The sequence below is a fragment of the Ochotona princeps genome, chromosome 24, assembly GCF_030435755.1.
Source record: "Ochotona princeps isolate mOchPri1 chromosome 24, mOchPri1.hap1, whole genome shotgun sequence".
Classification (NCBI taxonomy): domain Eukaryota; kingdom Metazoa; phylum Chordata; class Mammalia; order Lagomorpha; family Ochotonidae; genus Ochotona; species Ochotona princeps.
In genome coordinates this window covers 7,066,456-7,133,823 of record NC_080855.1, presented here as the reverse complement: position 1 = coordinate 7,133,823, position 67,368 = coordinate 7,066,456, and the positions used below count along the sequence as shown (strand labels likewise).

General features: G+C 66.2%; 2 protein-coding genes across 3 annotated transcripts; both read right to left on the bottom strand.

Annotated features, from left to right (window-relative positions):
* Positions 1-22,685: 22,685 nt before the first annotated feature.
* MICALL2 (MICAL like 2) lies at positions 22,686-35,092 on the bottom strand. Its single transcript, XM_058681040.1, has 18 exons — positions 34,846-35,092; positions 30,452-30,500; positions 28,955-29,096; positions 28,037-28,224; positions 27,488-27,585; positions 26,630-27,203; positions 26,214-26,587; positions 25,660-25,895; positions 25,137-25,215; positions 24,883-25,001; positions 24,620-24,790; positions 24,392-24,429; positions 24,116-24,239; positions 23,940-24,030; positions 23,423-23,496; positions 23,225-23,339; positions 22,988-23,034; positions 22,686-22,753 (listed from the first exon to the last, which is right to left on the bottom strand). The coding sequence occupies exons 1-18, from the start codon at positions 34,986-34,988 to the stop codon at positions 22,686-22,688; spliced, it is 2,730 nt and encodes a 909-aa protein (XP_058537023.1). The 5' UTR covers positions 34,989-35,092.
* A 4,009-nt stretch (positions 35,093-39,101) lies between these two features.
* INTS1 (integrator complex subunit 1) lies at positions 39,102-64,459 on the bottom strand. Of its 2 annotated transcripts, none has more exons than XM_058680619.1 (46): positions 64,242-64,459; positions 63,419-63,706; positions 62,187-62,383; positions 61,968-62,105; positions 61,703-61,862; positions 61,496-61,601; positions 61,203-61,389; positions 60,975-61,120; positions 60,679-60,820; positions 59,500-59,676; positions 59,288-59,396; positions 58,777-58,897; positions 58,131-58,208; positions 57,610-57,767; positions 57,403-57,499; positions 53,752-53,843; positions 53,574-53,634; positions 52,665-52,862; positions 52,306-52,435; positions 51,065-51,244; positions 49,844-49,993; positions 49,352-49,531; positions 49,176-49,280; positions 48,665-48,832; positions 48,359-48,470; positions 47,870-48,031; positions 47,230-47,376; positions 47,059-47,157; positions 46,792-46,916; positions 46,278-46,532; positions 44,517-44,676; positions 44,289-44,429; positions 43,895-44,202; positions 43,390-43,520; positions 42,930-43,017; positions 42,624-42,850; positions 42,429-42,552; positions 41,800-41,933; positions 41,400-41,592; positions 40,575-40,702; positions 40,385-40,497; positions 39,960-40,073; positions 39,731-39,801; positions 39,534-39,625; positions 39,340-39,449; positions 39,102-39,268 (listed from the first exon to the last, which is right to left on the bottom strand). In XM_058680619.1, exons 1-46 carry the CDS (start codon positions 64,297-64,299, stop codon positions 39,153-39,155), a joined length of 6,576 nt encoding a protein of 2,191 aa, XP_058536602.1. In that variant the 5' UTR covers positions 64,300-64,459; the 3' UTR covers positions 39,102-39,152. The 2 variants fall into 2 exon arrangements, with proteins under 2 accessions (XP_058536602.1, XP_058536601.1); XM_058680618.1 differs by having other exon boundaries at positions 61,203-61,396; positions 61,497-61,601.
* Between the last annotated feature and the right edge of the window lie 2,909 nt (positions 64,460-67,368).

Here is a 67,368-nt window from a genome sequence, read left to right as displayed (position 1 = left end):
GAAGTGGAGCAGCCAGGACTCGAACCGGCACCCACTGCGTCAGGGGCACCTCAGGCAGCGACTTTGCCCACTGCACTCTGACTGCACAGGCCTCCAAGGCGATGACAGAGGGACCTCTGCTGCAGCCTCTCCTACTGGACTCGGGGCAGCGTCCCAGCGGCTCCTGACCAGCAGAGGCGTCACCCGGCCCCTGCAGCCCCTGGCTGGACCCTGGGGACACTGCAGCTTTCAGAAACAAGCAACCACTCCCATGGCAGCCCCGGCCACAACGTCCCTCACTCACAGCTGCCAGAAGTGACATGATCATAGCCACTGGCCACCAAGGTGTGCACCCCTCTGGAGGCCACGCCCAGCTGCACATGCCTGGGTGAGGCCTCAGAGTCCTGCCCTCGGCAGCACAGGTGTTGCGTCCTACCGGTGCCGTCTGAGACGATGTCCACAGGGGATGGCAGGTGACGTTGAGCCTAGCAGGTGAGCCCCAGCATGCAGTCCTTGGCTCCTGACTCCAGCTTGCCTGGGAAAGCCCATCCTGGGAAGGAACGACAATTAGGAACCATGTGCTGGGTTCCTGATGCCCACCAAGGGACCTGGGTGGTGTGCCCAGCTCCTGACACCCTCCACCAGGGGACCTGGGTGGTGTGCCCAGCTCCTGACGCCCACCTGGGTGGCATGTCCAGCTCCTGACACCCACCTGGGTGACATCCCCAGCTCCTGACGCCCACCTGGGTGGCATGTCCAGCTCCTGACACCCACCTGGGTGACATCCCCAGCTCCTGACGCCCACCTGGGTGACGTGCCCAGCTCCTGATCCCCACCTGGGCGACATCCCCAGCTCCTGACGCCCACCTGGGTGACGTGCCCAGCTCCTGATCCCCACCTGGGTGGCATGTCCAGCTCCTGACACCCTCCACCAGAGGACCTGGGTGATGTGCCCAGCTCCTGACGCCCACCTGGGTGACATCCCCAGCTCCTGATACCTTCCAGGAGACCTGGGTAGCATGCCCAGCTCCTGATACCTTCCAGGAGACCTGGGTAGCATGCCCAGCTCCTGACTTTCATTCTAGACCGGCCCTGACTCTGGTGGGCATTGGTAAATGAACCAGCACTTTCTCTACCACTCAAATAAACAAAAACTGCTGTGTATGAGAGCTACAGACACACAACAGTGAGTCGATAAAGTGATGGGTGTCACAGCTGGATGCACCCTAGGGTCCAAGCTCTCCCAAACCCCGGGGACTCTGGGGCCATGGGGATGGGGGGACAGGTGACTCCCCAGAAGGCCAAGGTAGAAGCAACCCTCGGGCACATCTCAGAAGGCTTATCTGGGGCGGCTGGGGCCCCAGAACCCCATAACAGCAAGAAGCCCAGGGCGGCAGGGGGCCCCATTTGTCAGGAATTCAATTAGGTGGGAGTCGTTATTAATTTTATAGGCTCTGCTGGCTGGGCGCGGCTGCCGGGGGTGGGAGCCGGCCGCCCTCCCCGCGCAGCCCGGGGTCAGCCGGCGGCGGCGCTGGCCGAGGTAGTAATGAGATGCCTCCAGGTGCAAATCAGGCTTTAATAGGTGTTACTGACGGGGCGCCCACGCGGCCCGCGGCCTCCCCGGCTCGCCCGGGTAGGTAATTAGAGTGTACGAACACTCGCTCCGACACTTCAATAAAGTGTCAGCCGGCACCGATTTGGTATTTAATAAAATAAAATTAAATATTTATGACATTTTTGGGGTGTGCTTTGTGTTTAAAACTCATTTGTCCTCTAACCCCCCTGCATACACCCCCTCCCTCAGTGGGTCCCAGGCTTGGAGGCTCAGCACGCCCCCTCTTTCACCCACCTCCCCGAGAGCACCGCATGGCAGGGGCCTGGCTTATTTGAGGACAGAGGGAGGGGCCCCCAGCCTCCCCAGGAAGCCTAAGGGGCCGCCAAGTCCACGGCTACAGCCCTGCCTGCCCACTGAGCTGCGACTTTCAGGGGACCCCCTCGCTCAGCTGGGGGAGGGGGATTGGAGGGGACTGTGGTGAGGAGGGAAGCCAGCCTCGAGGCGGGAAGTCAACAAGATGCAAACCCCCCCACAGGGATCCTGAGGGTCGTCACCATGCCACCCCAGCCGAGGGGTCATCTCACACCCCTGGGACGCATGGCGGGGCAGCTGGCCGCCCTGCGCTCTGCCCACCGGGGCCCGGGGACGGCGCAGTCCGCTGAGGCCCACAGAGGCCCCGGCTTTGGCAGCCCCCTCGGCCCCCTTGGCATCGCCCCCTCGGCCATCGCCCCCTCGGCCATCCCCTGCTCAGCCATCGCCCCCTCGGCCATCGCCCCCTCAGCCATCGCCCCCTCTGCCCCTTGGCATCGCCCCCTCGGCCATCGCCCCCTCGGCCATCGCCCCCTCAGCCATCCCCTGCTCAGCCATCGCCCCCTCAGCCGCCGCCCCCTTGGCATCGCCCCCTCAGCCATCGCCCCCTCGGCCATCGCCCCCTCGGCCATCGCCCCCTCGGCCGCCGCCCCCTCAGCCATCGCCCCCTCAGCCATCGCCCCCTCGGCCGCCGCCCAGCACCGACTCCCTCAGGGCCCGCGCGCTCGGCCGGGGACTTCCCGAAGCCCCGTTGCCTAGCAACCGCGCGCCGCAGCCCGGCAACCGCCATCTTGAGTGTGGCGGGGCGGCGAGTTTCCACTGCGTCAGCGCGGCTGCTCGGGGCCTCCGGAGGGACGGCGGGGCCTCCGGAGGGGCGGCGCGGCCACACGGGAGTCCGGCGGGCGCGCCTCCGGGGCCGCGGCCCGTGTGTGTGCGTGCCCGGGAAGGGGTGCGGCGGGCTCCGGGGCGGAGTCCTTGCGGGGAACGCGCCGCGCCCGCCCGACGCCCGGACCCCGGCGGCTGCCTGAAACCCGCGCACCAAAATTGGTTGCAAAGACCAATTAGCGCTTCATTAATAATCAATGCGCGCGCGGCCGAGCGGCTGGCCGGGAGCAAGTCTCCGCCGCCGAGGGGCCGGCTTGGGCCGGGGGCTCGCGGCTGCAGCACCGCCAGGAGGGTCCCCAGGCCCACCGGGCTCTCCCTCACCCCTGGATGCGCCCGCGTGCCGGCTGCCAGGTGCTGGCCGGGCCAGACCCAACGCCCACCGAGGGGAGGCGGGATGCAGCCACAGCGGGAGCAGGGACCACAGCCCCCAAAGGGCTTCCTCCGAGAACCAGCCCGCAGGTGCCCGGCCAGTGCCCACCCGTGCACACACCATGCCTGTTGTTGCTGGGGGGTGTTGCTCATGGCAGGTGGGGCTTCCTCCCTTCATAGGCCAGAACTGAGCGCGGGGTCTCCCCCCTGCTGCCCACCCTCCGCAGGGTCCCCACCGCACAGCCAGCTCTTTCCCAGTCAAGAGTCTGGGAAGGCTTCCTGAGGAGGATGAGCAGCGTCCACGACCTCCGTGCGCCCTGCCCTGCCCAGTGCAGGCCACGGGGAGCCCCACAAGAGGCTGCTCCAACTGGAAGAGGTCCTGGCTGGAGGGGGGCACAGGGACCCTCAGGGGCAGCCACAGGAGGGTCCGCGTGCAGGGGGTGGCGGCAGGAGAGGACCAGGTTTGGGAGACCAAGTGCCAGAGGCAAGCTCACTACTTGGTTCTGCAGTTTCAGGCAAGGGCGGAGGACGCGGCCTGCCTAGGGCACCTTGCCACCTTCTCGGTCTAGCCGGGAGGGGCCCCAGGGGCGGTCTCTGGTGTCGGGGGTCAGGCTAAAGGAGACGCAGGCCCAGGTGGAGCCTGGCCGTGGGCAGGACCGAGAGGGGTCGGGTGTCGGGAGAGCCCACCTGCAGGTGTAAGGAGACTCCAGACCGGGGCCTCCCAGCAGGGCTTGGGTTCCAGCCCTTGGCCGCCAGGCCCCGCCCCACCTCCCACGCGCCCTCCCACCTCACGGTGAGGTTGAATTTACAACGGACTCCTGACACATTTAAATCCATTTATGGCGAAATTACTTTTTGCTAATTACATCACTGTGCCGACTGTGTTGCATAATGAAATTAGCATGAGAGATATGAAAGAGAATATAAAATTATAAGAAATATCGAAACACCCCTTTGCTGTCGGTTTCCGTGAGACCCCGCCGCTTAGTCAGGGAGCGGGCGCACTGCGTGGGGCTGCAGCGTGCACGGTGTAATTCTGTAACGTCCTTTGTAGAAATTACACCAGTTATTGCGGCTCTGGGTTACTGGACTGCAGTTCAGGGCTCTCTGCGGAGCTCCTGGGGCCACAGCCAGAGCGCAGAATTCAAACCCGGGGCCTGCTGTGTGCCTGGAGCAAGCTTCTCTGCTTCTCTGAGCCTGTCCTCAGAAACGGCCAGTGCCTGGAGGCGGATACACATGTGTGCATTCGCCGGGGCAGGTGCAAAGGGGGCGCCCCCCAAGGAGGGAAAGGCTTGGCCATGGGGCTGTGCCCGGGGACAGTAGCCAGGGACTGGCAGCACGCTCCCCTCCCAAGTGGCTCTGGGGTCAGCCCCGCCTGACACTCTCCCAGTACCTCCAGGCCTGGTCAGTAGTGGCCGCCCGCCACTCCTGGGGCCTCAGGGGTCAGTCCGATTCAGTGTGTGGGGTATGGGAGAGTGGAGCCACAGTCGGCACTTCTGCCCAGTGTAGGGGGAGTGCCAACTGTAGGGCCATGTCCCTGTCCTGTGTGGGAACCCCACACACCCCATCCATGCCTGGGAGCCCACGGGCTCTGCAGGCACCACCCTGTCCTGTCTGCCCTTCTGACCAGGACACATGCTGAGTCACGTGGGGCCAGGCTGGCCACTGTGGTCAGCACCTCCTGAGGGGCTGCGCTGAGCAGTGCAGGGACACAGTCCAGGGGCTCCAAAGTCCTCAGTGTGACTCACCGCGGGCATGCCCCAGGAGAGGCCGCAGAAGGCCCCCGCGTGCCGTGCTCCCAGACAGTGAGGCGGGAATCCCCCACGTGCTGTGTCACACCCCAAGCTGTTATGAGTGTTCAAAGTCCCACAGGAGGTGGACACCCCAAATCTAGAAGGACCCCTGGCCCCTGCAACACCCCCAGCTCTGCTCTAAGGCCCTGGGAAGCCCTGTCCAGCCACACGGAGTGCCCATTGGCTCTAGCTGCTTCTGGGGGGCCAGCCCTTCAGGAACCCCCACTCTACTCCCCCTTGAAGGCTGGTCCTGGGCCTACCTCCCAGTTCATATTCACTAAGTTTAGGATTTGACCAGGCTGGACAAAGCAGCAGCACCCGCTGGCATACACGTGGGCCGGGTCTGGGGAGACACTCAGGCTGAGCCATGCCACAGCACACATGGGTATGCATGAGAAGCAAATGGGATTTGGGACAGGCTGGGCTAGGCTAACATACATGCAGAAACCAGGCTGCAGATGGGCCTGGTGAAGGTTATCCGGGATCCCCCCGACTAGGCCACAGCACCCACCAGTGTGTGTGAAGACCGGTCCTGTGGCAGGCTGGGCTGGGTTCATGTAAGAGATGGTACTAGCAGGGGAACTAACCAGTGACAGACTGAACCTGACCCTGCACTGGCTGCCGCACACAAGAGTCAAGTCTGAGGTCACCCCAAGGGACTCTGCAGCTAGACCCCTGGACTCAGATTCCAGCCGCCTTGGAAAGCCCCCGGACGTGCATGTGTCGGGCCTGGGCCTCCTCAGTTGCTGGTGCCTGTGCAGTGGACAGCATGCTCAGATGCACACGGGGCACGTGGCGGCTAGCTCATGTAGGCCAGCAGAGGACATCTGTGCCTCGTCAGAGGATGCAAAGTGGAACAGGTTGGACAACTCTCCCGGCCAAGCTTTGCAGCAGGTTCCTGGGTCTGTACTAACGTGGACTCGGTCAGCCAACAGACCTTGGAAAGATGTTCTCAACCTCGGTACAACAAAGCTGACAACATCTCAGAACTATCAAAACCACTCAAGTAACAACACCCTCGGAACACTCTTCTCCCATCGAGGTCCCTAGGTGTCATCAGATGACCATCCCCCATCCCTGGGTGCTGACGTAGGTGGACAGCAAGGAGCAGCCTCTCCCCCTCCTCCCCTGCAGATCCAGGAGGAAAAAAACGAACTGAAACATTGTCCCACCCATCTTCCTGCATACCTGACCTTCCCAACCCTAATCAGAGGCCCATATGGGTGCGCATCCTCAACTATGTAAAGAATATTAAAACATTTTTAAAAATTAAAAAAAAAAGTATGAGGTTCAGAGAACGAGACAGGCAGGCCAACAAAGGAGCTCCGTTGCGAGGCCCACAGTAGTCAAGCCCGGGTGGAGAAGGCAGAGGGGGGGCATGGCTGCTTGCCCGTGTGCGCATCAGCAGGGAGCTGAGCAGGGCTGGCATGGGCGGTGCAATGGGGGCTCGACTGCCCACCAGAGCCCAGTGCCAGCTCACCCTGCACAGCCAAAAGGCCCTCCCCCAGTGCTGGCCATCGCAGGGCAGTACCCCGCTCAGAGCCCTGGCTCTGTGGTGGCTGGAGTGTGGATACTGGGGGAGCTGTGCCTGGGACAGAGGTCCTGGGAGTCCCAGGGCACTGGCGCTAACACCCACCTGCAGAGCTAGCACGTCCAGCTCTCCTGCCCTTCCCTCTGACTAGGAAACTGGGGCAGGCACCACTGGATGAAATGGACCCTGCCCGGCAGGCTGGGGTGCATGCCCTTGGCTGTGCCGCAGAGTCCAGCTGGGCCAGGGGCCAAGCAGCCAGAGGGCAGCCCCAGCAGCGCCCACAACCTACACCTCAGCTGCAGGTCTCCTGGGAACCTACTCAGGGCCCCTGGGCTGAGGACAGCTACCCAGGGAGGGGTTCCTGGCCAAGACACTGCCCGGAAGAGCCGACGATTGCTGGGGTGCAGGGAGCAAGCCCCAGGAGCAGCTTGGCACCTGGTACATGGGGGACCTGTTGGCTAAGTGACCATGGCTGGCCCCAGCAGAGCCCCACCCCTCCCCAGGAAAGGGCTGAGTTGCAGGGGGGGTCCCACCTGGCTCTGTCAGCCCACTCAGCAGCGTGCAGGTTGTGTCCACACAGCAGCCCTGGTAGGCCCAGAACATGGGGGGCCTGTCCCCCAGTTGCCTCAGACCTGGGACCCCCCACTCTTCCCCCATTAAGGCCCTGGTCATGACTCAACCCTGAGCAAGCAGAGGGCCAAGGAGCTCCCTGACCCAGAATCCCCTGGACCCATTCCAGGGACAAGGTGGGAAGCCTGCCTCATCCAGGCTGGAGGGTCAGCCACCACATGCCTGCTCTTCCCCCTGCTCTTCCAGAACCTTCTGTGACCCCTTGAACCTGGGCAGACCTCAGCGCCTGCTGGGACCGGCAGCAAAGTCAACTTCCCAGGTGCCATGCTGCAGTCCCTGCCACGCACCCAGCCGTCCATCGGAGTCCAGCCCCGGGCCAAAAGGACCTTGCCATGTGTGGGCAGTGCCACGAGGGGCCCTCCAGGAAGGGGTCCTGGCTCAGCTCCAGGGTGACCCCAGGGTCGGGGCAGAGTACCTGTTGCACTTCACACATGGTGGGCACCTCAGATGTCTGGCCCTCTGACCCCAAGCTGAGGCTCCCGGTCTGCCCTTACGGCAATGGGCAGGTCCAGGAACGGGGCCCATCTGCACCCAGACACTCAATAGAATGAGGGGGGAGCCTCCATCCTGCCTGGAGGGGGGCCTGAGACATCTCTCTCAGAATCCGTGTGCTCTCCAAAGCCAGAAGGCAGAAAGTGGGGGCCAAGGAGGGTCCCCCAGCCTCACCACCCTCAGTGGGCCGCCCTCACGGGAGGGTGGGGCAGACAGAGCATGTGGCTGCAGGGGGGCCACGCTGCACGCCCCGTATGCCTGGCGTCTCCCTCTGGTTACGTGTGGGTGCCCTGACCAAGCCGGGCCCACCTCGCCCTGCGGCCCACTCTGGCAGAGGGAGAGAGAGCCGGGCGGGCGGCCCCAGGCACTCGCACCGGAGAGTCTGTTTGTTTTCATAACCAATTCAATATTTAAGAGCTGGCGAGCTGCGCGCAGGCTCGCGGGCTCCCCCTCCCTTTGTCTCGGCGCCCCGGCTGGGCTGCCGGTGGAAAATTCATTAGTGGGCTCAGCCCTGCCCTCCCGCTCCGCGTTCCCAGGCAGCTCCGCGCCGGATGTGTCAGCCTCTCCATTCTGATTATCTGGAGACGCCAATTTCAAAGAGACATCTTAATAGTGATGTCAACGAATTAATTAGATGTGTTAATGAGCTAAAAGCAACCCAAATTAAATTAATGCAGTAATAAGCGCAGACAGCAAAATTAGCTCCAATTTCTCTAAATGATTCTGAACTGTACACAACAGCTCATCTCGATAGAACATTAGCAGCCCCAAAGCTAATCAGGAACCCGGTGCAATTAACTGCTTAATTACAAACAGGCGTGTGCGCGCACGCATGCACGCACACACACACACACACACTCACACGCGTGCACTCACGCGGCGGCGACACCCAGGCCGGGCCTGGCCGGCTGCAGGCGCCAAGCCCCCAGAGGTGAGCAGGGCTCACTGTCTTCCCCCTTCTCCCACCGACAGTGGAGTGCGGTGCAGCCAGGAAGTGTCTGGATACGAGGTCTGGGACTTGGTGAGGGCCCCAGCCTCCAACCCACGGAGGAGGCCCACGAGTGGGAGGAGGGCACGGAGTGGGCGCGGAGCGGGCGCGGTGTTTATTGCTTGCATCAGACTGGAGTGGGGAGGAAGCAGCTAATTGTCCGGCCCGGCTGATTTCCCACTGGGCAGGCAGCGCTGCTAACAGCGCACAGGTATCTGATTAGCTGCAATTGCAGCTGGAGATAGGAGGGGTGCTGGCAGAGGGGAGGGGCGGGGAGGGGCGGGGAGGGGGTGTCACCTGAGGCGGGAGAGCAGGGGCCTGTACAGACAGGGCAAGGGGTGACTGGCTGGAGCCTTCCCTGCTCTGGTGGGTGGGTTGGTGCTCACGGGCTGAAGGACCCCCAGACCCCGGGAGCAGCCGCTGCCTCGGCTCATTGCTAACCCGCACAGCAGAGGAGCAGGGCTGCTGGACAGCATTCACCGGGCAGGCAGGGGACAGCGTGGAGCGGGCCACCGGCCATCCCCTCTGCACTTCTGCCCGCATCACCTGCGTGTCCTTCAACTGACTCTGGGGGGACCTCCCCATCCTTGACTTTTCCCACGAAGCCACTGGTCACGGGGACCCTGCCCATACTGGCCACCCCCAGGACACTGCGAGATGATCCCAACCACGGTGCCTGCCCGGAGACACAGCCGCTCAGGGCCACCACACCTGCTATCAGTGGGATGTGCAGGGCTGCACCGGACAGGCAGCTGTGGGACCGGGGTGGCTGGAGAGGTCCCCGGGGACCTGGGACTACACTGCTGGCCAAGCTCTCCACATTCCGCTCACCCCGTCCTCTGCGCGAGGGCCAGTGCTGGATCTGTGAGACGGGAACACACCGTTCCGCCTCCCTGCCTCTCTCCAGAGGATGGGTTGATTGTCTGAAAAGGCAGCTACAGGAGATCTTGTGTTGCTGGCTCACCCCCCAGGGCAGCAATGGCCGGAGCTGGGCAGGGGGAAAGTAGGGGCCCCCTGGGACCCACACACTCGGCTCATCCTGCAGCAAGCCCCTGGATGCATTAGCAGGGAGCTGGACAGGAAGCGGAGCCACTGGGACACAAGCTGGTTCCCACATGGATGAGTGTTGCCAGTAGCAGCTTAAGCTGCCATGCCACAGCCCAGCCCCGAGCAGCACTCTTAACGAGCTGTGGGCCCTGTGTCTGCTCACCAAGGCCACCGGGGCGCTAGGGCTCGGGCCTCCTGGCTCCATGTCACCGTTTCCCGGCCAGGGAGAGCGAGTGCCCCGCCTCTAGCGCTGCCCAGGATCTGACCTCCCTGGAGGCCCAGGCTTGTTTTGCTCCACAAGGGCTCCCCAGAGTTTCCCGTCCCCCAGAGGCCTAGGGGCGGGCTGGCAGGTGGGAGGGCGCCACCCCACCTGGCCCCGTTCCTCCAGTGGAGTGGAGGATGGCATGGCCACCTGAGTCCTCCCCAGACCTCCAGCACCGACCCAGTGGGCAGGGGCTCCCAGGCACAGAGTGGGGTGGGGGCGCCCTGTCACTCACAGCAGGTGCACCACAGGGCTCACCTGGCCACGCCCATGGGCAGGGCGGGAGGGGCCCTGCTGCCAGTCAGCCTGCCCTGGAGGCCACCTGGGCTCTGCAGCCCACGCCAATTAGAAACTCGCATCACATGCATTTAATTTGTCCCTGGGGCCAGGAAGGGGAGTCAGGCGGTTACCACTCTCATTGTTTTGGCCGGGAACTTGGACACCCACTGCAGGAGTCACTCGTGACTTGGATACGTGGAAAGCGGCCTCCTTCTCCCGCAGCGGACAGCTGGGTGGTGAGGGGCACGTGGGGCCTGGCGGAGATGGGGCTGCAGCCCCTGCAGCACCATGCTGGCCATGTCCCTGGAAGAGTCACTGTGTGCTCACAGCCTCGAGGGCTGGCGTCCCCAGCAAGCCCTAAGAGTCCATGCAGACGGGCACCCAGGATGCCTGGAGTTTGCCAACAAAAGCCACGGCAGGGCGGTGTTGTGCTCCATCTGCTTAGCTGCCACCCGCAGCAGGGGCGCCAGTTCAGGTCCCGGCAGCCCCGCTTCCCATCCAGCTCCCTGCCTGGCCCTGGGAAGGCAGTGGCAGAGAGTCCGCAGCCTTGGGACCCTGCACCTGCATGGGAGACCCGGAAGAAGCTCGTGGCTCCGGCCTGGCCCAGCCCTGGCTGTTCTGGCCATTTAAGGAGTGAAACAGCAGATGGAGGGTCCGATCCCCTCAGCTCTGCACTTTCTATAAATAAAATGAATATTTGAGAGCTCACGTGTGGTAGGAGGCAGGCGTGGCCGGCCACACACGGCCCTGTGGAGCATGTGGGCCAGGGCACCCAGGGTTGCCTGGTGGAGCTGGTGGCAGGCTATGCTTGTACGGCTGCCTCTGGCGCCAGGCACCCATCCAGCGGGGCATGCAGGCAGGGCAGCAGAGGGACCTGCTGGGTCCCCAGCAGTCGGTCAGCCCAGCACTGGAGTGCAGACATCAGAGCCCACACATGGCAACAAACAGGCGCCCACGGCTGGCAGGACCACGTGCAGACCCTGGCCCCGGGTCAGGGTTGAGGAAGACAGCGTGGGAAAGATCCCCAAGGCCCACAAAGGACAGCCACTGGCCCAGGCCGCACCGGGGATGGGGTAGGGCCTGGCTCCGAGGAAGACAGGCGGAAGGCAGGGCTGGGTGTGGGTGGGCTCCAGGCTGCCAGGGACCTGCCCATGCCCACCAGGCCTTACTTCTCCTGTCTGTCAGGTGTGGGGCCAGCCAGGGTGGCAGTGCTCCAGGCCCGTGTGGCCGCCGTGGCCACTCACAGCAGAGGGCGCAGGCGGCTTGTGTTCCCGGGGCGACAACAATGCAACATTGTCAGGACTTTGAGCTCAGCCCTCGACGTGTCCCAGACCCCGGGCTGGGAGCCAGTCACCAAGGGGCCGCAGGACCCTGCCTGGGCAAGCCCCGTGCCCAGCAGCTCAGCCTCATACCCCAGGCCCCCGCTCTCTGCAGGCGTCCCCTCTGCTCCTGAGGAGCCTGCCCTGACGTGGCAAAGACCCCCGCCAGCCACAGGGGCCAGGAGTCAGTCTCTCATGCCTTACCTGGACCTCCCGTTCTCTGAGAAAACTCAAGTGTGCGCCTGGACTGGGCCTGGACCAGGCCGGAGCCAGGAACTGCAGCCAGGCCTCCCAGCACTGCTGCCCCCTGGGTCAGCGTTGGGGAGACCACGTCGGCAGTCAGACACGGGCACGGCTCCGAGGCACTAGGCAGGGGACCCCTGCCCTAACCATGAGGCCCAGTGCCCGCCCCACGTGGACAGTCTGTCCTTCAGGGTGGCACCTGTCCGAGCGTTCAGTCATGCCACGGGACAGGTGCCTCCTGACAGCGTGCCATCATGGTCCGATGCCTCAGGCGGCCCCCCAGAATCCCTCCCCTGCCACCCCAGATCTGCCTGCAGCTGTGGCGGCTGGGGCCAGCACGTTGCAAGGTAACAAGCTGTCACAGACGCGACCTCCCCGTGCCCAGAATGTTCTCTGATCTGTGTAAACGGCAATTGATGCCGCACGGCTCGGTATTAATATCTTTTGTTTGTGTGTCGGGGCTGCAGAGATTCTAATTAAGGAGTGTTCCCGGCGTAGCCGGGTGTCGGAACAATTCCGCCAAGCAGACAATGCGGGCTGCTGACCGCATGCATGCCAGGCCTGCCAGGGCTTAGGTGGGGGCGCCCCGTGCCAGGGCAGGGTGTGGGCCCCTGCCTGGAAGTGGGCTGGGCTGCCCCAAGCCGTCTGCCCTGGCCTGCGAGGCTGTGCTGGCCCCGTCAGCCGCACTGTCCCCAGGGGTTGTGCCTGGCCCACAGCTGCCACCTGGGACACATGGGAAAATTGCAGCCCTGAATGGACAGCCACTTGCCTGGACACACGGGTGGTGTGTGCCTCCTGCAGACCACGCCCTGGGGTTCCTGGAGAAACCCAGAGGCCAAGGTCTGGTGTCCTTCAGGCAGGCCCCACATTCTGGTGACCCGGGGCAGCTATCTGGGCAATACGCAAGCACCATGGAGCACATAATAGGGGTGTAGGGGCTGGGGACTGTGGGCAACCCTCCCCAGAGCCCCTCTGTGCCCAGTCTGTGAGTGGAGCGGTAGGTGGACTCGACCATACAGAATTCCCTGAAGACTTGGGAAAACTAGCGGTCAGGTCTGGGTGGTACCAGAACCCTTGCTGGAGTCTCGGAGGGGCAGAGTGCAGCTGGTTAGGGTTAGCGTTAGTTTTAGGGGTTGGTATTAGGGTTAGGGTTAGCGGGCTGCTGCAGGCTCACCCAGCACCTCCCCACCTACCCCAAGCTTAGCAACGGCGCAGCGCCACCTGCCGTCCGCTGCGGGTCCAGGCCGGGCCCGCGGCCCCGCCCACCCGCGCTTACCCCCGTTGAGGCCCCGCCCACCCGCGGTTACACCCAGTTGAAGCCCCGCCCACTCACCCAGGAACCTGGCCCGCAGCGCCTGGTATCCCCGTGTCCCCCGTGTTCCCACGCGTGTCCCCGTGTCCCCCTTCCCCATGTCCCCTGTGTCCCCGTGTCCCTTTTTCCTGAGTCCCCAGTGTCCCCCTTGTCCCCTTGTCCCCATGTTCCTGTGTCCCCTGTATTCCTATGTTCCTGTGTCCACATGTCCCCATGTCCCCATGTCCCCATGTCCCCGTGTCCACATGTTCAGGCCCTGGCCTGCGGGGCCAGGAGTGCGGGGAAAGTACAGCTGCTGTCACGGGCCCTGCGCCCATTGTACAGGTGGGAAAAGCGAGACCAGGGAAGAAGGCAGGTGACCACGTCGGTTCCTGGGGCCTCGGCCCAGCCTGGGCGCCACCTCCCTCCTTCCTGTGTGAGCTCTCATGGAGGAGTCCCTGAGAGGACCTGGCAGGACCCGAACTGGCCAGGAGGCCGTCAGGGGACAGGGAAACACTCCTTCAGGGTCCCGCCGCGGTTACCATGCTGCAGGCACCAGGGGCTCAGGAGGCCTGTGGGGTCTCTACCAGCGTCCCGCCCCTCCTCCGCCTCACTGCCAGGGACAGATGGCGCCGCCCTGTGCCAGCCCAGCAGGGGCCGGCCGACGAGCTGGGCAGGAGGCTGTGCCAAGTGCAGCAATGCCGAGCCCCGGGCCCAGCTGCACCTGCTGGGGGGTGGGATCGCCAGGGCCTCGGGGTGAAAGGGGCTGGGAGGAACAGCCAGGTCCCAGGCCCCTCTGCGCTTTTGCCCGGCCCCCAGCTCCCCGCTTCCAGGGCTAGGACCCCCTTTCCCTCCCCCGGTGGAGGGGTGCTGGGGCACCTGCACAGAGCACCCTGCTCCACAGGCACCCCACCCTGACCCCTGCAGGGTCACCCAGGGCAGCAAGCCCTTACCAACTGACCCTTCCCCAAGCAGTCATCACTCAACACTGTGACAGCCCTCCTCAGACTGGGCCCCTCGGCTGGCTACTCCCACACTCCCACTGGGCCCGGCTCCCACTGCCCACCGGCTTCAACCCGCCCAGGGCGTCAGCTGGGCTGTCAGTACACTCCGGGGGTGGGACAGGCAGGCGGACACATGGACATAAGTGTGATGGTGGCCAGACGGAGGGGTGGACATGGAGATGAGACAGGCAGACGGGCAATCATGTGGGTGATGGACAAGACAAATGGGTGGATGTGTGGGTGATGGGTGGCCGGGCAGAGGGGTGGACATGGGGTGGTGGCCAGGTGAACATGGGGTGGTGACCAAGCGGACATGAGGTGGTGGCCAGGTGGACATGGGGTGGTGGCCAGGCAGACATGTGGTGGTAGCCAGGTGGATATGCGGTGGTGGCCAGGCAGACACTCGGGTGGTGTCCAGGTGGACATGTGGTGGTGGCCAGGTGGACATGCGGTGGTGGCCAGGAGGATATGGGGTGGTAGCCAGGTGGACATGCGGTGGTGGCCAGGAGGACGTGGGGTGGTGTCCAGGTGGACATGTGGTGGTGGCCAGGTGGACATGGGGTGGTGGCCAGGCAGACATGCGGTGGTGGCCAGGTGGACATGCGGTGGTGGCCAGGCAGACATGTGGTGGTAGCCAGGTGGATATGCGGTGGTGGCCAGGCAGACACTCGGGTGGTGGCCAGGTGGACATGTGGTGGTGGCCAGGTGGACATGCGGTGGTGGCCAGGAGGATATGGGGTGGTAGCCAGGTGGACATGCGGTGGTGGCCAGGAGGACATGGGGTGGTGTCCAGGTGGACATGTGGTGGTGGCCAGGTGGACATGGGGTGGTGGCCGGGCAGACACTGGGGTGGTAGGCAGACCTCCTGCTGCTCCTCGCACCAGCCCCCTACCTCGGGGACCCGGCTGCACTCTAACTCAGGAGCTCCTATCACCAGCCAGCTCTGGCATGGCATAGGGCAGGTGGCCAGGCAGACACTGGGAGGTGGCCAGGTGAACCTGGGGCAGGTGGCCAGGGCTGTGCCTTGCCCTGGGCAGCGTGGAAGTTTATAATTAAACACGCCACATCACAGCTGGCCCAGCAGGGTGCTGATGAATTAATTAGGAGGCGCCAGCCCCTCGGTAGGCATCCCCACTGACTCGCAGAGGGGTGCCCCTGAGCCTTAGTGTGAGAAGCACTCCGGGGGACCCAGTCCCTGCTGCCCCAGCCCACACACAGGGGCTGCCATGGCACAGTGGGCTCCAGGGAGACCCCCAGGCACAGAAGGGACCCAGATGGATGGGGGGGCCGACACACGGAGTGGAGTCAGTGGCAGTGGCAGGCAGGGTCCAAGCGAGATGCTATCCACAGGGCAGAAGCCCAGGCGGGGTGCTGGCAGAGTCCCAGCTGCCCGTTCTAATCCCACCTCTGCCTGCACGCCGTGGGCGGCAGCCCTGACCCACACACGGGGGTCCCTGCACTCCTGCGGGGGACCCGGCCAGCACTCCTGGCCGCTGTGGCATCTGGGGAGTGACCCGTGGATGAACGCTCTCTGGCTCTCAAGTAAGTGAATAATCTAAATTACCAGCACGGAGCGGCTGTTTCCCACCTGAACACGGAACACCTGTCACCCCTGCCTGTCCCCCTCACCCCTGTCTGCCATCTGCCCATCACCCCTCACCCCTGTCCATCACCCCTGCCCGTCACCCCACCTGTCACCCCTGCCTGTCATCTGCCAATCACCCCCACCCCTGCCTGTCACCCCTCACCCCTGCCCGTCACCTGTCACCCCTGCCTGTCCCCCCACGCCCCTGTCTGTCATCTGCCTGTCACCTCTCACCCCTGCCCATCACCCCACCTGTCACCCCTGCCTGTGGTCTGCCCATCACCCCTCACCCCTGCCTGTCACCCCTGTGTTTCACCTGTCACTTCTGTCACCTCCTTCACCCTGCCTTTCCCAGGGTCCCTCTTGGGGTTCAGCCCATACGCTTAACCTGCCCACAGTGCACCCCGACCTCACCAGGAAATTGGCCAATACCAGATGTCTGCATTCTGCGTCCCTCGCCTATGACGTCATGTGCAGCCAATCCTGACGTCTGTGCTGTTTCCCCTCCCCTCTGATGTCATCAGAGCCCAGCCAATCCCAGAAATCTGTACTCTGCGTCCCTCACCTATGACATCACCCAAAGCCGACCAATCCTTAGGTGCCAAGGCACTGCCCTTCCCCTACTTCGATGTCATGTACTCATGACGCCAAGGGCCTGTCCTGCAGGGGCGTGAGCTGCTCGCGCCCTCTGGGGACATCAGGGTGTGGGGCTGACTCCCTGGAACCCCTCAGTGCCCACAGCCAGATGGGAACGAGGGGGCCTGGCCCCAGGCACGTCCAGGCAACCTCCAGGTGGGCACATCTAGGCCGGTTTGTCCAGGTAGGCATGTCCAAGTGGGCACGTCCAGGCAGGCACATCCAGGCACAGGCCCATCCAGGTGGGCACGTCCAGGCAGGCACGTCCAGGCGGGCACGTCCAGGCACAGGCCCATCCAGGTGGGCACGTCCAGGCATGCACGTCCAGGCGGGCACGTCCAGGTGGGCACGTCCAGGCATGCATGTCCAGGCGGGCATGTCCAGGCCTGGGCATGTCCAGGCGGGCACATCCAGGTCTGGGCATGTCCGGGTGTGTACATCCAGGCCTGGGCATGTCCAGGTGGGCACGCCCACGTGGGCACACCCAGTCAGATTTGTCCAGGTGGGCACGCCCACACACCTGCCTTAGAGCGAGAACTGGGCCACAGCCTGTCAGCCACACCGCCCTTCCCAGGGGACCACCTCCCCAGGGACCCCTGCCTGCACCCCTGGGCGTGGCCGGGCCCTGCCTGGGCACCCCAGGAAGGACGATTTACCTTTCGGAGTTGGTGCGAGATATTCATTAAGATAAATCTACCTCAATTTTGAGATTCTCTTATCGTGTAATTTATCAAAATTATGTTAATTATTTCTGTAGGGCAGTGCAATGATTACCTCTTTTGTGTCCGATTTGTATTAATATTCATAATTTAATAATTCAGCAGCCTGGCCATCTGGTGCGGGAGCCAGGCCAGCCCTCCCTGCCCCGGCCCATGGCTTCCCCAGAGCCAGCCTCCCCCAGCCCCGGCCCAGGCACAGGTAGGCGCAGGAACGGGGCGCCCCCAGCTTGGCAGGTGAGCCGAGCTGAATTGACATTTTCCACACTTTGTGAGTTTTCCACTGTAATTTGACATAATTAATGCCTACATTACTGCTGATAATTTAGCTAGTTAATTAAACTCGGAGGAGATAATTAAGGACAGACTACTGCTTGGGTTGCTAATTGTTTTTGTCATTATTTCAGGGGCCGACAGCTGCCGGCTGAGTCATCCTGTTTTGTCAGCTGACGGGTCACGTGACTCGGGAAGGGCTCCCCGGGGACCCCCATCCCACATCCGGGGGTGGGAGGCACACAGCCGGTTACCTGGCTGCTGCCTGGAGCCTGGCCAGGCCCGTGCCGGCTGCTCCACCCGCTCCCAGTGCAGGAGTGACAGCCCCTGGCCCGGGGTCCCGAGAAGGTCAGGCTCCCCGCTGTCCTGGCAGTCAGCGGCCACAGGACTTCCCGGGCAGAATGAGGACCGCAGGTGGCCAAGCAGGTGGAGAGATGGCACGCTAGTGAGGCCCAGCCCCCTGTGGGGGAGGGACAGCCCAGCCCCTGGCCCTGAGTCCTGTGCCCATGAGCCAGGTGTGCCCATCCTGTGCCCTGTCCAGGGAGCCCCATGCTCCCCAAGGCCACCAGGCCAGCCCTGTGGGGCACAAGGCCCCGGGCCCGGGGCCCGGGTCAGAGGCCACCCGCTGGTGCCAGTTCGGGGATGCAGCCAGCCCTGGGGACTGTCCCCTGTCAGGACGATGTGACCCCACAGTGGGCCTGCACACAGCCTAGGAGGAATAAAGCACTACTTGACAGAGAGGGAACCCCACCCCCACCTGGGGCACCTGCCTTGACTTCCAGAACATTCCAGCCCAAGAGATTTCAATTCTTCCCAGCAAGGAGGCCCTGGCTGACCAAGTCCAGGACCGGCGGACCCCAGCAGGATGGCGACAGGCCCCAGGAGGCTTCCCTGCACCTGCCGTATCAATTGCATGGTCCTCATGGCTGCATACTGGCTGCTGTCACCCTGTGTGTCCCACGTCCCACAGCATCTGACAGTGGTCACAGCTCTTGCCTGCCAAGCCCTCCACATCCTGATCTCCACCTGGGACCCCCAAGCCCCCCTCCTGGACCTGCATTCCACCCGCAGGTGTCAGGAACGTGGGCATCAGACAGAGCTACCGACTGCCCCAACTTCCTGCCCACTGCTCAGTCAGACCCTCTCCCTGAAAGTCAGCTCCTGCAATCGAGATGGACCGCCTGCCACACCCCTGCACAGAGCTCTGACCCCAACAACATGCAGCCCCTTTCCACAAACCACCAAGAGTGGAAACAACCCACGGGGAAACATCGCAAAGTTTAAGCCACTGGCTGCATTTTACACCACTGCAGAGCCACCATTTCCACTGTGTAATCTGGTGAAAGAAAGGTGACCAAAGGCCTTGGCCTTCAACCCAACCCTAAACTACTCTGTCCAGTGTTGGCCGTGGCCACCAAGGACTGCGTGTGACCGCCCGTGTCAGCCATGGCCACCGAGGGCCGCATGTGACTTCCCACATTGGCCATGGTCACCGAGAGCCACGTGTGACTTCCCACATTGGCCATGGTCACCGAGAGCCACATGTGACTTCCCACATTGGCCATGGCTACCGAGAGCCACGTGTGACCTCCTGCATCAGCCGTGGCCACCAAGGGCCACGTGTGACCTGTGTTGGGTGCTGAATGGGACACATTCATGTCACTCTCACAGCACACCTGGGAGACCTGGCCCTGGGTGCACAGGCACCCAGAGAGGCTCCTGCCTAGAGCCCACGCCTGGAGGCACCCAAGACCTAAAGCCCCACACGGGCGGGCCTGGTGGAGGTTCCAGGCACCAGAGGCCACGCACAGGTAGGTATCTGCAGGTGGCAAAACCAAACATTTACATGGGCTGCTCCGAGAGCAGGTCGGGGCTGCTGGAAGGGAGGGCAGTGGCCAGGCCCCGGGCCCTGGCACAGGTGGACACGCAGAGCCCCATCCCCACCCCTGCCTGGAGTCTGGACAGGGACCTTGACCAGAGCTGTGCATGGTTGCCAGCTGCACCCTCAGCGACGACCCCCGCCCCAGGGGCAGGGCTCGGAGGCAATGGCTCCCCCACTCTGGGAGCTGTTGGGGCTCAGAATCCACCATGATGGTCCCTCAGTGCAGGACCTGAGTGTGGACACAGGGACACACTCCCCCAGGACCTGAGTGTGGACACGGGGTACGTGGAAAAAGGCACCACATTGCTCTGGACCACCCCAACTCATGAGGGGCTGCCTTGCCTGTGCACCTGCCGGGCACTGGACCTCCCCTTCCTGCCAGGCCCTGCAAGAGCTGGGCAGAGGGAGGCCAGCTGCCCTGGCTGCAGGCTCAGTGTCCACATCCAGGGAATGGAGCACGTCTAAGTCGCCCCATCGCCAAGTGGCACTCCACCTCCCCCTGCTGGCCACGTGGCCACACTGCATGCGTGCCAGGAGTGTGTGTGGCCAGGAGTGTGTGTGTGGCCAGAAAGCAGTGTGTGTGACTGGGAGGGAGTGTGGCGGGAGGGAGTGAGGCGGGAGGGAGTGTGGCTGGGAGGGAGTATGAGAGAGAGTGTGGCGGGAGGGAGTGAGGTGGGAGGGAGTGTGGCTGGGAGGGAGTATGAGAGAGAGTGTGGCGGGAGGGAGTGAGGTGGGAGGGAGTGTGGCTGGGAGGGAGTATGAGAGGGAGTGTGGCGGGAGGGAGTGTGAGAGGGAGTGAGGCGGGAGGGAGTGTGGCGGGAGGGAGTGAGGCGGGAGGGAGTGAGGCGGGAGGGAGTGTGGCTGGGAGGGAGTGTGGCGGGAGGGAGTGTGAGAGGGAGTGTGGCGGGAGGGAGTGAGGCGGGAGGGAGTGAGGGGGAGGGAGTGTGGCGGGAGGGAGTGAGGCGGGAGGGAGTGAGGGGGAGGGAGTGTGGCGGGAGGGAGTGAGGCGGGAGGGAGTGAGGGGGAGGGAGTGAGGGGGAGGGAGTGTGGCGGGAGGGAGTGAGGCGGGAGGGAGTGAGGCGGGAGGGAGTGTGGCGGGAGGGAGTGAGGCGGGAGGGAGTGAGGGGGAGGGAGTGAGGCGGGAGGGAGTGTGGCGGGAGGGAGTGTGGCGGGAGGGAGTGAGGCGGGAGGGAGTGTGGCGGGAGGGAGTGTGGCGGGAGGGAGTGAGGGGGGAGGGAGTGTGGCGGGAGGGAGTGAGGGGGAGGGAGTGAGGCGGGAGGGAGTGAGGGGGAGGGAGTGTGGGGGAGGGAGTGTGGCTGGGAGGGAGTGTGGCGGGAGGGAGTGTGGCTGGGAAGGAGTGAGGTGGGAGGGAGTGTGGGGGAGGGAGTGAGGCGGGAGGGAGTGAGGGGGAGGGAGTGAGGCGGGAGGGAGTGAGGGGGAGGGAGTGTGGCTGGGAAGGAGTGAGGCGGGAGGGAGTGTGGCGGGAGGGAGTGAGGCGGGAGGGAGTGTGAGAGGGAGTGAGGTGGGAGGGAGTGTGGCTGGGAAGGAGTGAGGCGGGAGGGAGTGTGGCTGGGAGGGAGTGTGGCTGGGAGGGAGTGTGGCGGGAGGGAGTGAGGTGGGAGGGAGTGAGGTGGGAGGGAGTGTGGGGGAGGGAGTGTGGCTGGGAGGGAGTGAGGCGGGAGGGAGTGTGGCTGGGAGGGAGTGAGGTGGGAGGGAGTGTGGGGGAGGGAGTGAGGCGGGAGGGAGTGAGGGGGAGGGAGTGTGGCTGGGAAGGAGTGTGGCGGGAGGGAGTGAGGCGGGAGGGAGTGTGGCGGGAGGGAGTGTGGCGGGAGGGAGTGAGGCGGGAGGGAGTGTGGCGGGAGGGAGTGTGGCGGGAGGGAGTGAGGGGGGAGGGAGTGTGGCGGGAGGGAGTGAGGGGGAGGGAGTGTGGCGGGAGGGAGTGTGGCTGGGAGGGAGTGAGGCGGTAGGGAGTGAGGGGGAGGGAGTGAGGGGGAGGGAGTGTGGCGGGAGGGAGTGTGGCTGGGAGGGAGTGAGGCGGTAGGGAGTGAGGGGGAGGGAGTGTGAGAGGGAGTGTGGCGGGAGGGAGTGTGGCGGGAGGGAGTGAGGCGGGAGGGAGTGTGGCGGGAGGGAGTGAGGCGGGAGGGAGTGTGGCTGGGAGGGAGTGAGGCGGTAGGGAGTGAGGGGGAGGGAGTGTGGCGGGAGGGAGTGTGGCGGGAGGGAGTGAGGCGGGAGGGAGTGAGGGGGAGGGAGTGTGGCGGGAGGGAGTGTGGCGGGAGGGAGTGAGGCGGGAGGGAGTGAGGGGGAGGGAGTGTGGCGGGAGGGAGTGTGGCTGGGAGGGAGTGAGGCGGTAGGGAGTGAGGGGGAGGGAGTGTGGCTGGGAGGGAGTATGAGAGGGAGTGTGGCTGGGAGGGAGTGTGGCTAGAGGGAGTGTGAGAGGGAGTGAGGCGGGAGGGAGTGTGGCGGGAGGGAGTGTGAGAGGGAGTGTGGCGGGAGGGAGTGAGGGGGAGGGAGTGAGGGGGAGGGAGTGTGGCGGGAGGGAGTGTGGCTGGGAGGGAGTGAGGCGGTAGGGAGTGAGGGGGAGGGAGTGTGAGAGGGAGTGTGGCGGGAGGGAGTGAGGCGGGAGGGAGTGTGGCGGGAGGGAGTGTGGCGGGAGGGAGTGTGGCTGGGAGGGAGTGAGGCGGTAGGGAGTGAGGGGGAGGGAGTGTGGCGGGAGGGAGTGTGGCGGGAGGGAGTGAGGCGGGAGGGAGTGAGGGGGAGGGAGTGTGGCGGGAGGGAGTGTGGCGGGAGGGAGTGTGGCGGGAGGGAGTGAGGCGGGAGGGAGTGAGGGGGAGGGAGTGTGGCGGGAGGGAGTGTGGCTGGGAGGGAGTGAGGCGGTAGGGAGTGAGGGGGAGGGAGTGTGGCTGGGAGGGAGTATGAGAGGGAGTGTGGCTGGGAGGGAGTGTGGCTAGAGGGAGTGTGAGAGGGAGTGAGGCGGGAGGGAGTGTGGCGGGAGGGAGTGTGAGAGGGAGTGTGGCGGGAGGGAGTGAGGGGGAGGGAGTGTGAGAGGGAGTGTGGCGGGAGGGAGTGTGGCGGGAGGGAGTGAGGCGGGAGGGAGTGTGAGAGGGAGTGAGGCGGGAGGGAGTGTGGCGGGAGGGAGTGAGGGGGAGGGAGTGTGGCTGAGAAGGAGTGAGGCGGGAGGGAGTGTGGGAGGGAGTGTGGCTGGAGGGAGTGAGGGGGAGGGAGTGAGGGGGAGGGAGTGAGGCGGGAGGGAGTGAGGTGGGAGGGAGTGTGGGGGAGGGAGTGAGGGGGAGGGAGTGAGGGGGAGGGAGTGAGGCGGGAGGGAGTGAAGGGGAGGGAGTGAGGGGGAGGGAGTGAGGGGGAGGGAGTGAGGCGGGAGGGAGTGTGGCGGGAGGGAGTGTGGCTGGGAAGGAGTGAGGGGGAGGGAGTGAGGCGGGAGGGAGTGAGGCAGGAGGGAGTGAGGGGGAGGGAGTGTGGCTGAGAAGGAGTGAGGGGGAGGGAGTGTGGTGGGAGGCAACAAGAGGCAGTGGGGACTTCCAGCAGCTTCTTTATTGAGGGTATGTGGAGCGGGGGTGGGCTTGGCAACCCCCAGCCCACCTGCTGGTGGCTTGTCCCAGACACTAGCTGCTCTTGCTCTTCGAGGACCAGATCTTGGACAAGCGGAACTTGGATTTCTTCCTCTGCAGGCCTGGGGTGAGGGCAGGAGTGAAGGCAGGGGTGAGGGCAGGGGTGAGGCCCCCCTTCAGTGCCAGGGGAGCACTCCAGGAAGGCGTCCCCACACTCCATTTCAGATACCAAGGACCACGGAGGACTCCTGCCCCAGCTGAGCCAGCCTGGCCTCCCTAGCCCTGCCCCGGGCCTTCCCTCACCCCTGCCCAGGCCCTCCCTCCCTCCCTCACCCCTGCCTCAGGCCTGGACGTACCCAGGCTCTGGATCATGTCCTGCAGCACCTGGTCCTCCTCCTGCTCCCTAAAACAGGACCAGGACGGCTAGGAGGAGCAGCAGGCTCCTGGGCGGCCCGGTCAGCTGGAACGGGTGCCCCCCTCCCCCAGCAGGGTCTGTGCTGCCCCCAGGCTGCTGGGGACCCCTGGGTCACCCAGGCTGAAGTGGGGCGGCTTCCAGGCAGCTCCTGGCTGCCCAGCCAGAGCCCCGCCCCCACCTGAGCCGGTCCTGGTCCAGAGAGTCGACAATGTCGCTGCGGTCATTCACCGTGCTCAGGTACTGCTCCAGCAGCTGCTGTTCCCGCTGCCGCTCCCGCGGGGACTTGAGGCCCTCTGCGGGACAGCGGCCCGGGTCAGCGCCAGCCCCACCCTACCGCCCGGGCTCCTCCTCCGCTGGGCACCCAGGGCGCACGCACCAGGCTTGGCCATCAGCCGGCGCAGCTGGTCCTGGATATCCTGCTGTTGTTCCTCCAGGCGCTGGTCCTTGGACCTGCCGAGGGAGCAGGTGGGAGGCGAGGCCAGGCCAGGCGGGAGGCGCTGCCCACCCTCACAGGGGTCCAGGGCTGGACTGGAGGGGCCGCCCACCCCCACGGGGCTCCAGGCCGGGCTGGAGGGGCGGGAGGAGCTGCCCACCCCCACGGGGGTCCCAGGCTGGGCTGGAGGGACAGGAGGCGCCATCCACCCCCATTGGGACCCAGGCTGGGCTGGAGGGGTCATCTCGGGCCAGGTTGGAGGGGCAGGAGGCGCCCTCCAGCGCCATAGGGACCCAGGCCCGGCTGGAGGGGTGGGAAGCGCCATCCACCTCCACAGGGACCCGGGCCCGGCTGGAGGGGTCATCTCAGGCCAGCTTGGAGGGGCTGAAGGCACTGCCCACCCCCAGGGGCCCCGGGCTGGGCAAAAGGGGCCGCCCACCCCCACGCCGGCCAGTCTCACTTGTACATGAGCTCCGACTCCAGCCGCAGCAGCAACTGCTTCTCGTGGATGAGCTGGAACCACTCCACCATGAGGGCGTCCTCGGTGGCGTCTGCAGAGGGAGCCAGGCTGGGCTCGGGCCACCTCGGGACGGGCGAGGGGAGAAGGCGCTGGGCTGGGGGTGCCGCCTCACTCACCGCCCTCGGCCGCCCGCAGGCGCTGCTCCAGCTCCACGCCCCTGAGCTCCAGGGCGTCCAGCTGCGCCTCGATGTCCAGCTGCTGCCTCTGGATCTCCTCCTCAGGCACATAGTCGGGGTGCAGCTGGGGGGGCAGGGGTAAGGCGGAGAGGGCAGTGAGGGCCGGTCCCCCCACTCCCTCCTCCTCAGGCACATAGTCGGGGTGCAGCTGGGGGGCAGGGGTAAGGCGGGGAGGGCAGCGAGGGCCGGTTCCCCCACTCCCTCCCAGCCACTCACCCTCACTGGGGAAGTCACCGCCGGGCCCAAAGGCCTCCCTGGAGATAGACAAGTGGGCTCCAGGGCTGTTCTGGCCACATGCGTGCCACCCTGGGCCCAGAGCTCCTTCCAGCCCCCCACGCATGAGGCCTGGGTCCTCCAGGTCCCCCCCTCTGGCTCCTGTGCACCCTAGGCTGTAGCGCGGGAGCCACCTCCCACCCCACCCCGGGGCCCGGGCACCAGAAGGACCTGCACTGGTCCCCAAGGGGGGCTTGTCTGGCCGCTCCTTCCCATGGGCTCCCTGTCCCGAGGGCTCAGGCTGAAGCCAGTTGTCAGAGATGTCCAGGCTGGGGGGCACGGCCAGTCGCCGGCGGCGGCTGGGGGAGGGAGTTGCAGCGGCCAGCGGGGCTTGTGGGGCAGCTGGAGAGCAGGGACAGAGCCACGGTCAGGCCCATGCTCCATGTGTCCCCAGCCATGGGGAGGAAGGCCCCTCAGGACCCTGTGCCTGTTACCTGCAGGGCTCACGGGGCTCAGGTTGGCGCGGATGCTCCCCTGGGAGTCCCCCGAGGCCCTCCTGGAGCTGTCCCTCCTGGGAACATGGCTTCCTGGTGGCGTCTGCGGCTCCGGACTCCTGGGCAGGTGGCAGGCCCACCAAGGGAGGCTCATACTCATGTGATCAATGTGGGGGCAACATGAGAGGGGGCACTCAGGGAGCACCTGCTGCCCTCCCCCTCAGGCCTGAAGCCCCTCCCCCACCCACCCTCACCTTGGGGCTGGGTTCCTCCGGGCTTCCACAGGCCTCAGGTGGGCCCGCCACCCCGCAGGTCCGTCCTGGCCTTCTGGGCCTGGGGGAGGAGGTGCAAGGGCCCAGTGAGGGGATGTCTGTGGGGAAGGCTTGCCTGCAAATGCTACTCCTAGCCCCCAGGAGACCCCACAGCCAGTTGGTCACATTCTAGGAGCTGGGCTCAGGCCCTTGCCCACCTTCTGTCTCCCCACTCCAGCCCTGTGTATGTCCCCAAGGGTCAAGCTGGGGGCGTGGCTTGGCCTGGTGTGGGCGTGGCTCAGCGGGGAGGGGGCACCTCCAGGCAACCCCCACCAGGCTCCAGGAAGAGCCTAGGCCACAGGACAGGAGCCACAGTGGCAATGACGTAGGGCACAACCAGGGCAGCCCTGGGAGGCGTGGTGTGGCTGGGCCAGGGGGCATGGCCACCCTGCACATGGGCACGGGGGACAGAAGCAGGAGGCAGCCTGGCCAGGAGCAGCTGGGCCGCAGCCCACCCCACTCTTACCCTGAGCTACTGGGGGCTCTGGCTTCGTCCCCGTGGGCACAGTTGTGAGACCCCCGTGTGCCCGGGGTGACGTGCATGTCGCGGAGGTGTGGCCCACACTGGGGGACACCATCAGCTCTGCCTTTCCAGTGGTTACAGGGGCCCTAGACGGAGGCAGCGGCCTGGCTGGGGGGCTGGCTTGCGGCTGTTCTGCTTTGGGTTGGAGGTCTGGGGCTGAGGAGGCAGCTGGGAAAGGCCTGCGGACAGAGGCACAGGGGCCAGCCTGGGCTGGGGTCCACTCCTCGCTGGGCCACCAGGTGATCCCTAACCTGTCCCCACTCCAAGAGTGACTTTATGAGGTTGGGGCAAGCCCCCATGCAAAGGTGGAGAGAGGGGCCCTCAGGAGCTGAAGAGGGGGCAGGATGGGCACAGCTGGCCCTGCCCCCCACAGGGGCTGCAGCCACACACAATGAGCCTCGGGAACCCACGACCTGTGTCGCCATCTCCTCCCTAGATGGGCAGGGGTCCCCAGACCTGCCCACCCCCCTTGGCCTGGGCAGTGATCCATCACCCACCTGGCAGACACTTGTGTGTCAGTCCCCGCCAGTCCTGGCAGGGCCTTCCTGAGCAGGCTCAGTGCTCGCTCCCTGCTGCTGTCGCCAGGAGAAGGAGCTGGGTGGGTGCTGGTGACCATGGCAGTGGCCGTGGCCTTGGTGGTGGTGGCCGTTACAGTGGTGGTGGTGGCCTTGGTGGTGGTGGTCATGGCCTTGGTGGTGATGGTTGTGGCCTTGGTGGTGATGGCCGTGGCAGTGGTGGTCGTGGCCATGGCCTTGGTGGTGGTGGCCGTGGTCATGGCAGTGGTGGCCATGGCCTTGGTGGTGATGGCTGTAGCAGTGGTGGTCGTGGCCGTGGTCATGGCAGTGGTGGTCATGGCCTTGGAGGTTGTGGCCTTGGTGGTGGTGGTCGTGGCCTTGGTGGTGGTGGCTGTGGCCTTGGTGGTGGTGGCTGTGGTCATGGCAGCAGTGGCCGTGGCCTTGATGGTGGTGGTCGTGGTTGTGGCAGTGGTGGCTGGAGGCTGCAGGAACCTCTCTCGGGCTTGCTGGGTTCTGGACGGCAGCAGCCTCCAGGCTGGGGCCCCCGCCTCACCTGAGGGCTTGGTCGGAAGAGTGGCCTCTTGTGCTTTGGGGCCTGGTGGCATAGCCGGACAAGGATCCAGGGATGGGCAGGTGGCCACCGCCGCTGTGCCCTGGGCAGGTGACTTCCAGCCAGTCGGGGAGCTGTTAGTCACACGCACAGTGGTGGTGGCGACCGTCGGGCTGATGTGGCTGGTGGTGGCAGCCTGAGAGGCAGCTGCATGGGTCCGTGCGGGCTCCCAGGCTGCCCTCAGCCCGTTTGCCTCCTGGCCTTTCCTTGGGGTGCTGGGGGACCCAGTGTCCATGGGGACGGCCACTTGCTGCCCGAGAGCTACTCCTGGCACTCGGGAGCCAGGAGGGTTGGCTTTGGCGTGCTGGGCAGCATGGGTGAGGGTGCCGGACTCCCCGGTGCCTGGGTGTGGTGGCTTCAACCTGCAGGGAGAACAGCAGGCTGTGCCGCTCCCCCACGGCTCTCAGCCCCCCAGAGCACAGACCCACGCCGGGCTGCTCGGAGGTCAGCCAGTCACTCGGCAATGCCCTCTTCCAGCCACAGAGCTGCCAAGAGCCTCACCAGAGTCCGGATAAGCTAGCCACACACACGCATGAACACGTCACCCACCCGTGGAATGTACACATACGAGAACATGTTGCACACACGTGAGCACGTATGGGCACCTGTGCGCAGACAGGCATCCACGCACAGGCGGAGGCCCCACCTGAAGCAGCTGCGGTGGAACAGCTTCCCGTCGGCCAGGTGCCGCTGCACCAGATGCACGTGTTTGCCGCAGACGGCACAGATGCTGCTGAGCAGGCCCTGGGGGAGCAGGTGCCAGGAGCCACTGACACCCCAGCTCCCCCACCCGCCCTGCGAGGTGACACCAGGGCTCCCCCACCCAGCCCGCGGGGTGATGCCCCGGGCTCCCCCACCGGCCCACAGGGTGACCCCCCGGGCTCCCCCACCCGGCCTGCATCAGCCAGAAAACTCCACTGGACAGACAGCAGAACCAAGGCTGACTCCAAGCAGGCCTTGGGGCGGGGTCTGGGGAGAACACGGGGTGCTCTGTATTCACCCGGTCTTGCTCCCACTCCTCATGGACCGAAGAGGCAGCCCAGGACCAACAGGGGTGCCAGTCCCCAGCGGAGCGAGGCCCACCAGCACCTCCACCCTAAGCCCACCTGCACGGTGGCCTGGTCTCAGCCTCTCTGTGCAGTGGGCATCCCCAGCCCCACCGGGCAGGACCCCACGGAGCCCCCCTGGTGCTCACACACTTAGTGGACGGTTCCTCCTCCTTCCTCTGGACCACAGAGTTGGTCCTGCCAGGGGACAATGGGGGCCCTCGGGCAGGGGCAGGGGCAGGTGAGGACCCCGTGGCCCGCTGGGGTAGTGCCTTCTTTCCTGATGGTTCCTCGGCAGAGCCCTCGGGCGCCCGCTTCACACCAGCAACACCCCCAACTGGAAGATACGGGGTGAGGGGTTGGGCCCAAGGCTGGCTCCCACGGCAGGGTGGGAACTGTCCTCTGGCAGGGGAGGGGCAGAGTGGACGCCTGGCCTAGTCAGCTCCTGCCGTGCGTGTCCCTGGGGCAGTGCTGGCCCGGTGCCTGCCCACAAGGACTCCGGGGATTTCTGAGGTCTCGAGGAGGAATGTGGGGTGGATGGGAGCCCAGGGCTGGAAGACGCTGAGTCAGGAGGGCAAGGGTGAGGGACCCCGGGCCAGAGGAGGGGATGCAGCAGGGAGGAGGCCATGCCCGGACCCCTTGCAGCAGGACAGTGCCCTGACACAGTCCCACGGACCCCAGCACAGGGGCCCAGAGAGGACGCCTCCTGGCCCCACATGGAGCAGGGCTGGGTGCCAGGCCAGGGTAGACAGCATACACGGGGCTGGCGATCACGGAGACAGGGTGGACAGGGCTGGTGGTTGCAGTGGGCAGGGCTGGTGGCCGCGGTGGGCAGGGTGGACAGGGCTGGTGGCTGCAGTGGGCAGGGCTGGTAGCCGCGGTGGGCAGGGTGGACAGGGCTGGTGGCCGCAGTGGACAGGGCTGGTTGCTGCAGTGGGCAGGGCTGGTAGCCGCGGTGGGCAGGGTGGACAGGGCTGGTGGCTGCAGTGGGCAGGGCTGGTGGCCGTGGTGGGCAGGGTGGACAGGGCTGGTGGCCGCAGAGCCCAGGAGTCGTGGACAGTACTCACTTGGGGAACGGCCGTGGAAGTAGTTGTAATACTGGGACACATAGGTCAGGATGCTTAGCCGGTCAGGAACCTTCAGGGCCACCATGTCTTCGGCCTCCAGCAGGGCAGGGATGCCCAGCTTCTCCTCAGCCACACTGAAGGCCTGGGGAGGTGGGCAGGCACCGGCTTGGCACCAGGGGACGGTCTGAGGGCCGGTCTGTGGGCCTACAGCCCTGGCCAGGCCCTCACAGCACCCCAAGACCTGCACCCCAAGCCCTGTCCACTCTGGGCTGCCCGGATCTCCCCAGAGACAGGCGGGGACCCAGGAGTAGCTGGGCCCTGGGAGCCCACGCCACAGGCAGAGGAGGTCTGAGCAGACACGGAGCACCTGTGCACATCTGGGGGTCCCAGAGCCCCCCGGCAAGGCTGTCCTGGCACCCAGAGCCCCCCGGCAAGGCTGTCCTGGCACCCAGAGCCCCCCGGCACAGGCTGTCCTGGCACCCAGAGCCCCCCGGCACAGGCTGTCCTGGCACCCAGAGCCCCCCGGCAAGGCTGTCCTGGCACCCAGAGACCCCCTGGCACAGGCTGTCCTGGCACCCAGAGACCCCTGGCACAGCTGCCAGGCTGCCCTGACTGGGCTGCTCACCAGGACCCTGCTCACTGACTGACTCGCCTACATGGGCCAGGACCAGGAATCCCACCTACGTCCCCTCCTCAGGCAGAGACCCCCCCCAGTTCTGCCTGCCCCTCCACTCACTCAGAGGAGACAGTGCAAGGGCCGAGACCTCCACCTCTCCGCTGTGGTCAGGCCCTGGGGCCCACAGCTCCATCCTCTCCCCACCACCCAGAGTTCACAAACTTCTCTGGGGTGGAAGGTCATGCCCTGACTTAGGCACGGCAGCTTCACCTGGCTTCGAAAGCAAGACTCCAAGAGCTCGCTGCTGCCCCAAGCCCCGGGGACCCTGCTGCCCCGCTGCCCTGCTGCCCAAAGCCCCGGGGACCCTGCTGCCCCGCTGCCCTGCTGCCCCAAGTCCCGGGGACCCTGCTGCCCCGCTGCCCTGCTGTCCCCACTGCTCTGCTGCCCAAAGCCCCGGGGACCCTGCTGCCCCACTGCCCTGCTGCCCCACTTCCATCGCTGCCCCTGCTGCCCCATTGCCCTGCTGCCCCCACTGCCCTCCAGTCCTGTCCAATGACCTCACACAGGCTCCTCCGAACCTCTCCTGCTCAGCCCACCCAGCCTGCCCTGCCCCAGCACCTTCCGCTCCAGCCAGGCCTCCTGTTGGCTGCATCCCACTGGCGAGCTGGGCTTATTCACAAAGCTCCTGGCCCACCCGGGATGTGGCCGCCCAGCCCGGAGGGGCTGACCACACCTCCGAGCCAGCAACACAAAGCCCAGCCTGACTTGTCCCGCTGGGGACCCAGCCTGGGAGCAGCAGCAAGGGGCCGGGCCACCCTTCTGAGTTGGTACTGCTGCAGGGCGCGGGCGAATGGCCTGTGGAGGGGCTGAGCTGGCCTCACCAGCTTGTTGTTCTCATAGATGTCCTCCTTCCTGAGCTTGCTGAAGTCCCTGCAAGAGAAAACACTTGCGTCCACAGCAGTGCCATGAGCCTAGAGGGCATCGGAGGCCCAGAGTGGGCAGGGGGCTCCGGGACGCCCTGCCTCGCCTGCCCCGGGCACAAGGGGCAGAGGGCAGGCCCAGGCAGGCCGGGCCCAGGGCAGGGGCAGAGCACACACGTCTGGGGAGCAGGCATAGGCCCGGCCCCAGCTCCACGGCTCTGGGACCTGGTGCCTGGGGCGTCACTGGCTGCCCTCATCCCCAGGGCGGGACAGTGGCTCAGGGGCCGCAGGCCGGACACACACAGGCACATGAACACACATGCACACTCAGGCACAGGGCTGCAAACAGGACAGGACTGCAGGTCAGCCTACACAGCCAGAGCTTCCCGGAGTGACCAGGGCACAGCTGGCCCTCAGTGCCTGCAGGTCCTCAGCACCGCCTCCCCCCATACACACACTCTAACACAGACCCAGCCCTAGCCGCCCGCCACTGGAGACACCTGCAGTTAAATGGGGATGAGTCGGGGCAGCAGCCAAGGCCCGGCGTGGACGCCCACTTCTGCGTCAGAGTCCTCACTCTGCTTCTGACCACTTCCTACACACCCCCAGGGGACCCTGAGGGAGCCCTGGCTGCTGGGGGCAGCTGGAAAGTGAGACAGCAGATCTCCGCCGGGCTCCCTGCTGCCACCGGCCTGGGTCCCATCCACTCGGCCCAACTCAGACCTCAGGTCGGGATTTGAGCCCGATTTACAGATGAGCAGGCTGAGAGTGGGGCAGCAGCCCAAGACCACCATGCTCCTGGGTGGACAGACAGCGGCAGCCACCCCTGCCCCAACTCAGCTAGTAGAGGAGGTGGTCCCGCCTGCCAGTGAACCAGCCCTCCCGGAGCCTCCCGGAGCCCCCTGGGGCGCACGGCAGCCAACCCTCTGGGCTCTCCCAAGGTCACTGGCCACGTGAACTGCGACCCCTGCGAGGAGACCCCAGCCTAGCAGAACAGCACCTGCCCCGCCTCTGTCCTCCCTTACCACAGGCTCAGCACTGACTCATCAGGAGCTGTGGGTCCCAGGGAGGCCCCCAGGACCAAGTCCAAACCAGCTCCTGGACCCTTGAGGTTCCTAAGGTTGCATGTGGCCTCTACGGCTGGTCCACAGGGAGCAAGGTCCACCCATAGCTCCCTGCCTCCCAGCCCAGCCCACCGCCCCTGACCTGGATTCAAGCAGTCCCCGGGCCCACAGACCCCGTCCCAGCCCTGCCTGCTGCCTGGCCGGGCAGCTCCAGTAACCTGCAGGTCCCAATGAGCAAACTGAGTGCCCAACACTCAGTTTGCTCATCTGTAAACTGGGCTCAAATCCTGATCTGGGGCCTGACCTGGGCTGTCAGACCTGCCCCTCTCTGCCTCACCCAGCCCCCAGGCGGTCACCTCTGTCCCAGGTGAGATCGGAGGCCATGCCAGGACAGCCCGATCTGAGGGTACCCAAGGGACACCCCTGAGCCCCCAAGCAAGTTCAGCATGGCTAGCTCCTAGCCAGAGGGCCGCATTCTGGACAAAATGCTCCAGCATCCTAACCTCAGGGACGCCCCACAGGGATCCTCCAAGATGAGCAGGGGTGTGGCCAGTGTCCTCCGGCTGCCCCCCCCGCCGGGCTGTGTGCCCCCCTCTGCTCTGGAGAGCACTGCGGCAGGGGAGCACTTGGCCCCCTCATTCTCAACTCACCACCTGTCCTGTCCATATTTGTTTATTCAGTTTATGTATTTGAAAGGTGGAGGTAGGGGTGGGGAGGCCTCCCCAGCAGCCAGGGCTGGTCCAAACCATGGCCGGGGCCCAGGAGTGCCATCTAGTCTCTTGCGTGGGCTCCCGGGCATGCACAATGCAGCGCTCCAGCAGCACCGCCCCAGCTCCCGGTTTGGCCTCTCTGGAGCTGCTACCTCACGGTCACTGTCCCACTGTTGCTTGCTGAGTAAGATTCCCCAGGCACAGGGCCGAGGCTGTGAGTTCAGGGGTCCATGAGGGCCTGCTGTTGCTTGCGGTGTGGCGGGGGGTCCGCTTGCGGCCCAGGAACCCCAGCCCCTCTCTTCCTGGCAGGCCATCTGTCCATCCGTCCAAGGCGATGCTCTTCCCTTGCCAACATTCCGGGAGGGCTGACCTCACAAGGCTTGTTTTCTGGAACAAATTACTGGCTCGGGGGCACGGGAGGGCCGGGAAAGTCCCCCAGCAGAGCAGAGACTTTTTCCAGGCTCCCACAGCACATCTGGAGTTAATCCCACCAGGAAGGGGGGGGAGACAGAGGTGGGCAGGACACACGGCAACAGGTGTGCGAGGTGGGCGGCACTAGGGTGGTGGCGTCCAGAAGGACCCACAGGGCCAGAACCTGCTGGGAGAGGGGGCACCAGGACGGCAGTGGGGGGGCAGCAGAGCCCCAGCTGGCCGGCCTGGGCCGCCCACGGAGGAGGGCTGCAGCCCTCCCACCCGCCTCCTGCTCCAGCGTGCCTGAGCAGGGAACAGGAGCCTTCTGTCCGCCAAGCAGCTTCCTGCTGACCGCCAGGCTGCGTGGGAAGGAGGTCAGCCCGCCTTGGCGGAGGCCCAGGCAGGGAGGGGTGCTGCCTCTGGAGCTTCTAGAAGCTCCCTACCCCCCAACAGCAAGCAGTCTCGGGGACCGCTACCCCAGAACCTCCATCTCACTGCCCACCGCCCAGGCACACCGGGCAAGGGCCTGGCCCATTCCGCCAGGACAGGCTCAGTGCCTGGCCCCTGGCAGGTGTGGCCTCACCCAGGAAACACGCCCTGTGGGCAGGTGCCTAGAATGGCTGGTTGACCCCAGGGCTCACCGGTCAGGAAGTGCTATGCCAGGTCTGGCTCCTGACCACACCTCCCAGGTGCTGTCCAACCTGGGGAGCCACAGGGGCACACATGAACCTCCAAGTCCAGGTCTCTGCCCTCCCATGAGCCCCGGCCAGCAGGGCAGAGGCAGTGCTGGGGTCTCGGCGCCCCACCTGGCTGGCTTGGCGCTCCAGGCTTGTTCCTTCCCAGCCACTCCCCGTACAATGGGAACACCCTCAGCATGGAGCAGGAAGGACTAGGACCAGACAAAGGGCAGAACTTCCTGGTGGCAACTGGGGGACAGGATGTCCAGGCTCCTGCTGCCCTTAGGTCTCAGGAGTGTGACGGAGGGACATGGCCAGCCTTCAGCATTCCCCCGGGGGCGGGAGGATGGGGGGGCGCCGCTCAGGGCTGTCCACTGTCAGACGCTCCTCCCGCAGGGGCCGGGCTGGCAGTGGGGAGCAGGGGGCCACCCAGGGCTGTCCACTGTCAGACGCTCCTCCCGCAGGGGCCCGGCTGGCAGTGGGGAGCAGGGGGCCACCCAGGGCTGTCCACTGTCAGACGCTCCTCCCGCAGGGGCCCGGCTGGCAGTGGGGAGCAGGGGGCCACCCAGGGCTGTCCACTGTCAGACGCTCCTCCCGCAGGGGCCCGGCTGGCAGTGGGGGTATTAGGCCCACGAAGGGATGGGGCGTCTGGGACTCACAGGCGCAGGGTGTGCCCAGCTGGCAGTGGGGACAGAGAGGAAGCCCACTGCTCTGAGGTACCTTGAGCCGCAGCTCTGTCCCCCTCCAGCCTGCTCTGAGTAGGGCAACCGAGGGGACACGCACTGTGGACAGCCCTGCTGGAAGTCCTGGCTGGCTGGTGCAGCAGACAGCCAGACACCCAGTGTCTGCATGTGCACCCATTCTTGGCTGCGGAAAGTGCATGCCGTGGCAACACACACATGTATGTACATGCCAGACCCTGTACACACACACATGCTGGGCCCGACAGGCATACACACCAGGCCCAGCATGCACACATGTGCACACGCAGGGTCCAGCACACACACACTCTGGGCCCGGCTCACACACACACACACACACGTACATGCTGGGCCCAGCACACACACATGCACACTCTGGGCTCGGCTCACACACACAAGCACCAGCCTTGACCCTGGCACAGGTGGGTGCAGATGGACATCCTACGGGCCGGGAAAGCCCCACATCTCCCTGTGAGGCTGCTGCAGCCCCTGGGGACCCCCACCCCGCATCCACACTGAGCCCCCTTGGTGGCTCCCCACGCTCACTCCAGGACCTCTGGGCTGGACCCCAGCTTTCCCATAGGCAGCCTGGGGGACTGGGCGAGGCCTCAGTGTACCCGTCTGCTCCTAGGACAACCGCTCCTCCAGGAGCCTGGGCTGCAGGTGGCCCGTCCCGGAGCACAGCCCAGGCGCCCAGTTCTCCCTGGGCAGGCTGCCTCAAGGCCGGCGGTTTCCTGGCCACCCTGGGGTGCCGCCCGTCCGCCCTCCGATAGCCGGGCAGCGTGCACTCACAGCAGATCGGGCCGGTGGCGGTGCAGGATGGCACAGAAGGCCAGGCCGTCGCGGAACGACGTGGTCATGTTGGTGATGTCCACATCTCGGTAGCCCTCGCACTGCTGCCGGCACCATTGTTGCAGCGCGCGCAGCGCGGCCATGCGGGCGGCGGGACCCCTGCCGCTCCCCGGGGCTCACGGACGCCAGGCTCCCGCTCCCCGGGCCTCACGGACGCCGGGCTCCCGCTCCCCGGGCCTCACGGACGCCGGGCCAGCCGCTCCCCGGGGGGCTCATGGACGCCGGGTTCCCGCTGGACGACCGGGCCTCCTCCAGCCACGCCCCCGGGCCTCCTCCAGCCACGCCCCCACGCCGCGGAGCTTCGGGATAGGCCCCAGCAGGCCAGGCCCCGCCCCGGGCGGACCACGCCCCCGCGCGGCTCCGGCGGGCTAGGCCCCGCCCCTTCCCGGGAAAGGGGAAGGAGGCGCGGTGAACCGACACGCGGGCGGACGCCCGGCTCCCGCAGGGTGGAATTCCGCTCCTCGACGCCCCGCCTCCCCACCGCTCCCGGAGCCAGAGGAAGGCGAGGCTCCCCAGGGACGTGGCCCAGGCAGGGTCTCCTGCGGGGGCTCCCCGTTGGTTTCCTCTCCCCAGTGCCCGGGGATGCCCCCCAGCTCCCACAGCAGCGGTCGGTGCCCAGTGGGGAGACCAGCCCCGAGCCTCGTGACCATGACCGTGGCCGTCCCCCGGCTCCCGACCGGGGACAAAGGGCATGGCCCAGCCTGCCGGATCCAGTTTGCCGAGAACTTGAAAAGCCGGTCAGGAAGGGGGAGGCGCGGGGCTGCGGGAGCGAGTGGGAGGTGGCCCTGGACACCCCTGCCCGCTCCGCCCTCCTCCCTGGGTGGGCCACCCCTGGGCTCCCCCCTGGCAGCCAGGTGACCTAGCCCTTCCCTGTCGCCTGCCGCCGGAGCTGGGTAAAGTCCTGCTCCTTATCGGGCTCCCACGGCAGCCACTGGGCCCTTATCGCTGCCACGCCATCGACGCCAGCAGCCATGGGTCCGTGGGCCGAGGACGGACGTGGGCCGCGGCCCCCAGACATGACCGACCCCTCCCTGCCTCCCTCCCACCTTGCCTCTGGCCAGATCTCACCCCTTGGACTGTGGGCACCAGGCGGGGTGCTGGCCCTGCACTGCCCTCACTGGGTCCAGCCCAGGCCCGTGGGCCTCACAATAAGTCCTCCCGTGCCCTCGCCACACCTGTCCCCTGCCCACCGTGGCCACTTGCCAGCCCAGGCCACCTGGGCTCTGTTCTTCCTGGATGCATTTTTGCTAGAAAGGCAAGAGATGCCTTGCCCACTGGCCCATTCCCGGACGACGGCGCGGGTGGCAGGGGCCCCTGGAGGGCGAGTGGAGCGGTGGGGACCTACAGATGCCCCTCAGCTGGGCGCCAGCAAGTGCTTGCTGGGCTCGCAGGCCTGGCGACCACTGTCCCCCACACCATGCCCGGGGGGGTGCATCTCAGAGCCGGCCCTGGGGTCTGGCCCCACCTCCCTGGACATGCCCGCTGGGCCCTGACTGGCAGCCCCGCCGCCGACCCGGGCTGGGGGGCCACTGTCCTGGCTGTAGCCCCAGTTCCAGGAAGTGCACGAGGCACACTGGCTGTCCACAGCCCAGTGACCCCAAGGCCGTGGCGGGAAGCCGGCTCACCCACTCATTAATTAGCTACCTAGTGAATTAGCCGTCCAGCGAACGACGCCGACAACGTGTCTACATGATGCCTGGCGTGTGGCGGGCACGCTCTCACCCCAGCGCTCACGAATAATTCACAAGCTGCTCCTCACGGGGCGGCCCTGGCGACTCGGGCACTCCCGCCGCTTGGTTATTAATGGCCTTCCTGGACGGCGGCAGCCTCCGTCGCACACAATGCACTATAAATATTTGATCCAGCATCCGCAGTCCGCCATCCATCATTTATAGCGAGTTACAAAAACATTATAAAACATTTACCGCACATTTATAGATCATTTTCGGCTACCGCGACGATGTGTTATAAATGCATTATTAATCCTGCTCATGCCTTTCACAGGAGCCTCTTGGCATGGGGCCTGGCCGCTCCAGGCCTGCCCTTGCGCTGTGTGTCCCTGGCCAGCAGCTGTACCTCTCTGTTCTCAGGGCGCAGATGCATGGCCCTCAGGTCCGTGTCTGTGCCCTCTTCCCAGCTGCCTAGCCAAGCAGCCGCCCCCAGTTCCGGCCTGAGCTGGAACCCTGGGTGCCGAGCCAGAGGCCCTGCCTCACCCAGCTCCTCTCTGCATGGCCAGGCCTGCCAGGGGTCTGCTCCCCACTTCTGGGACAGGGTACCTCTGCCCTGACCCCCAGGAGCCAACTTAGGGGGGCTCATCATCCTGCCTGCCTGTGGGGCCTGGAGCCCCCAGCTCTCTCGGAAGGAAGGAAGCAAGCAGGGGGCCGAAAGAACACAGGGCCAGGACCACCAGGGCAGCTCCCACCTGCTGCCCACCCCACCTCAAGGCGGGGCCCCAGCCCCCAAGTGAGTAGGGAGGCACCGGTTAAGGGTCAGGGACTCCCAGGGCAGAACTGAAAGTGACAGCAACAAAGGGCCAAGGCTGCCTGGCCCAGAGGAGGCTGGGACGCCCCTCCCCGGGGCCCCTCCTCACCTGGGAAGAAACGCAGGCCTGGAGTGGCACGTGAAGCCACCGCCTGCCATGCCCTTTGCACCCATCTCCCTGCTCCCAGTCTGGGAAGAGCCTGAGTACCTGGCCCCAGCTGAACCAGCAGGTGCAGGTCCCTCCAGGGGGGCTGGCCCCAGCTCTGCAGCCTTCCCAGCAGCACTCTCCTCCGGGGGCTGCTGCCGACCAGGGCAGCAGGTCAGTGCTGAGCCTGGGGCAGAGGCCGACCCACAGCCAGGCCGCAGACTGGCCAAGGTTCCTGCGCTGGGGGCTGCACGTCCCCAACAGGGGGGAGAGGCCCAGGAAGGCACCACAGCAGTGTGCAAGCCTCTGCCCTGAGCCTGCACAGCCTGGGGCCCGGACCACTGTGTGGAAACCTCCCTGTGGGTGGTGGGTCTGGACGGGTGCACGTGCGGGGTACAGAGCCGCAGGTCAGGTCCAAGTGCTCCCGGACTGGGACAGACGGGTCACGGGCCAGCCACCGGGGGCGGGCAGGAGCCCAGCCCAGTACTCCACCCCTGTCCACTGCTCATGCGCAGCATGCCCACCAGGGCTTCCCTGCCCCGGGCCTGCGAGGTCTCCACCAACTGACCCCAGCTCAGCACTGGCGCAGACAGACCCCAGCGGAGGCAGGTGACCAAGGCCCATGCCCACTCACGTCCTGGATTTCCCCCGAGACCGGTGCTGGAGCAGCCACCCCCTCAGCAGTCATTTCCAGGAGGGATGCCTGCCTTTTGGCCTGCCTGGCAGGCTGTGCAGTGCCCAGGGCTCTGCTGGGCGGCTGCATCTGACCACCTGCCTGAGGTCTGAACACCTACGGGGAACCTCCCCCGAGGCACCCCATCCCCCCGTGCCCACCTGCAGGCAGAGTGGGGTCTCTGGTGCCCCAGGCTGGGAAGCAAGCACACTAGCCCCATGTGCTCTGTGTCAGGGACACACAGGCAGATATGCGTACGGGAGAAGCCAAGCATACACTGGGGGCCTAGGGCAGGAAGGCAGCTCTGTGCGGGGAGGGACTACACTGGGCACTGCCACCCCATTGCTGGCTCCTGTCTCTGCCTCTTGTCCCCCACCCCAGGTCCTGGTCCCTGGAGCTGCGGGGGTGGGCTGGGCAGACATGAGACCCTCAGGGGAGGTCATGGGCCCCCAGCCAGGGCGCTGCTGCCCACCTCAGGCCCTGGGCAGCATCTGTGTCCGTCCTCTAAGCCACAGTGCCCCCTGGTGGCCTCCTGGGGCCCAGCAGCAGGCGTGAACCCAGCCTGGGCAGCCTGGGGTCACGTCACCTCCAGGTACCAGAGGGCCCTTTGGCGGTGGAAGGCAGGTGGGGCGGGCAGGGCAGCCCAAGGCAGGGGGCCTGCTCCCATTCCTGCACCGGGGTTCAGGATCATGGCTGCTGACTGCCCCACCACCAGCTCCACAATGTGGCCAGGCCCGCTGGGTCCTGCTGGCTTTTGGGGAGGGAGAAGATTGGTAAGCCCGGCCGGGGCCTGCTGAGGCTGACCCCTGGGCAGAGCCCCCACAGGGCAGGCAGGCCGTGCAGGCCTGGCCTCCATCGGCACCACCCCAGAGCAACACAGGACAGCAGACGGGCACACAGGGCTCAACGCTTCATTCAGCACACGCCCAGGCGCCTGAGCACGCACGGTCACATGACGGCCTCCATGTGCAAGATCCTGAGGGCCTCGGAGATCTGGGGGCTGGTGTCCATCTGTCCGTACATGCCCACCAGGAAGGCGCGGTGCAGCAGCACAGCCGCATGTTCTGTGGGAGACGCGGGGTCAGGGGTCAGGGGCTCAGAGGTCAGGGCCGGGGGTGGTAGGTGGGCGGCTCACCTTGGCAGAGGAGCGTGTACTCAGGCAGGTTTCGGAGAGCTGTCTGCACCACCTCCAGGTCCCGGCTCCCCAGGCAGCACATGACCGTGGGCAGGAAGTCGGCTGCGATGCTGGAAGACAGACGCGTCAGACACCTCCTCCCTGTGCCTGCCCGGGAGCCCCGTGGCTGCAGCAGAGCCTTGCCCTGGCCTCACCTGGGGTTGGTCTGCATGGAGCGCAGGGCCAGGCTGAAGGCCAGCTCACGGCAGGACTCCTCAGGCGAGCTCATCAGCCGCTGCAGGTTGGTCTAGCAGGGTGGGGCAGGAGAGCCAGGTGAGCTAGCGCCGCACCTTCACCCTCGGGGACATGGCACAGGGGGACAGGGCGTCCGCCTGCCCACCCACTCGCTCACCGAGAAGAAGCCAAGGACCTCCGGCCTCCGCCGGGACATCTCTTCCACGTCACTCAGCACCTCCAGCAGGTCTAGGAAGGCACGGGGAGTCTGAGGGCCCTGCGCAGGCATCAGGGCAACCAGCCCAACGGCCCAGACATCCCCGAGGCCGCCCCTCATGCACCCCATGGTGGGAGCTGGGTCAGCCGCTGCCGGCGGTCTTCGCAGGCCATGCAGAGGCCCCACTCACCCTCCACCGTCTGGCCACGCGACAGCCTCTTCATGTAGGGCGCCATGTCGGCTGCGGTCAGTGGAGTGGACAGGGAGACGCTGACCAGGGGCAGTGAGCTGGCTGAGCGCTCGTCTGCAAAGGTCGGGGCCCAGCCAGGGCCAAGGACATGAAGGCACAGCAGGCCCTCGGGCAGCATGGCTGCATGGCCCGACTCGGTGCTCCTGCCAAGCCCCTGGCACTGCCCCCCGGCCTGCAGACGCTGTCAATGGGGCCCTCGCTGTAGGGCAGCCCCGCTGGGCAGGGGAGGGCCCCAGGTGGGCACAGGGCTGAGCAGGCAGCCAGGCAGGCGCCCCTGAGAGGACCGGGAGACTCCAGGTGACCTAAGCGCCACTTCCAAGCCTCCCCAAGAGCTGCCATGTGGGGGACACCCGGCACCCACTCACCCTCGCCCTCCTCGTCCAGGCCACGGGCGGATCGGCCGTCTGTGCTGGGGAGGCTGAGCCCCGCCAGGAGCGACTTCAGCATGACAAGGTCACTGTTCTCGAAGGACAGGTTGCTGCGGAAAGAGCTGGGGTCGGCGAGGGGAGGCAGCTGTGCGGGCGCCGAGTCAGGGCGGCCGGGCGGGGCACTCACTGGAGCGGGTCGGCGTGCTGCTGCAGGAAGGACACCGCGGCGGGCGCGTTGCTCGTCAGGTACCTGTGGATGAGCTGCGCAAACTTGCTGATGAAAGGGGCCAGGTGGCGGGACGACTTCCGGTAGTTCTGGGGAGACACCAGGCAGACCTGGGCAGTGATGGCCAGCACAGCCCTGGGCCACGCCTGGCCACATGTAGAGCTGAGCGCTCACACGGCCAGTCCCCAGGGCGCGGTGCCCAGGCAGGAGAGGACAGGGCACTGCAGACACTCGGTGCCCAGGCAGGAGGGGACGGGGCAGTGTAGATACTCGGTGCCCGGGCAGGAGGGGACAGGGCACTGCAGACACTCGGTGCCCGGGCAGGAGGGGACGGGGCAGTGTAGACACTCGGTGCCCGGGCAGGAGGGGACGGGGCACTGCAGACACTCGGTGCCCGGGCAGGAGGGGACGGGGCACTGCAGACACTCGGTGCCCGGGCAGGAGGGGAGGGGGCACTGCAGACACTCGGTGCCCGGGCAGGAGGGGACGGGGCACTGTAGACACTTGGTGCCCGGGCAGGAGGGGACGGGGCACTGCAGACACTCGGTGCCCAGGCAGGAGGGGACGGGGCAGTGTAGACACTCGGTGCCCGGGCAGGAGGGGACGGGGCACTGCAGACACTCGGTGCCCGGGCAGGAGGGGACAGGGCCAAGCACAAGGGCCACCAACTGTACATCACCAGGGCTGTGCTTGGCTTCTCTCAACATGGAAGCCAGCCACCCGGGGCTGTTACGTGGCTGCACTCGGACCCTGACCCCCAGACCAGGACCTGGCCAGCACACCCACCAGGAGCAGGCGAATGAAGGAGAGCAGGCAGTCCCAGAGCGCCCCCTGGTGCTCGCTGCGGAACACCTGGGGCTGCAGCAGCTCCAGCACTCCCAGCACGTGCAGGAAGAAGGTCAGGTGGTTCTGCTGCCGGAACTCCTGGAAGTTGAGGTGTGTGCGGCCATGCAGGAGCGCAGCAATCATGGGCAGGTGCCTGGGGACAGCAGGGACCTCAGCCAGGAAGCACTGACCAGGGCAGCCAGCTCCAACCTGCACCCCAACCAGAACCATGTACCCCAGAAAGGGGGAGCTAGCTACAAGCGACCACCCACAGGCAGGGTCCCTGGCAAGGGTCAGCAGGTCTCCTGCTGGGGTCCCCTGTGGTGGCTGCCCCCACCCGGGCTCAGAGACCAGGCCACACCTAAGCAGCAGGATGGGGTGGGCCACTGCCAGCTTCCTGCAGGCCATGTTGGCATCAGCCACTCGGTTCTCGGATGCCCGGGAGTCGCTGGTGTCCGCCAGAAGTGTGATGAAACGGTGAATGAGTCCATCCAGCTGAGGAAAGTACGTGTGAGGGCCATGTCCACAGCCAGCCTGTCCAGCTGGGGGCAGGGGTGAGGGCGGGGAGCCTGCACACAGGAACCTTGACCCAAGCAGGCCACGTGGGCAGCTGATCTTGCTGAGGGACACAGTGCAGCTCCCAGTGCCTCTGGGCTGAGAAGCCGCTCGGCGCCCTGCCTCGGCTAGCACCCGCTCTCAGGCCCAGGCTCTCCCAGGAGCACCATACCAGCCCGCCTGGCCACGGCGCGGCGAGCACATGGGCAGAGGGGGCTCCAGGGCGTACAAGGACACCTCCCCCGGCCCACCTTGGTAGTGATGGCTTCCCAGGAGGCAAGCCCACCATGCCTGTCACACCCAGAGGCTGATGGGGCTAGGGACAGGACAGGCTCTGCCTGTGGAGGCACACTCCAAGACTCCTTGGAGAGCCGGGCCTTCAGGTGCCCCACAGTGAGAACAGCTGCCTGCAGGGCAGGAGGGCGAGGGCCTCACCTTGCATACGCTGCTGCCAGTGGCCCCCTCGCCACACAGCGGGACCTCGGGCACAGGCCCCCGGAGCTCCGGCCTCTGCAGGTAGAGCTGCAACAGTAGGTCTTGGCAGCGCCTGCCCAGCGTGCTGCGGGAGAGCAGACAGGGCTCACAGGGGAGCTCCCGCCGCCGCCACCCGCCGCCCAGGGCACCACGCACCTGTCCCCCCACTGCTGGATGCAGCCCGTCAGGTGCTCCGTCACTTTCCGGATGCCCTCAGCATGCCCTCGGCAGCAGCTGAGCAGCAGCGGCAGCCTGGCCTGCAGAAGGGAGCAGGCGGCCGCGTCCCCGTCCTGGCTCCTTGCCTCAGCCTCGGCCAGGATCAGCTCCACCAGGCTGAGGAGCTCTGCCGCCTGGACCCGCAGCACCAGCTCCTCCCGCCGCTTCTGCAATGAGCGTCTTTCCATCAGCACCACAGCACCTGCGGGCGCCCCTCCTGCCCGGGGCCGCCCTCCCAGGGCCCACCTGTGGGGTACGCTGGTCCCGGCCCTGCCAGATCCGTGGGACGTGGACGCAGGCCCAGAGAAAGTCCAGCGAGGCAGAGGGGTCGAACCTGGACGGAAGCAGCGTGGTGAGGCTGGGCAGTTCCCAGGTGGACGGGGATGGCACCCCTGCCCGGCTCAGGGTGCAGGGGCAGGCAGAGCCATGCCTCATGTGTCCCCGACACCGTGGTCAGCCCTCCAGGTGCGCATGACCTGAGCTGGGGACTGTGTCATCTCCAAGCTCCTACCCTGGTGGGCAGGGCCGAGGCAGCCATAGCAAAGCCCAGGTGAGCTCTGGACCCCTAAGGAGCCTTCTGGCCCCATTCCCTCGAAGCTGCTCACGCACACTGCTCAGGAGTGGGTGCCCTGCACACACAGGACCGTTAGGATTTGCCGTGGGCGCAGGCTGCCCAGCGAGCACGGCCCCACCAAGAGGCACTCACCTCTGCTCCTGGCTGCTGCCCAGCAGGACGCGGACGCACTGGTGCAGCGTGGGCCAGCTGGACTGGTGTGTGAAGAGGGCCAGGAGGTAGGGGCGGAAGGATGGCACCTGGACGCCCGCGGGGCCTTTGCCCTGAGGAGGAAGCCACGGCCTCAGCTTAGCCAGCTCAGCTGCTTTCCAGTGACCTGGCCTCATCAGTCCCACAGGCCAGGGGGTCTGGCTGACCAGACGGGGTGGGCCAGGGCATTTACATCCCTCTTCCTGCTGACACTCGGGGCCTGCCTGCCCTTGGGGAGCTGCTATGGGATCACACCCACACTCCCTCTGCGTCCCCTCCATGCTCCTCCGGAAACCTCGACCCAAAACCTGTCCCAGGACCCAGATCAGTGTGGCCCAAAGGGGACATGCACGAGTATCAGGCTGGACGCCTCCTGGGCCTGCTGCAGCCCCATGGGCACCCGGGATCCGTGCTGCCCCCTAGGCCAGGCGCCCCTCACCCCACCTACCTTCCCCTGGGAGAAAAGCAGCTTCAGCTGTAGGTCGGGACAGCTGCTGACCACCTCAGGCTCCAGCATCTCCAGCCAGTCCACCAGCAGCCCTGATGAGGGGCCCAGGCGCGTGGGCTCCGGGCTGCCACCATCAGCGTCCTGCCTGCCCACGGCGGGCAGCTCCCCCTCCTGCAGCAACAGCGAGCTCACCACCACCACAGGCTTTGTGGCCACCAGGGGGGCGGCGGCATCCGTGCCGGCCGAGAACAGAGCCGTCAGCAGCTCCTCCAGGTGGGGGGACCTCACCTCAATGAGGCCTCGTAGCACTGCATGACAGGCAAGAGGGGGCCGGGCTCAGCGGGGCTGGGGGGCCGCGCCGGGAGAGGGCTGTCCCTGCCGGGGCCGGCCATACCTTTGCTGATGAGCTCAGGCTCCACGCTGTGCTGCCCTCCCGCCTGGAGAGCAGCGATGACAGCCCGCACAGTGGGGCCCACCACCTCCAGGTCCCGGCGGAAAGCCAGGGCCTCGGCCAGGTGCAGCAGCCCACTGCGCACTGAGAGGCGGCCTGGGTGAGCACCACTGCCCAGGCTGCGCCCCTCACACCACCCGGCCGCCCACTGCACCCCGACCCTGCCCTCACCGCCGCTGATCCTGTGTCCTGCGGAGAAGTGGGCGGCGAGCTGCTTGAGCTGGGCCCGGAAGGGCCCGTCCTCGGCAGCTGGGCCCTCCAGCCACTGCAGCAGCTGCAGCAGCACTTTGAGGAGGAGTGAGGAGAAGCCGGTGTCCTGGGGCACACAGCGCTGCGGGAGGGAGGCAGCGGGTGAACCCCCACCAGGCCTCAGGGCAGACGGAGGGGCTGCGGGGCCACCGTGTCACATGTCCCTGCAGGGCCACTTCACAGGGACCCACATGAGCCCCGCACATCACGGGCCGACCAGGACCACGCGCTAAGATCCTGCGCCAAGTGGCAGGCATGACAGGTGTGCAGAAGGCCACTGCCACCCCGAGAAGATAAAAGGGGCCCACAGCCCACAGCAGCATGCCACTGGAGCCACCGCTGCTCCACTTCTGGCCCAGCTGCTGCTGAGCTACCTGGGAGCAGAAGATGCCCAGCACTCAGGCCTCTGCTAGCCATGTGGGAGGCCGGGCCGGGGCTCCTGGCTCCTGGCTCCTGGCTGTGGCCGGGCCCAGTCCAGCCATGCGGGAAGCCAGGCCAGGCACTCCTGGCTCCTGGCTCTGGCTCTGGCCTGGCCCAATCCAGCCATGTGGGAGGCCGGGCCGGGGCTCCTGGCTCCTGGCTCCTGGCTTCTGGCTCTGGCCTGGCCCAGTCCAGCCATGTGGGAAGCCAGGCCAGGCACTCCTGGCTCCTGGCTCCTGGCTCTGGCCTGGCCCAGTCCAGCCATGTGGGAGGCCGGGCTGGGGCTCCTGGCTCCTGGCTCTGGCCTGGCCCAGTCCAGCCATGTGGGAGGCCGGGCTGGGGCTCCTGGCTCCTGGCTCTGGCCTGGCCCAGTCCAGCCATGTGGGAGGCCGGGCTGGGGCTCCTGGCTCCTGGCTCTGGCCTGGCCCAATCCAGCCATGTGGGAGGCCAGGCTGGGGCTCCTGGCTCCTGGCTCTGGCCTGGCCCAGTCCAGCCATGTGGGAGGCCGGGCTGGGGCTCCTGGCTCCTGGCTCTGGCCTGGCCCAGTCCAGCCATGTGGGAGGCCGGGCTGGGGCTCCTGGCTCCTGGCTCTGGCCTGGCCCAGTCCAGCCATGTGGGAGGCCGGGCTGGGGCTCCTGGCTCCTGGCTCTGGCCTGGCCCAGTCCAGCCATGTGGGAGGCCGGGCTGGGGCTCCTGGCTCCTGGCTCCTGGCTCTGGCCTGGCCCAGTCCAGCCATGTGGGAGGCCGGGCTGGGGCTCCTGGCTCCTGGCTCCTGGCTCTGGCCTGGCCCAGTCCAGCCATGTGGGAGGCCGGGCTGGGGCTCCTGGCTCCTGGCTCCTGGCTCTGGCCGGGCCCAGTCCAGCCATGTGGGAGGCCGGGCTGGGGCTCCTGGCTCCTGGCTCTGGCCTGGCCCAATCCAGCCATGTGGGAAGCCAGGCCAGGCACTCCTGGCTCCTGGCTCCAGTCTGACCCAGTCCAGCCATGTGGGAGGCCGGGCCGGGGCTGCTGGCTCCTGGCTCCTGGCTCTGGCCGGGCCCAGTCCAGCCATGTGGGAGGCCGGGCCAGGGCTCGTGGCTCTGATCTGGGCCAGGCCAGCCTTAACAAGCCATGTCATGAGTGAACGGAAGACCCGCTCTCACACTCTACCTTTCAAATAAACCCATCTTAAAAGGGAAGCAGCAAGGTGGCAAGGCAGCCCGAGCAGCTTCCTTCAGGCATGCAGGAAAGAGGACCCAGAGCCACAAAGACAGCGTTCCCACACACCTGGTACTGGTAGAGTTGGCGCAGCAGTGGGCAGGACAGGAAGTGGCTGCGGTGCATGGCCATGGCCAGGGCGCCAGCATGCGGCGAGCTCAGCAACGTGGCCAGGGCCTGTAGCAGGCGCACTGTGACGCCTGCCACCTCAGGGTTCCCCTGGCGCACATGGGCCAGCTCCTGGCCCAGGGCCTGCTGCAGTGCCAGGGCCAGGGGCCGGGGACTGGAGTTCTGCCAGCGTGCATCAGGGCTCAGCGGGAAGACCTGGAACAGTGAGGAGGTGTCAGGCGGGAGGGCACCCCACATGGCCCAGGCCAGAGTCACCCCTCGCCAGTTCCCTGCTGACTCATGTGGGACCCAAACCCCAAGACTCCTGGTGGGTCGTGGGCATCCCGAGCCCTCAAATGCCCCACCTGTTTCTCCCCCAGGGAGGAGCAGGTCGGCAGAGGGGTCTGTGTGCGGGCAGGGTCCACCCCTCCCCCGAGAGGTGTGTGCCAGCAGGGCCTGGCCACGGAGCCCATACCTGCAGGAGCATGCCGGCCAGGTCGTCCTCAGGGCCGAGTACCCGCACCTGAGTCCCGGCCCAGATCCTCCCCTGGCCCGCAGGCTGCTCGGGGCTGTTCCTGGTCTTTGGGGCCTCCATGCTGTCTGCAGGGAAAGGGCACTGCCATTGGCTGGAGACTCCAGCAGGCGAGCTCCCCGCCCCAGGCCTCCCTCAGACCACAGGAAGGAGTCAGAGGCAAACATCTACCAGGAAACAGCCAGAGTGCGGCAGGGAGGGGGCAGGTACCTCGGCGGGCGGGCAGGGAGGCGGTGAGCAGGGAGTGGAACGTCTGGCCACCAGAAGCACCTCGCTCGTGCTGAACCTCGACCAGGTGAGCCATGTAATCTGCAGGACAGCAGCCGGAGCTCAGGGGGCGGCGCCCTCCCACAGCAGCCCCCGCCAAGGTCGTATACGCACTTTTGTCCACGATGCTCTGCTCCAGCGTCTGGGGGTCGTGGGCCACCGCCTGGTCCAGGGACTGCAGCAGCTTGCTCATGCTGGACACAGGGATGCCAAAGGACTGGACAAATAGCAGCAGCTGCTGGGGCTCCAGGTCCTGCAGGGCTGAGGGCAGGGCCTCAGTGACCGCCCCGGGGGCCTGAGTCCGCACCCCCTCGCCTGGACCTCGGTGACCGCCCCGGGGGCCTGAGTCCGCACCCCCTCGCCTGGGCCTCGGTGACCGCCCCGGGGGCCTGAGTCCGCACCCCCTCGCCTGGGCCTCGGTGACCGCCCCGGGGGCCTGAGTCCGCACCCCCTCGCCTGGGCCTCGGTGACCGCCCCGGGGGCCTGAGTCCGCACCCCCTCGCCTGGGCTGCTCGGTGACCAAGGTGCCTCGCCTTGGACGGGCAGCACTGTGGGACGCCCCATCCCCACACAGGGCATTGTGGCTCTCCCTGCAGGCAGCTGGCTCCCCTCACACCAACCTCCTACAGTCCCCAAGGAGCTCTCAGGACTGGGTCCTTCCTGCCCACTACAAGCCCATGTCCCTGTCCCGACTCCCCGTCCTCGGCCAGGCCCAGCTGGTGACTGGTGACTGGTGCCTGGACTGGACTGGCACCTGCGTCCAGAAGACGAGGAACTTCCGAGCGGATCATGCGCAGCTTCAGCCAGTCGGGCAGCAGCAGGGCCTCTTCGGATGTGTCCACCAGGAAGGCCGTGGGCAGGGGTTGCTTCTCTGGAAACCAGATGTCCAACAGGGCCCGGAACTCCTCGTCTCCAGCTTCAGGAAGGACGGCAGGTGAGCAGGGACACCCCGGATGCCAGCGGCAACCCTTGCTCCCCAGCAAGAGGCTCAGTGTGGCCATGGCCAAGGCCCTCCTTTGGGGAGGTCCTACCCAGCAGAGGCAGCTGCCCATCTGGGGCCCTGCGCTTGGGTACAGCACATGGTCCCCAGCAGGGATGGATCCCCAGTCCTCTATTCAGGGATGTGACAACTAAGAGGGAGGGAGGGCGGCCAGCCAGCTGCGGTGACCAGCAAGTCCCGAGGCCAGGACCCCCACAGGGGTCTCCAGCCGCCTGGACGGCCCCTCCACCCCTAGCCACTCACTGCGGGGGGGGCCGAGCGTCAAGAGGATGACCATGGCATGGACCACAAGGATGTGCATGGTGGCCGTCTCCCCGCTGCTCCAGCGCAGGAACACCTGGTCCTGGGACTCGGACTGCAGGAAAAGGGGCCGGGGTGAGGGCTGGAGTGAGGACTGGGTGAGGGCCCGGCAGGGTGGGGTGAGGGCTGGAGTGAGGGGTGGGGTGACGGCCCGGCAGGGTGGGGTGAGGGCTAAGGTGAGGGCTGGGGTGAGGGCCCAGCGGGTGGGGTCAGAGTTGGGGTGAGGACCTGGCGGCCGGGGCGCCTCACCCAGCTATAGACTTCCTCGCCCTCCTTGCTCTTGCGCATGCGCTGCACGTAGCGGGAGAAGATGGCCAGCAGTGCGCTCAGCACCGCATCGGACGTGTTACTGCAGGAGAGCTTGGCAAAGAGGTGGGACATGATGGTAGAGCGCTCCACAACCAGCCGGGCCACGTCCTGCACGGAGGTAAAGAGCCACGGGTAGCTGCCGGGACCCCAGCCCCACCTCCAGCGGCAGCCAAAGAGGGACAGGGGCACAGCCCCATGCCGCAGGCTCCCGGGGGTGGGGGAGAGGGGACTTGGCCCAGAAAAGCCCTGGACGTGGGTGCTACGGCAGGCAGCAGGGCACCACCCGAACCACAGGACAAAAGGCAGCGGCCCCAGCCGACAGCCCCTACATATCGCTTGCGGTTGCCACCCCAGGCCAGCAAGGAGCCCCTTCCCAGTCTCCCCGCCAGGTCCCAGCACAGGCCGGCATGTGGAGCTGTAGTGCCCTCCATGCCCGCGGCCAGCAACTCACCAGGGCCAGGTCGCTGTGTGGGCCCTGCTCCTCCACAGGCGTGTGCTGCGACAGGTAGACCAGGTAGGCGCTGATGGTCTGCGGGTCCGTCTCCATGTGGATGGCCTGAGAGGCAGGGGGTGAGCTGGCCCGCACAGGACTGCCCCAGTGCCCACCCTGCCCCGGGGTACACGCACCTGCTGCAGTGCCAGTGCGGTGGTGGTCCTGACGCTGTCAAACAGGGGCAGCCGCGGCAGGTCCCGCAGCAGCCACTGGTAGCCCTGCAGCACGTCCACAGCCCCCGGCTCTTCCTCGGGGGGCTGCTCCCGGTCCTCGCCATCCCGCAGGCTGCCCTCTGACAGCACCAGCGACAAGCCCTGCACACAGACGGACGCAAGCTCAGTGCCCCAGGCCCCGAGAGGAGCACAGCTCCACAGGCGAGGCCCACCTGCCTGTCACTGGGCACCTCTCAGAGAACAAGCAACACAGCAGGTCCCTGGAAGCCGCTGGCCAGCCCACGTGACAGCAGGCAGGTGGATGGCTCATGACCCCGGGCAGCATCCCATCCCTCTGCCCCCAGGAAGGGGCACCAGACCAGGAGGGGAAGACAGGCCAGGCTGTGGCAGCCACATGCTGGCTCAGACAGAGCACATGCCAGTGTAAGACATGGGCAGAGGGTTGGCACCCACCTTCATGGCCAGCACCCGGGAGGCCACCTGCGCGGAGCTGAGGCGCCGCAGGAAGTAGTCAAGCACCTCACACGTGGTCTGCTCGTCAGCCTTGGGGCCCAGCAGCAGGTCCTGCAGGCGGCCCAGCAGCTGCTGCTGCTTCTGCTCCCTCTGAGAGCAGGGGAGAGGGCTGTCAGGATGGGCAGGCAGGCACGGAGGCCGGGGGCCGGGTGGGCAGGGTGCGGAGGATGGGGGCCCAGGCAGGATGGGCAGGCAGGCACGGAGGCCGGGGGCCGGGTGGGCAGGGTGCGGAGGACGGGGGACCAGGCAGGATGGGCAGGCAGGGCACGGAGGCCGGGGGCCGGTGGGCAGGGTGCGGAGGATGGGGGACCAGGCAGGATGGGCAGGCAGGGCACGGAGGCCGGGGGCCGGTGGGCAGGGTGCAGAGGATGGGGGACCAGGCAGGATGGGCAGGCAGGGCACGGAGGCCGGGGGCCGGGTGGGCAGGGTGCAGAGGATGGGGGACCAGGCAGGATGGGCAGGATGGGTACGGAGGCCGGAGGGCCGGGTGGGCAGGGTGCGGAGGATGGGGGACCAGGCAGGATGGGCAGGATGGGCACGGAGGCCGGGGGCCGGGTGGGCAGGGTGCGGAGGATGGGGGACCAGGCAGGATGGGCAGGATGGGCACGGAGGCCGGGGGCCGGGTGGGCAGGGTGCGGAGGATGGGGGACCAGGCAGGATGGGCAGGCAGGGCACGGAGGCTGGGGGGCCGGGTGGGCAGGGTGCGGAGGATGGGGGACCAGGTAGGATGGGCAGGATGGGTGCGGAGGCCGGGGGGCCGGGTGGGCAGGGTGCGGAGGATGGGGGGCCCAGGCAGGATGGGCAGGCAGGCATGGAGGCTGGGGGACTGGGTGGGTGCAGAGAACAATGGGCCAGTTAGGCAAGGTGTGGAGCACACAGGGCCGGTGGGCAGGGTGCAGAGGACGGGGGGCCAGGCAGGAAGGGCAGGCAGGGCACGGAGGCTGGGGGACTGGGTGGGTGCAGAGAACAATGGGCCATTTAGGCAAGGTGTGGAGCACACCGGGCCGGTGGGCAGGGTGTGGAGACCAGGGGGCCGGGTATGGGGACGTGGGGCCGGGTACACAGGGTATGGGGGACATGGGGTCGGGTGCACAGGGTGCCAGGGCCGGGGGGGCCGGGTGCACAGGGTGTGGCGATGGGAGCTGGGGAGGACGGGGCTACCTGCCGCCTCCTGGCCTTCTGTTCTTTGCTCTCGCCCTCCTCTTCCTCCTCGCAGGAGGCAGCATCGTCAGCAGCGTCATGCAGCAGGAACTCGCACAGGCACTGCACGGGCAGCACGTCCAGGGAGCCCTCGCTGGACTGCACCAGGTCGGCGAGCCAGGGCATGGACTGTGAAGAGGCCTGGAGGGAACAGAGCAGGCGATCCAAGCCCTGCCCACCTCGGCCCAGCTCCCCTAAAGAGTGGGTGCAGGTGCATTCGGCCCAGCCCTGTCACCACGTCAGAGCCCCCAGCCCAGCCCTGTCATGACGTCAGATTCCCCAGCCCAGCCCTGTCATGACGTCAGATCCCCCAGCCCAGCCCTGTTATGTCATCAAAGCCCCCAGCCCTGTCATGACGTCAGAGCCCCCAGCCCAGCCCTGTCATGACGTCAGAGCCCCAGTCCAGCCCTGTCACCACGTCAGAGCCCCCAGCCCTGTCATGACGTCAGAGCCCCAGCCCAGCCCTGTCATGACGTCAGAACTCCAGTCCAGCCCTGTCACCACGTCAGAGCCCCCAGTCCAGCCCTGTCATGACATCAGATCCCCCAGTCCAGTCCTGTCATGACGTCAGAGCCCCCAGTCCAGCCCTGTCATGACATCAGAGCCCCCAGTCCAGCCCTATCATGACGTCAGAGCCCCAGCCCAGCCCTGTCATGACGTCAGAGCCCCAGTCCAGCCCTGTCATGACGTCAGATCCCCCAGCCCAGCCCTGTCATGACATCAGATCCCCCAGCCCTGTCATGACGTCAGAGCCCCCAGTCCAGCCCTGTCATGACGTCAGAGCCCCAGTCCAGCCCTGTCATAACGTCAGAGCCCCCAGCCCAGCCCTGTCACCACGTCAGAGCCCCCAGCCCAGCCCTGTCATGACGTCAGAGCCCCCAGCCCAGCCCTGTCATGACGTCAGAGCCCCCAGCCCAGCCCTGTCACCACGTCAGAGCCCCCAGTCCAGCCCTGTCATGACGTCAGATCCCCAGTCCAGCCCTGTCATGATGTCAGAACCCCCAGTCCAGCCCTGTCATGACGTCAGAACCCCCAGTCCAGCCCTGTCATGACGTCAGAGCCCCAGCCCAGCCCTGTCATGACGTCAGAACCCCCAGTCCAGCCCTGTCATGACGTCAGATCCCCCAGCCCAGCCCTGTCATGACGTCAGATCCCCCAGTCCAGCCCTGTCATGACGTCAGAGCCCCAGGGCCTCAGCTCACCTGCCTCTGGATGATGTGAAGGAGGAAGTCGGGGTTGCGGCTCCGACAGAGCAGGTGCCCTAGGCGGAGGGACTGGTTGAGGCCTTTTACTTGCTCCAGGATATGGGGAGGTGGCCTCCGGGGGGGGCCCCTGTAGGTCACAAAGATAAATGTGTATCAGAAAGCCACACTCGGGGTAACCCCCGGCCCTGCTGTGGAGCCCAAGCCGAAGGCCTCACCACTCCCAGCCTAGCTTCAGCATCTGGAGACGCAGGGCAGGGCCACACGGCCGGCCCCCCCCAGGCCCCTCCACATCCACCCACACCCACGCCCACGCCTGGCACTACGCGCGTGTCCACCGGGCACCAGGAAGAGCGTACTGGGGGTCCAGGCTGGTGAGCTGTGACAGCAGCAGGCTGCTGCTCTCCGTGATGGTCTGCTTGGTGGACGCGGCGGCCAGGTGGCCCTCGAAGGCCAGGATCTCCTGCTTCTCACGCTGGGAGAGCTGCAGCTCCCGGCTCACCATCTCTGCACGGGTCTCCTCGTCCGTCAGGGTGCACGGCGGGTACGAGTAATTGCTGTGGAGCAAGCAGACACCTCGTCACACTGGACAGCTCGCAGGGCTCCAGGGAGAGGACCCAGGATCTGCTGGCACTTGCTGGCCCCACCGGGGCTGGGCTATCCCGGGACCAGGTGGCCTTGGTCCTGGGAGTGCAGCTTGCTGTACTCCACTGCCCAAGGCAGCAGACACACCCTCAGGCCCAGGCGCTGCCAGGCCGGGACCCACTCTCCCTGCGCCCTGGCAGGCGCCCTCTTGCCGAGGATCCCAGGGGCAGGGACACCACAGCCATATCTCCCTGTCCCCACGCAGTGCCCTTGCTGAGTGGGCTGGAGCCCACCACTCCCCAGCTTCCCCACCTGGGCTAGGCTGCTCACCGGTGCCAGCGGCTCGTCCCAGGCAGCCGTAGGTGAGGCCTTACTGGGCCCTTCCCAACCCATGGCAGGAGGTATCTGGTCACTTCCTCCAGCTGAGCCTCTCGCGGGTCACTCCAGCTGGCAGCCCAAGTGCCGCCCAAGACACCAGCCCACCCGAGACATGGAGAGCCCACCTGGCAACAGCCAGGGGCCAGACCTACCACAGGCCTGCTGCTCTGAGCACAGCCCCATCCCATCCCCCACCTGTCCCCCACTCTGTCCCTGCCCCGTCGCTCACCGTCCCCCACCCTGTCCCTGCCCCGTCGCTCACCGTCCCCCACCCTGTCCCTGCGGGCGACGGGGCACCTACTTACTTAGTCATCGCCATTTCCATGAGCATCTTGAGGGTGGGGTACTCCTCCCAGGCGGCGAGGCCTAGGGGCAAGAAAAGCGAGGAACTGGGCCCAGGAGCCATGTAGCAATCCTGGGCCACGCCTAAGCCAAGCCCCGGTCGGAGCCAACCCGGAGGAAGAGTAGCGGCCAGGGGCTCACCAATATTTTCTGGGTTGAAGGCAGCGACCACCAGCAGCAGGGGCCAGGCCTTCCAGTACAGGGTGGAGATGGCGAGGTTCGGGGGCTGGTACCTGGAAGAGGCAGAAACTGGGTACTGGTTAAGCAGGGAGAGGAGACGGCCCCAGCAGATGCCCTGAGATGGACCTCCATGTGGCTGCCTGAAGGACTCTACGGGGTCAGGGCATTTGGGGAGCGCACAGATCTCTCAAACACATAAGCGAACACACACAGCAATGCCCACACCCCATGTCAGAGTGCAATCCTGCCTGAGCTGCCCATGGACCCACCCAGGACACGGGGTGCCCACCCCAGGACACGGGGTGCAACGAAGTGCCTGGCCCTGCCAACCCCATGGAGACGCGGACGGGGTTCCAGCCTTGAAGCCTACAGGCAATGACAGATAATGACTTTCTATCAGATGAACAAAAACAACCATTTTGAAATAATGCAACAAAAAGCTCCAACAAACCCACCTTCACTGTGTGCAATTGCTCAGCCGGCAACAGCTAGCCTGTCCACATACACACACACTGCACACGGGCCGCCTGTCCACATACACACACTGCACACGGGCCGCCTGTCCCCTGTGCGCACACACACTGCACACGGGCCGCCTGTCCCCTGTGCGCACACACACTGCACACGGGCTGCCTGTCCACAAACACACATACTGCACACGGGCCGCCTGTCCACTGTGCACACACACACTGCACACGGGCTGCCTGTCCACAAACACACACACTGCTCACGGGCCGCCTGTCCACTGTGCACACACACACTGCACACGGGCTGCCTGTCCACAAACACACACACTGCTCACGGGCCACCTGTCCACTGTGCACACACACACTGCACACGGGCTGCCTGTCCACACACACACTGCATACAGGCTGCCTGTCCACTGTGCACACACTGCACACGGGCTGCCTGTCCACACACACACACACTGCACACGGGCTGCCTGTCCACACACACACACACTGCTCACGGGCTGCCTGTCCACACACACACACACACACTGCTCACGGGCCGCCTGTTCCCTGTGCGCACACACTGCTCACGGGCTGCCTGTCCACACACACACACACTGCACACGGGCTGCCTGTCCCCTGTGCGCACACACACTGCACACGGGCTGCCTGTCCACACACACACACACACACTGCACACGGGCTGCCTGTCCACACACACACACACACTGCTCACGGGCTGCCTGTCCACACACACACACACACTGCTCACGGGCTGCCTGTCCACACACACACACACACACTGCTCACGGGCTGCCTGTCCACACACACACACACACACACACTGCTCACAGGCTGCCTGTCCACATACACACACACTGCACACGGGCTGCCTGTCCACATACACACACACTGCACACGGGCTGCCTGTCCACACACACACACACACACTGCTCACGGGCTGCCTGTCCACACACACACACACACTGCTCACGGGCCGCCTGTCCACATACACACACACTGCTCACGGGCCGCCTGTCCCCTGTGCGCACACACTGCTCACGGGCTGCCTGTCCACACACACACACACTGCACACGGGCCGCCTGTCCACTGTGCGCACACACACTGCAGACAGCAACATACAGGCTGCCCTCTCATCCAAGGTCCAGGCCATTCCTGATGCTCTCTAAGCCTGCCTGGCGTCTGTGGAGCGGGACTGGGGGTTGACAGTCCTAACTCTGCCCAGGAGCATGCTCAGACCGACGCCTCCCCTTTGGACCGCACAGAAGCCCAGCACCCAGGGCACGGCATGGCTGCAGGAACAGCATGGCACACAGGACAAATCAACTCGGGAATATGGAGACGGGGCGAAATTAAGGATCGACACAGGAAACCCAAGTTGCCCAAGGAGTGCAAGCAGCAACACTGCTGACGCGGCCACACACCCAAAGGGACGTGCGCACCACTGCGAACAGCCCAACTCCAGCTTGTGCAGAAACCAAGGTGGCAACCCCACAATGCCCATGGAAATGCCAGGACTCCACACGGCCAAGGTCGAGCTGAAAAGGAACAGGTTGGGCCTCCCACGCGCTGGCTTTGAGACCCAGCACAACATTGGAGCGACGGAGGCCAAGTGCAGGGTAGGGCAGACCAACCCCACTGACGGCCAACAGGGGCCCACCTGTCCCGTGACTTCTGATGAGGACCTAGAGGGGTCTCCTCAGCAGCAGGACCCCATATCAGAACAGATCCAGACACCCACCTCACTGCAGACACAAATGTTAACTCAAACCTAAGACCTAATGCGACATCCACAGAAGGGGTACAAGCTTAGGAGCCTGGGGTCCCAGACAGCAGGACTCCACCACACGACACGGGCGGAGGTGGCACTCCTAAGCACAGGTCTGAGGAGGGTCTGTGCCGCACTCCCAGCCAAACGGGCCGACACCTGGTTCCCAGCACCAGCTCACACTCACCTGGCAGGCGGGCTGGTGGTGCCGGCACCCAGGCCCCTGCCACCCGCATGCAACTTCTGGCTCCTGGCTGGCCCAGCTCCAGCTGCTGTGGGCCGAGCGAGCTGGCAGACAGAAGCTCTGTCGCCAGGACGTTTTCTTAAGGCTTACTTCAGAAGTTACAGAGAAAGAGCTCTTGCATCCACTAGCTCACTGCCAGCAGGACCAGGCTTCATCTAGGCCCCCCAGGGTGCAGGGGGCCAGATCTCTGCTTCTCCCCGGCCAAGAGCAGGATGCTGGAGCCCAAGTAGAGCAGCGGGACACAGACTGGCGCCATCTGGAGGCCGGCATTGTAGGTGGAAGCTTGACTTGCTATGCCCCACCTGCCCCTTTGCCTTTTCAAATAAACCAAACTGAAAATAATATTTCTTTGAAAAAAAGAATCAACTCAGAACTGACTCCAAACAGACCAGTGAGCTCAGGAAAGGTCCCGGTGTCACCCAGTGGAGACCAAGCCGAGATAGCCCCAGCCCAGCTCAGCAGGGGGCGGCCCGTGCTCCCTGGGCAAGGCCATGGGCGGTGCCAGCTGTACAAGAAGGGTCCGCAGCAGTGTGCTCTGAGCCCTGACTGCTCTGTCCACCCCAGCCCCTGGCAACGCCTGGGGAGGCTCGGGGACACAGCCCCTGCCATCCGCGTGGACTCGGAGCTCCACCTGACCAGGACGCTCACTCTGTCCCCTGCCATCTGTCACACTCAGAGTCCAGCACATAGTCTGGTGTCTCAGCCCTATGTACTGACACCCAAAGAATCCAGCACACGCCCAGCACACGCAATGGCCGTCCCACCCCTAGGTGTGGACACTCACACGGCAGCAAGTAGGGCGCTGACCGTCACATCCGCACGTCGGTCAGCCAGACCCCAGGACCGAGTGCTGGCACATGCCTGGCCACCGACGGCCCTGTCCAGCCACCCCCAGCAAGGCCGCAGTCACAGTGCCCACGTCCTGCAGGAGTCCACTTCTACCAAGCAGCCATGGGGAGACAGAGCAGGGACGAGGGCTGCGCAGCAGGGGAGGGCGTTCCACGAAGGCTGCAGAGGGCTGGCCCCCGGCTGCACATGAGTGACGTCGGCGGAGCAGCAGCAGCCCCCGCTGTGCAGCCCAACCGGGGAGGGCCAGGGCCTCGGGGCACGCGGCACAGCAGCTTACCCGGGCGGGAGCTGGATGTTCTCGGGGTGGTGGTACGTGCACAGGTTCAGCACGGCATCGATCAGCTGGACCCTCTCCACCTTCAGCACTTCCACATCTGAAGCCCAAGGACACTTCGTCTCGGCTCTCGGCCAGACCCCGGGGACCAAGACCCCACGCTGCACGTGGAACCCCCAACAAAACCCCCGGGAGCCCAGGGCCCGTTACCATCGGCCTGCACAGCCGCAGCTCGCTTCACCAGGTGGTCGGCCAGCTCCATGGCGTCCGCAGGGCCGAGCGGGAGCTCCCGGGACAGCCCGATGACCAGGATGCGCATGAGCGTGTCCTCCAGGGTGGGCACCTCAGAGCAGAGGCGCAAGAAGAAGCTGGGGGCACAGGAAGGCTGTCAGGTCCCCACGCCACACACTCCCCCTCCCCGGGCAGGATCTGGTCCAGGCAGGGAGGGATTTGTGTGGCAAGTCCCCGGTCCCTGCTGCTCCCGTGGGAGAGGCCTGGTCCTCTCCAGGCCGCCTGGAGTCCGCTGGGCACAGACAGACCCTCCTGGAGCTGGCGGGGTGTGGCAGGAGAACTCAGAGCCTGAGCAGCAGCCCGGGCTGGGGGACCCTCTGGGCAGCCGGTGACCTGGTGTGTCAGGGACAACAGGGGCACAGTGTGCTGAACCCCGGAAGTGGAGGGGCCCTGGCAGAGCCTGGGCGGCCCCAGGTCCCCCAGCACGCTCCCCTGCTTACTTGCGGTCACTCTCAGGCGGCCAGTTGTCCCACTTGTAGTAGGTCTCGGGCTGTTCAGTGAAGAGCACCTTGTGCAGGCTGGGAGACAGGACTGCCATTCAGCACACAGCGCCAGGAAGGGCCCGGGCCCCACCGTGCAGCACACAGCACCAGCAGGGGCCCGGGCCCCACCGTGCAGCACACAGCGCCAGCAGGGGCCCGGGCCCCACCGTGCAGCACACAGCGCCAGCAGGGGCCCGGGCCCCACCGTGCAGCACACAGCGCCAGCAGGGGCCCGGCCTCTACGGTGCAGCACACAGCGCCAGCAGGGGCCCGGGCTCCACCGTGCAGCACACAGCGCCAGCAGGGGCCCGGCCTCTACGGTGCAGCACACAGCGCCAGCAGGGGCCCGGCCTCTACGGTGCAGCACACAGCGCCAGCAGGGGCCCGGCCTCCACCGTGCAGCACACAGCGCCAGCAGGGGTCCGGGCTCCACGATGCAGCACACAGCGCCAGCAGGGGCCCGGCCTCCACGGTGCAGCACACAGCGCCAGCAGGGGCCCGGGCCCCACCGTGCAGCACACAGCGCCAGCAGGGGCCCGGCCTCCCCAGCACAGGACTCCCACGGGAGCAGCTGGGCACCCTGAGCTGACCTCACGGGCCATACCAGTGCACGTAGTCCTTGGGGGCGAGCTTGCTGATGGAGGGGACGACGGTGTGGAGCCACCAGACGGCATCCCGCTGGATGGCTGCGATCTGGTTCTGGAAGGAGCGCAGCACCTCGAGGTCTGCGGCAGACGGCACCCGCTCAGCGTCGCGGCTATGGGGGCAGCGCCCGCGCCTTCCCTGACCCCCCAGTGCAGGCCACACACTACGAAGGGAACCGCACACCAGGGCCCAGGCGAGCACCAGCATGGCCAGGCCAAGGCCCGTGTGAACCCGGGAGCAGGGGACGGGACTCCTCGGACACCCTCCTGCCAGCCCCTCAGCAGGCACGTCCCCCAGGACCTCGTAGAGGCAAGCTGCTGGCTGGCACCCTGCTCCCTGCCTCCTGCTGAGTCAGGGAAACGCCACAGGAGCAGGGTGCCTTCGTGGAGGGGCAGGCCCAGGGCGCGGATGGCAGCTCCCGGGACGGGGCCCTCCCTCACCCCACACCAGGCCTGACCCCGCGGCCTTACTCCTCTTCTCTCCTTTGTCCCAGGCGACGCCAGCCTCCTTCACCTGGGCCGTGATGCCCAGCATCATGGACACGGCAAGCACGTCTGTGATGTGGACCACAAACCGCTCCTGCGGCACAGGAGGCGGGGCTGGGCACGGAGGGCCTGCCCCGACCCCGCTCCAGGGCCATGAGAGCCCGGGGCTGTCCCCGCAGCCGCCCAGGCCCGGGCACCTTAAACTCCATGTCGAGGTGCTGCGGCTCCCTGCGCTCCTGCATGAGCCCCAGGCAGAAGGCCTGGAAGTTGACCTCATGCTTCGTCTGCTTCACGATCTCGCGCAGCAGCGCCCGCGACGCCCGCAGGTAGTCGTCCTTGCTGGTCAGCAGATCCTGGAAGACCATGGCCAGGAACTGGACAGAAGAGCACACAGCTGCCATAGGCGCCCCCCAGGCCCTGCCCCCGGCTCCCCGGGGCCCAGGCAGGGCGCCAGCACCAAGGGGCTCCCTGCAGGCACAACAGCTCAACTGGCTCATCCTCCACCTCCAAGCACCAGGGTCCCAAGTGGGCACTGGTTCATGTCCCGGCTGTTCCAATACCCTGCTACTTCCCTGCTGGCAGCCTGGGACAGCACCAGAGGATGGCTCAAGACTATGGGACCCTGTACGCGAGTGGGAGACCAAAAGAAGCTCCTGACTCCTGGCGTTGGATCAGCTCAGCTCTGGCCGCTGAGGCCACTTGGGGAGTGAACCAGCAAATGGGAGATCTTTCTGTTTCTCCTTCTCTCTGCTAATCTGCTTTTCCAACAAAAGTAAATAAAAATAACAAGCGCCTGGTCTGAGGCCAGGGCAGGAGGGCACAGGGGCTGGTGGAGGGGTGTTCCTGGGCAGGGCACAGCAACTATCCCACCCACCCCCAACCACCCACTGGCAGCTGAAACCCACGGGCTCCAGCAAGGCCTTCAATGACCACTACTTCCCATAGCAGGGCCACGGAGGTCCGGGAGCTGACAGCCAGCCATCAGTGACCTTCCAGGCCCTCAATGACCACTACTTCCCACAGCAGGGCCACGGAGGTCCGGGAGCTGACAGCCAGCCATCAGTGACCTTCCAGGCCCTCAATGACCACTACTTCCCACAGCAGGGCCACGGAGGTCCGGGAGCTGACAGCCAGCCATCAGTGACCTTCCAGGCCTTCAATGACCACCACTTCCTAGCACGCGGCCATACTGCCAGGTTCTTTGTTCAGCAGAGACGCCTGAGCCCAAGGGGCCCTACAGACGGAACCGGAGGTCTGCACTCAGGGAGCAGCTGCAGGGCTCGGGGACGACAGCAGGAACGTGTGTTGAATGCCCCTGCCTGCCCAGGGCCATGGAGGGACAAGAGCGGGGGCGCGGCGGCTGTGCTCCGGCCCACCTTGGGTGCCAGCTCTGAGCTGTGCTGCAGCACCGTGTACAGGGTCTGCATGTTGTTGGGGTTCCGGGCGTTGGAAAGCTCGTTGAAGATCACGAACTTGATGGTGGTGCCCAGGTTGTCCTTGTGAGCGGCCAACAGCTCCCTGCACACAGCCAGCAAGCAGCACGCCTGAGCAGAGGCCCCCAGACACAGCCCAGCAGGCGGCAGGGCCTCAGCAGGTGCCCCCGTGCCGTCCAGCACCCCGCTGCACCCCTCGGCGGGTGCCCCCGTGCCACCCAACACCCCGCTGCACCCACCTAACACACAGCATGTAGTGGTTCAGCAGGACCTTGGGCTTGAGGCGGATTTTGATGAGGTGGGAGATGACGTCGGTGTCCTCGGGGCCGTGCGCGGTGCAGTTCATACACACGGACATCAGCAGGTCCTGCGCAGGCCTGGTCAGCTGCGGGCAGCGAGGCAAGGTCGGGCTCCTCAGCACCGGGGCGAGGCCCGCAGAGCTCCCGGGGACCCCCGCCACAACATACCTTGGGGTTCTGCAGCCACATCTCGAGCTTCTGCACGGCCATAAGGCGCACCTCCTTGTAGCCGCAGGTGGAGGTGAGCAGACGCAGCAGGTTCCGGGAGACGCTGTCGATGGGCTGCCGTCGGTTGAGCTGGTCGCGCAGCACGTCCAGCACATACTCCTCCACGCTCTCCGCCAGCTCCTCGTACCTAGGCCCGACGGGGGGAGGCGGAGGGAGGGAGGCTGTGCGCACGGCGTCCGCCCGCCCGCCCCCACACGGCAGCAGCCTGGGATCTGAGCCATGTGCATACCCACCTGGGCATGAGCTGGCCCTCCTGCTCTGGGCTCAGCTTCTCCTCAGCCACCAGCAGCTCCGTCTGGCCCTCCTCTTCCTCAGCCAGCGAGGGGTGTGGGCTGCTCCCTGCACATGTGTGGAGAGGCTCCTGCAGGGTCCCCCTGGGCCAGCGGGCGGGCAGGGCACCCAGTCCCCCGCCCCACACCACACCACACCGCAGCTCTCACCAGCTCCAGGGTCCCCGCCGCCACGCGCCCCCTCGCCCTGCAGCAACACACTCTTGGGGGGCATCTTGGTGCCAAAGGCCGTCTGGATATTCTCCACGAACATGCGGCAGTGCGGGCTGTCCACCCAGATGCGCTCCCCCAGCGAGTCCTCAATGTAAACCTGGGTCAACAGCCCTCTCCTCAGGCCAGGCTGGGGGCACACGGGCGCCCTCTTCTCCTGCCAGCTCACCCACTCCACTCCCGGCGTCCCCGAGAGGCGACCCACCTTGACAAAGGTCTCGGGCCAATTCTCGTCCTCTTCGTATGCAGCCATGAGCAGGTTGCAAGCCAGCACAGACACCAGGCTGTTGCCCTTGGCCTTGAAGTTGATGGAGGCATCCCTCCGCAGGAGGCTGCACAGGGCCTGCGGGAGAGGTGGGTTGCACACACGCACGCACGCACACACGCGTGGCCGCTCACAGGGCGCAGCCGGAGGGCAGCCCACCTCAATAACGCCCTCCGTGGCGAAGATGTTCGGCTTAATCTTCGCCAAGTACATGAGGCTCAGGTACAGTACACTGTCGGGCTTGGCCCGCGTCACCTTCAGCTGCTTCACCGCCCCGCACAGCACGCCCTCCACGCGGTCATCGTTACCCTCCAGCTCAGCGGCTTCAATCTCATCCAGCAGCACCGTGGGCAGCACTGGAGGCACAGGAAGTGAGAGGGCACCCGAGGGCAGAGGGGCCCGGGGAGGCAGCTGGCACCCGCTGGGTACACACCCCACCTCCGGCAAATTTGGTCCCAGGGGCCAGGGTGCAGATGCCCCCCAGGTAAACACCCCCTTCAGGCAGACACATGCTCCAGGCAGAACCCCCAAGGCGGACACACGCTTCAGGCGGAACAGCCCCTCCAGGTGGACGACCCCCCAGCTGGATGCACCCCTAGGAGGACCCAGTCAGCTCGCTCACCAGTCTCACTCAGCACCCTCCTCTTCCATTCTAGCCACCCTCGTCTGTCTCTAATGTGCCTGCTGCCCCTCCTCTCCCCCACTCGGCACACCTGCCCCACCCAGGGTCTCTGAACCCCAGGTCAGCTGGCTCCCACCTCAGCCCCACTGTTTCCTCCCAGCTGATCCTCCCAAGCAGCGGCATGACAGGCCCACGCACGGAGTTCAGGGTGTCCTGGACAAGGTGCTCAGCTCGCCACTCCACTTTCCATGAGCCTTTGGGGTGCCCACAGGCCTGTCTTCCAGCTGCATCGGGCACAGCGCCCTGCCTGTCCCTGCCTGTCCACATCCACCCCCCACAGCCCTGCTCAGCAGGCCGTGCCCCACAGGCTCTGCTCCGGGCATCACCACCCAGCTCCCGGCGCAGCCCAGTGCTCCTGCTGATAGCACAGCTGTCCATTACCGGGGCTGTGACAAACGCCTACACTCCATCCAGACACCTCTGTTTGGCCTGGCACACCCCAGCAGCCGGAGACAGTGGCTGCAGCTGTGGCAGCACCCAAGCTCACCCGCTGCTCAAACCCCATGCTGGAGTGGGGGTGGCCGAGCCAGTCAGTCCCACACAGCGGCAGACACCTCAGGCAGAGGCAACTCCCAGCTGGGCAGCCCTGTGGATCCCTGCCCTGCCCACTAAGCCCGCAGGCTTAGCCACTCCCAGCACCCCAGGGCTCCAAACAGCCACAGAGCCCTGCCCAGAGTCCCCTCCCCGGTGGTCCCGGCCTCAACTTCACCTTCGATGGGCAGCACCGACGGCTCCTTGATGGACGGGGAGATGGCGCGTTTCTCGGCCACGGCGGCCTCGGCCAGGCGGCCCAGGGCGCTGAGTGGCGGCGTGGAGGAGAGCTTGGGGCGCTTGGTGAGGCCGGTGAGCGCCGAGGCACCGGACAGCGCGGCCGTCGCATCCCGCTTGCGCTCCGACGGCAGGCCCGAGGGCGCCGGCTTCAGCAGGGATGTGCTTTTGGACTCACTGGCCTGACCCTTGGAGCCCAGGGCGATGAAGTCTCCAGGCGGAGGGTGTCCTGCAGGACGAGACGGGCCGGGGAAGGCTTGCTAGCTGCGGCAGTTGTTGCGGGACAGCCGGGGGTCAAGGTGCTGGGGCCGAGCTCTGCCAGCTCCCCCGTTCCCCAGCCCCTCATCCCCCCGTCCTCTGTCCCCCTCATCCCCCGTCCCCCTCATCCCCCGTCCCCATGTCCATCCATCCTCATCCTCCATCTGTCCCCCGTCCGCTCCCTGTCCAGCCCCTTGTCCTCGTGTTCCCCCGTCCGTCTGCCGTCCCCCTGTCCATCCGTCCTCCATCCATCCCCCAGAGTCCCCCGTGTGTCCCCGTCTCCACTTCCCCATCCCCCGTCCATCCGTCCATCCCCCATCCTCCATCTGTCCCCCGTCCCCCATCCATCCGTCCCCCGTCCATCCTCCCGTCCCCCCGTCCATCTGTCCCCCATCCTCCATCCGTCCCCCATCCATTCGTCCCCCCGTCCATCTGTCCCCCGTCGCCCGTCCATCCGTCCCCCTGTCCATCCTTCGGGGCTCCCGCCGTCCCCTCTCCGGGCACACCTGACGGCTTGGCGGCAGCGCTCGGCCTGCGCACGGCGGCGGGTTTGGCGCGGTTCATGGCGGCCCCCGCCCGCTGCGGGCCCCGCTCGCCCCTCACTCTCCTCCGGGCCAGCAGGGAGCCGGGCGTCCGCCCGGACGAGCAGGACACGCCGACGGCCTCTGCCCCGCACGCCTCCCGCCTCCCGCGGCCCCGAGCGCCCGAGCCGGAAACAGCCCTGTGCGCCCGCCGAGCCGGCTTCCGGTGCGCGGCGCCCTCTGCTGGCGGGAGGGCCGCAGTGTCCAGGCCAGGGAGGCGGCCTGGGGGTCCGGCAGGTGTCCGCGCACCGGCTTCCGGTCACTTTGCTTCCCCGGTGGCCTCGGGTCCACCTGCCGCGCCGCCTAGCACGGTGCCCTGGACACTCAGCCGCAGGTGCCTGGGGGCCTCCGCCCGTGGTGGTGCTTGGCACTTAGCGAGTACCCACGACACCCTGCCGGCCACAGCTGTCCGCTGCTGGGTGTGCCTCCTCACGGTGTTTGCCTCTCCCCTGTCGGACTCCCTGCCATGAAGTCCCCAGGTCCTGCTGCTCCAGTCCAGTGCCCACCCCTTGGAGGTCTTTCCATCAAGTCGAGCCTCCCCTGCCCCAGCTCTCCGCTGGCTGTTCCCCCTTGGGGAGGAGGAAATGAGGGCGCTGGACCAGTTGGCACCACACATTGGCCGCCTCAAGCCCCGGGAGCTGGTCTGACTGTCGTGGCCCTCAGGTCCACTGCCAGGTGGAGGGAACAGGGCCTGGGGACAGACCCCAGGAACCTGCAGCCACCCGGCCGCCACCCGGCACCTCCCCAACTGTCTCTAGACCCTGCCCACCTCCGCACATCCTGGTACCTATATTGGAAGCGCTCCTATATGTTCCCATGGCCACTCCTCCACCTCATCTGGCTTATGCTGGAAGATGGCCTGCCAGCCCCCACCTCTGTGGGACCCCAATATCTGTCTGTATTTTCAAGGTGGAATGTTTTATTGAAAGGCAGAGTTACAGAGAGAGAGATCTTCCATCCACTGGCTCATTCCCCACATGAGTGCAATGGCTGAAGCCAGGAGCCACCTCCAAGTCCCCCACATGGGTGCAGAGGCCCAAGCACCTGGGCCACGCACCACCATGGTCACTCAGAGTGCACACTGGCAGAGAACTGGGGTCAGTAGCTGTGTGGGGAACATGAGCGTCCTCACTGACAAGCCAACCCTTGGGCCATGTGCAGGCCCTCGAGCTGCCCATCACATGGGTATCTGGCTTTGGGCCACCAATGGGATGCGTGAGTGACAGGTGCTTGCTGTGGGCCTGGGATGCCACCCCTCCAAGGCCCTGCCCCACTGACTGTGTGCGGGGTGCTCCTGGCCCCCATTTCAGAGCAGGAAGAGAGCAGGTGGTACTGCAGCCTGCAGACCCACAGCTGCCTGTGGTGTAACTGCCCTGGGCCTGGAAGCAGCTGCTGTGTCTGCTTTCTGGACCCAGCGGGGCTGCGTCTCCCAGGGGGCCCTGGGGACCCCTGCTGCTGCCCGCCACTCACAGGGCCTGTCCACGGACCCTTGATACTCCTCTCCTCCTCCCTCCAGCCACCCCCAGTGACAGCCCCTCCTGGGCTGGGCACTCTTCCCCCTCCCTCAGCAATGATGGCTCCCTTGGAGTGGGGTCCCCATGGGGTGCAGCCTCCCTGGCTACATCCAGACCTGGGTGGGAGACGCATATGCTAGGAGGCCCTCCAGTTCAGCAGCCTTTCTTGCAGATCTGCCTCTGCAGGGACCCCACTAAGCAAAGCTGCTTCACCCTGCCCTCTGACCCCTGCTGCCTGCCATGTGTCCCAGCATCCAGGGACCACCCACCGTAGTCTCAGGCAGCCTTCCACAGCCCCCACCGGGTGCACTTTTATCAAGCCAGCCTTCCGGTGCACTGATTTGGGGTGTGGGTGCGTGGCCTTGGGCTGAAGGCACCCACACCGACTCTGAGGAGCGTGCTGTGCCTCCTGGTCCCTCTTCCCGTCCAGCTTCCTGTGGCTGCAGGCTCGGGAGGTGGCAGGTGAGGGCAGTGCCCAGGCCGAGCACACCTTCCCGCAGCAACGCTGTGGCTCCCTCGAGCACCCAAGCAAGTGGGCACGGTCGACCAGGGGCAGGATGGCACCACTCGACTTGTGCACCCCAAGTGTCCAGGGCCTCATGGGGTCCCCCAGGTGGGTGGATTCCCCTGGGGGCCTAGATTCCAGCACCACCCCTCAGATCCAGGCTCCTCTGGGTCCACCCAGGGTCTCCGCCTCAGCCGGGAAGCCCAGGCTTCCCTGTGCCCTAGACCCCCAGACCCCAGGCTGCTCTGCGCCCTGGACCCCTGGACCACCGGACCCCGGGCTGACCTGCGCCCCGGAACCCCAGACCCTGGACTGCTCTGCGTCCCAGACCCCCAGACCCCAGGCTGTACTGCACGCCAGACCCCCAGGCCACCAGACCCTGGGCTGCCACACCCACAGCGCAAGTGTTCAAGTGTTGGCCAGCGGGGGCCTGCCCACCCGAGGGCCGCCCACAGGGTGCGGCAGGGCCCCGCTGCACCAAACCTTTTTGGGGAGTTACAGAAGCACCGGGTAGAAGGCGAGGGACCCAGAGCCCCACGGCTTTCCCCAACGGGGCAAGGGAGACTGGAGGCTGAGAGACCCCAAAACTCAGGGAGACCCTGAGGCTGAGGGAGACCCTGAGGCTGAGGGAGTTCCCAAGGCTGAGGGAAAGGCTGACAGAGACCCTGAGGCTGAAGGAGACCTGAGGCTGAGGTTGACCCCGAGGCTGAGGGAGAGGCTGAGAGAGACCCTGAGGTGGAGAGAGACCCTGAGGCTGAGGGAGACCCCAGTCTGAGGGAGACCTTCCCCGGCTGAGGGAGAGGCTGAGGGAGCCTGGGGCGTGCAGCCCAGGGAAGCACGGCCCGTGGGTGTTAGTTGGGTGTGGGCCCACAGCCACCAAGCCTGGCAGGTGACCTCACCCCGGGGTTCCGCTGAGCGGCAGCAGCTCCTGGCGGCCGTCAGCTGAAGCTGCACGGGCCACTTGGGGCCTGAGCTCATGCACGAACAGCTGTTACTCCTACACATACACTTTTCATACAGAGTACTTTCAGGA

Excerpts from the sequence above, each read along its gene's own strand:
- MICALL2 (XM_058681040.1), bottom strand. The coding sequence starts at position 34,988 with ATGGCCGCGCTGCGCGCGCTGCAACAATGGTGCCGGCAGCAGTGCGAG. Across the intron at positions 27,204-27,487 it reads TTCCACCGCAGCTGCTTCAG|GTTGAAGCCACCACACCCAG; the intron begins GTGGGGCCTCCG and ends TTCTCCCTGCAG. Across the intron at positions 23,035-23,224 it reads CTGGACCAGGACCGGCTCAG|GGAGCAGGAGGAGGACCAGG; the intron begins GTGGGGGCGGGG and ends GTCCTGTTTTAG.
- INTS1 (XM_058680618.1), bottom strand. The coding sequence starts at position 64,299 with ATGAACCGCGCCAAACCCGCCGCCGTGCGCAGGCCGAGCGCTGCCGCC. Across the intron at positions 58,898-59,287 it reads GGACAAAGGAGAGAAGAGGA|ACCTCGAGGTGCTGCGCTCC; the intron begins GTAAGGCCGCGG and ends CGTCTGCCGCAG. Across the intron at positions 51,245-52,305 it reads TTCACATCATCCAGAGGCAG|GCCTCTTCACAGTCCATGCC; the intron begins GTGAGCTGAGGC and ends TGTTCCCTCCAG.